Source organism: Thunnus maccoyii, chromosome 11, assembly GCF_910596095.1.
Source record: "Thunnus maccoyii chromosome 11, fThuMac1.1, whole genome shotgun sequence".
NCBI classification, from domain to species: Eukaryota; Metazoa; Chordata; class Actinopteri; order Scombriformes; family Scombridae; genus Thunnus; species Thunnus maccoyii.
In genome coordinates, this window is record NC_056543.1 from 6,414,389 (window position 1) to 6,470,708 (window position 56,320).

At 38.5% G+C, this 56,320-nt stretch overlaps 2 protein-coding genes across 6 annotated transcripts; one reads left to right on the plus strand and one right to left on the minus strand.

The window, feature by feature from the left end:
- Positions 1 to 3,490: 3,490 nt before the first annotated feature.
- wdr75 (WD repeat domain 75) lies at positions 3,491 to 28,800 on the minus strand. The gene is made up of 21 exons (XM_042426961.1): positions 28,628 to 28,800; positions 27,386 to 27,515; positions 26,065 to 26,130; positions 24,513 to 24,612; positions 23,045 to 23,169; positions 22,044 to 22,114; positions 21,690 to 21,806; positions 20,733 to 20,821; positions 20,059 to 20,217; positions 18,150 to 18,209; positions 16,823 to 16,938; positions 16,398 to 16,573; positions 15,187 to 15,344; positions 13,106 to 13,286; positions 10,324 to 10,418; positions 10,079 to 10,174; positions 9,410 to 9,579; positions 6,295 to 6,354; positions 4,714 to 4,860; positions 4,482 to 4,573; positions 3,491 to 4,095 (listed from the first exon to the last, which is right to left on the minus strand). The coding sequence occupies exons 1-21, from the start codon at positions 28,711 to 28,713 to the stop codon at positions 3,873 to 3,875; spliced, it is 2,517 nt and encodes an 838-aa protein (XP_042282895.1). The 5' UTR covers positions 28,714 to 28,800; the 3' UTR covers positions 3,491 to 3,872.
- Positions 28,801 to 30,457: 1,657 nt separating this feature from the next.
- Positions 30,458 to 54,189, plus strand: stat4 (signal transducer and activator of transcription 4). 5 transcript variants are annotated; one of them, XM_042427010.1, is made up of 24 exons: positions 30,458 to 30,657; positions 31,028 to 31,156; positions 33,196 to 33,331; positions 37,824 to 37,922; positions 40,247 to 40,339; positions 40,436 to 40,514; positions 40,661 to 40,746; positions 40,902 to 41,053; positions 44,481 to 44,639; positions 45,308 to 45,400; positions 45,539 to 45,598; positions 45,792 to 45,812; positions 47,351 to 47,444; positions 47,561 to 47,605; positions 48,397 to 48,480; positions 48,567 to 48,665; positions 50,002 to 50,137; positions 50,296 to 50,348; positions 50,962 to 51,056; positions 51,454 to 51,590; positions 52,028 to 52,219; positions 52,341 to 52,386; positions 52,609 to 52,714; positions 53,837 to 54,189. In XM_042427010.1, the coding sequence occupies exons 2-24, from the start codon at positions 31,029 to 31,031 to the stop codon at positions 53,858 to 53,860; spliced, it is 2,217 nt and encodes a 738-aa protein (XP_042282944.1). In that variant the 5' UTR covers positions 30,458 to 30,657; position 31,028; the 3' UTR covers positions 53,861 to 54,189. The 5 variants fall into 5 exon arrangements, with proteins under 5 accessions (XP_042282944.1, XP_042282945.1, XP_042282942.1 ...); XM_042427011.1 differs by having other exon boundaries at positions 47,354 to 47,444; XM_042427008.1 differs by having other exon boundaries at positions 52,609 to 54,189.
- Positions 54,190 to 56,320: the final 2,131 nt, after the last annotated feature.

Consider the following 56,320-nt stretch of genomic DNA (forward strand, 5'->3'; position numbering starts at 1 on the left):
TGCACCATTAAAACTTAAGAGATGTCTGAGCTAGGTAAAACTTTAGTAATGTGCAGGAAACATAAGTAACACTGTCCAATAAGAAGCAACCAACTATATAAACAGAAAGTCACTGTTGCTGAGCTGTAATATAACCTCCAAAAATAACAGTTTTACGGAAGAAAAGATAAAATAAACCTAACACCCAAACATTTGTGAACATAGGCATGTACTTTTGTTTTATTTATATCTGCATGCCTGAAGAAATGTGTGAAATATGTTTTAGAATTTGTAGTATTCATATAGTTTACAAAAGAGAGGGAAATTGCGCAATTATGCTAAGCTAACACACGTTATTTGGTCATTTAGTCTTAAGTTGTTGGCAAGTTTTGTAATTTTAAGTTTAGTGTGTTTAGTGTCAGGTCAGATTTGTTGACTGTATTACATGTTACCTCTTTTACTGTTCAATCTCAGTGCGTCAGATATTAGCAAGCTAATGTTAGTTTTGTCAGTTGGTTTATTCAGCTAGCTAACGCAACAGGCCCACCTGGCAGTTAGTAGCTGTGAATATTTAGTAACAACTCATCTTTACATAAGAACTAGTTTAGTGATGTTTTAATATCCATTTAGGAAACACTTATGTTATAAATTCGCTAAGTTTGAAGTTATGAACAGCTGGAGCAACTGGCTACAGAGCTACACATTGGGCACCTTCATTACAGACAATTTACTAAGTTGGTTTGTCCCATGCGGGGTAACCTTGTTTAGTCTGAGAGATCACATTAGAGGAATAGTTCGTCTTTTCACTTATTTGTTTTCTTTTTTTCTTGAAGAGAATTAGACGAGAAGATCAATACTACACTCTTGTTAAATATGAAGCTGCAGTCAGTAGCTGTTAGCTTAGCTTAGCATAAAGACTGGAAACGGGGGGAAACTGTTAGCCTGGCTCTCTCAAATGGTCACAAATTTGGCCTCCCAGCACCTATAAAGCTTGGTTGTTTAATCCATTCAAATACTTATGTATGACAATAACATATTGTGGTTTTACGGTGGTTTATGTGTTTGACTATTTCTTGGTCTGGTGCGGTCACTTATTTGAGTTTCTGCTGGTTACCTGGAAACCTCACAAAGACAACAAGACTACACCCAGCCAAGAAACAGTCGCATAACCTGTCGTGAATACCACATATGTGTTGTTTTTGTACTGACTAAATAACTGAATTATAATGTGTCAATGAGTGAGCGTCCGAGGTGTTGGCAGGTGGATTTTGTTACCTTTGGACAGAGCCAGGCTAGCTGTTTCCAGTCTTTATGCTAAGCTAAGCTACTTTGGTGCTGACTCTAACTTTATATTGATTTTCAGCCTTAAAAATTCTGTTGCATTGGCTTTGATTAAATGGACAAAAGAGAGTTTGTTGAGTTGAGGTTTTTTTTCTATAAAGGATAGTTTGTTGCTGCTGCTCAAGGATAAATGTAAAGAAACAGGTGAATTTTTCTTTTTCTTTTTCTGGCACATTTCAGCTGAAAGTTGAGTTTACAAGATTTAAACAGGGCTTGTTTGATTTGATTGGATCTACTTTACAATCCCAGCTGGTAATAACTCAATAAAAGTGGAAGATAAACAGCTCCGGATTTGATAAGGATATGTAGGGTGACCCGGTTTAATCACCCGGCAGTGGAAGCACGCAGGAGCTTTGATAAAAACCCTCGACATTTGTCACAGAGATCATGACATGCCAATGATAACAAGAATTTTCTGGCATGTCACAGCACCTGATAGGGAAAGGAACTGAAAAACGCTGAAAGATGAAAGTGCATTGTGTTATCCAACCATGGAAGCAAAACGTGACCTTCTACTTCTGGGACCGGTCACTCATGACTCGGGGATTTGTTACTCAAGAGCCAGCTGAATCCTGCTTCACATTACAGCACCAGTGTGACCTTTCAAAGTCCTGGTTGCCATAAATATCGAGGGCAGGGTTTTCAGGCAAAAATGTGTTTGCTGTTAACATTAATCTTGCATCATTTGTTTATTATCTTTCTTTTGAAAGCAACAGGCTGGCTAGATGTGGGTCATAATTGGCCTGCTTATACAACAGCGTGAGAATAAGCGTCCTCTTCATATCTCTATTCATAACCTTCAGTCTTACTTACATCATCATACTGAATTACAACATCCAACGGTGACAATAGACGGAGGCAGCAAGTTTGGACTCTGGAAGAGACGACGTTGTGTAAAAAGGTGAGGAATGAACGAACATGGCCGACAGCTTAAAGAAAGGCTGACATGTTTTTATTAAATTGTAGAAAAGTGTGTGATTACACATTTATGTGCTTGAATACAATGTCTGCAAAACTTTGAATCCACTCTTTGACTTTTTAAACACTGAATCAAAGTGGGTGTAATTGGATTTTTGACACTGAACAGAAAACTAACAGTAACAATCTCTATGAATTTATCACAATTAGTATTTATTCCCTCTGCTATGACATGTAAATCATGAATGGTGCACGTTCAAGTTGTGATCACATGCATGTAATCAAGGTGTGACGATTGATTTAAGATTAATTAAACTTTTCCAGATCCTGCTTTTACTTTCATCTCACCACTGTAACTCAAGAGAACATGAAAAGTACTATTTTTTTACTCAATTATATAATAATTGGAAGTAAAAAATACATCCACTGTTGCATTTTATTAAAAAAAGAAAAAAAAAAAAGAAAAAAAACAACCACACGCTGTAAATTGATAGACTTTATCAATCTCGTTGACTTCAGTCTAACTGCTCTTAAGTGTATCACATTCTTGTGATTATATCGTATCAGGCTGCAGCTGATGATTATTTTCATTATCAATTAATCTGCTGATTATTTTACAGATTAATCAATGAGTTGTTTCGTCTGTAAAATGTCCAAACAGTCTCCAAATAGTAAAGCTTCTGTCTTCATACATCTTACTTTGTCCGACCAACAGCCCAAAACCCAAAGATAATTAAATCTACTATCCTGTGTGACGGAGAAAAGCATTAAATCATCACATTTGAGAAGCTGAAAGAAGCAAATGTCTGAACGCTTGAAAAATGACTTAAACAATTATAAAAATAGTTGGTGATTAAACTCTAAAAAAATATTGTGTGTGTATCCAAAGCCTGATATATCTTCCTCCTCTGTGTCGTTGTTGTCCAAAAACTATTAAAGGTTCCTTCATCATGAAGATTACAGTCATGTTAGTTTGCTTAGAAACGGCTCTAAACATGATTGGTTTGAAATTAAGAACTTGTGTCAACATGTTTGCACCTGGATAAGAGTTAACTGAGTTGCTTAGTAACCAGCTTCCTGATACAGGTTATTCAGGTTATTGACTGAGCCGAACTGATGTCAGCCAGGTAAACTGAAGACATCCACACTAGTTGAACTTGCTTCGAGAGACTTGAAAACAGACGGTAACAGAGCTGAAAATGCAAAGAATCTCTGGAGGAAAACCTGCTTAAAGTCTCCAAGACGACTTGACTGTGACTCAAGAGAAGATTTATAACAATGACCCCAAAACATGAAACAAGAGTCCAGACCTCAAGCCAGTCCTGTTTGTGGTTCACACACTTTCCTCATGAAACATAACAGTTTTACAGAGAAAAATGTTATTTTCATTCACACTGATATATATTTGTCAGATGAACAAAACAATACTGTTGTGAAAAGGACGAATACTTTACTATCAAGTATTTTCTGTTAACATATTTGCACAGATTTGACACTTTTTTTTGCTTCTGTATTTTTTTATCCAAATGAGATCCACTGTTGTAAAACAATAAAACATAAAAAAAATCCATGGTGGATGGTCACACTTCCTATAAGCACTGTATCTCTGCAAGTGTCTTTTTACAAGATCATGTTTAGCAGTCCAGGACGCTGCTGAGCCAGCTGTGGTCGAGTTTCTTCACCCTCCTCAGCTCTCTGACCTGAGCTTTTGTCAGAGGGGGGGCTGCAGACTCCGCTGCTTGGCCTCCAACTGACGCCTGCTTCGGTCTCGAGGTACTGGACTCCATTTCCTCCTCTGAATCCTCTTCCTCTTTCTCGCTCTCCATTTCCTCCTCCTCCGCATGTTGTTTTTCCTCCCTGAGGCCACAAAGGCACACATCGGGAAAAAAAAAAAAAAAAAAAAAAAGGTTTAGCGTGACTTGACATCTTTTCAGAGACCAGAAAATAGAAACTCCACATTTTCCGATGTTGACTATTTTAGTTTTCAAGTTGCTGAGTCATGTTAGACCCTGTGAGAACCAGCAGCGTTTTGTCAACTCACACTGACACTATCTCGACCCTCGATGATGAAGTTAGTCAAACAAAAACACATGAAAAAGGGAACAAATGGTAAACGGACTGCATTTATAGCACATAGTCTTCTGACCACTCAAAGCGCTTTACACTACATGCCATACTACAAACATTCAGACATTTATTCAGATAACGTGTTGAATTTCAGGAAGTTTTCGAGGATAACTGACCTGGTGTCTGTGACGGAGATGAGCAGAGACTGTACGAACATGGAGCAGAGGAAAGAGGTGGAGGGCAGGACGTGTGCCGGCGTCTGCAGGAGCTGTCAGCAACAACAACAAAGTTTAAAGAGCTACAAACTAACAGGGACAAACTACGAATACATGTGTGTGTTTTCATCTTTCACTTAATGATCAATGAATCATTTTTAAAACATAATGCATGAAGGGTCAAACTACTGACCTCCTTGACAGCGACGGAGCCCTGAGGGAGCTGCTCTCGCTCAGCGGACAGGACGCTCAGCGAGTCTTGATTCTCCTCTTGTTGCTGCCGGTGTTTCCCCAGCAACAGGTAGAACGGCGTCATGGCGACGCTGTCATCAACCACCAGCTTGAATGGAGGAAAAAAAAAAATCACAATCAATGTCAGGAAAAATAGGAAATGTATGTAAGTAAAGATTTATTCATACAGCGCTTGTAAAGAGCTTGACGTTAAAAGCATTTGATTTATATTTATATAATAAAAAATAAAATGAAATTTTAAAAAGTGAGGGAATGTAAAGGCTGATTCACGGTGGGTTGCTCGACACTTTTGATAAATGTCACTCAACAGAAATTAAAGAGTCACATGACGTTTTCAATTTATGCTTCGGCGAAAGGTATCAGTCGTCTCCATGGTAACCAGACGCTATCCTCCAGCCGGCTTGTTTAGTTGCATTATATTATCCCGACCGGGACTAATTAAACAAGGTTACAGACCAAAATATCAATAAGGAATGGTCACAATGGTCTCCATGGCGACGTTAGTAACACTACCCAATCACACTGTGTGACAAATATGATGGTGTCCAAAACATAACTTAATTTTCCAGGTGCGCGACATGAAAGGAAAGTGTCAAGCATCTCTTTTTTTCTGTTGAAAATACATAATTTCTGTCAACCTTCCATAAATCAGCCTTTAGTGAGTTTTTTGGGTTTTTTTTGAGCTGGATAACCGGTTATTCAAGCCTCCTGCACTTCTTCTAGGTTCAAAATGCTGCTAATCGTCTTTTAACAGTCTGCAGACGAGCTACAGCTCCTTGACTGAGGTGAGAGTATAACGAGTTACGATAGTCGAGCCCCGAGGACAAAAAAAAAAAAACACTTTCAAAAAGATGAATATTTTATCTTTGAGATATTTCGTAACTATAACAAACATGATTGCACAATTTCATTAATGTGCACATAGAAATCTGAAGAGTCAAAAGAGAAAACTGAATTCTCGTTTACTCTGCTGTCCTCAGGGCCGATCATCATCATCATCATCTCTGTTTTATCCTTTTTTTTAAAAAATTTTATGGTCACATTTGACAGACATGTACAGCAGTGTGTCGTCTACATAAAAACGACAAATTAAAAAGGCCCAAGGTAGCATATAAATAGAGAATAAAACAGGCTCATGTCTCACAAAATAAAAACAGTGTTCAGCGATATGATGGAAAAGCTTCAGCAGTGATTTTTATTTAATAGGAGGAACAAGAGGGGACATCCGGATACTTTGTGAGAGAACAAGGAACTTCTGCAACTTTAGCCAAGCACAACAGACTGCATCTTCTCCATCAGCCTTTTTCATTTTAGAAGAAAACATTTGAAGCAACAACTGAATACAGGCATCAGTCCAGCCTGCAGTTTTCAAACTATTAAATTTTATGTGCGGCTTTGCAAGCATGAAGAACGGCCAGATATCAGATATCAACTTCAATGTTTCTCAGAGTTCAGAAAATCTGCTTTAAACATGTTCAGTATGGAACAACAATGTGTTTGTTAGTGTACATGTGTGTTTTACCTGTTTGCTGGACGCCATCAGTCGCTCCTCTTCCGCCTTGGTGGTGAAGGTCATGAGGTCCTGAACAGGAGAGTCCACATCAGTCAGAAGAACACAACAGCACACACACAATGTGCAAAATGTAACTATGGAGCAAAGTCCTTTTTTATCAAATCAATGAATTAATCAATTACTTTATTTGTCCCTAAGTTGTGCAGCAGTGTAACAACACAGAGTAAAACCACAAATCACATGAACACAACAAATACACATACTATCTTCACGTAAACAGAAACATTTAAAAACAAGAAGTTACGACATAAAAAGAAGAAGAAATTTTTAAAATTCTGCAAATTGAAGCAAATTTGTAGCATTGACCAACTCCTCTGTACAAAAGGTCAGATTTCCTCGAGTTGTATCTCTAACCACTGAATCATGTGTTTAGATGACACTCGGGTGGATTCGATCTACTAATCAGAGGCTCGTTCTAGTAACTCAACATGCAGACGGTGTTTATCTGCTATAAATATGGCTGTGCATCAAGTTTCCAGTAGATCATTGCTCACTAGGTAGTGTTGTGATGGTGGCAAACATCAGAACTAAGCAGCATAAAGTCACGGCTAGACTAAAAGTTTCTAAAAGGGGGCATCGCACGGAGCTCTAAAACGCTCTGCAAAAACCGGATCAGTTGTATCCAAAGCTCAGGTCAATACATCAAGCTTAGTTCCCCGAGAGATAGAAAAGCAACTTCCACACAGATACAGAGTTTGCTAAATAAAGAACACAAGACTCCAATCAGCAGAAGCCATGAGGAGGCTCACAAGAAGCTCTTTGGAACAATGTCAAAACCATGCTGAGGGAACATGGGTCATCAGGTTTCGCACACACTAGCGGAGTCTGTGTCAGCTCCACTGCATGCTGTCATTAAAGCAAAAAAAAGGGGGACGAATCATGGCTAGACTGAAATTCACGTCCATTTTTCAAAGATTTAACTGAATCGTTAGGCTGATATTATCATTTGTAATGAAAGAAATAGTCGTCAAGTAGACTTTTAGACCCCACTGTAAATACAAAAACATTAAATAAGTACAAAAGAAAGGAAAGTACACTAATTAAAAGAATTTAATTCATATCAATATAATTATAGAAATATTTTTAAGGTGTCTAGGTTTTCAGTTGAGAGACGGTTGAGGAGGTGAAAGAGTTTTTGCTAACGAGACTCTAAGAGGAGAAGCAGAGGGTGAGATCTGATAACTCTGGATGTAAATGATGTGTGCGTCACCCTGAATGGACTCTGCTTTTATGGCGGCATTATGGATTTTATACAGCACACTGTAACTACGATTATGGCATAACATTACACCGTTACATCATCATGTGATGTGGATGTCACGGCTGGGACATAAAACAGACTGAAAACTGGAACGAACTGTCTGAGTCCGTTTGGTTTTGCTGAATTCACATGTTTTCTAAACGCTGCAATTTCTGGTGTCATCACTTTTTGTTTTTATTAAAAGGATACGTTCACAATTTTATCAAGTCTGTCTTGTTTTGATAAACTTTTCAATAAATGTTTCCACAGATGGAGGGCTTTTAGTTTTAGCTTTAGATGTATATAAAATATTCTGAGGTGGTTTTTCCACAAAAAAGCTCAATTATCTTGTTTAAATCCTTAAAATTACATCTACTCCTTCTTCTTTAATTTAAATTTCAGAATCTATAAATATGCAAATATATTTCATTTCAGAAGTTGAACTGCTGGACACGAGACTTCCCTTTACTCCACTGTAAAGTTTATTTTCAGTGTTTGTGCGCTGGAGGCTTCAAGTTTCCACATCACACTTGTCTAAGTTGAATACTGGACCAGGATTAGCTTCCAAACGAGTTGTGATGTCACAAATCGTGCTCGTAAGCCCGCCCCTTAAAAATGTTATTTTCAATGAGCTCAGAGAAACTTTCCACTTTCTGCAGATGTTTATAAAAAAAACGGCCTTTTAGTGTCAAACTCTGCACAGTGAAGCTCAAACATCCAACTGAAGGATCAACTAGTAAAACGTGTTTTTATAGTGGAAGGAGACTTTAAATATCAGGGCCGGGGTTATGTGCAACAAGGGGAAAAATCAAAAGACATCTGATGTTTTTATAAATAACACAGTGATCCTGACTTGGCTAATCAGTAACAAACATAACAGCATGTAAAAACCTGTAAGTGTAGCGCCCCCTTTGGACCAATCACTGTAACTCTACATAAGGAAGATGACCAAATAAATCTTTGTCCAAAAGACAAAATATCACTGTCTGTGTTTGAGGTAGAAAATAAACATGCATTTGAATGATGGTGTATGAAAGAGCAGTGACCAACCTGTAAGTATAACCAGTTCTGCCAGTTTGAAACTGCCTCTGCCAGCCAATAAAAACTGTCCTACTTGTATGTGTAGCTTCTCTAGATGAACACAGCAGTAAAGTAGAAAAGTCTACTCTTTGCTTTTAAATAAAATCAGACATATCATGCACATTTCCAGGTCTATGTTTATGGGGCTCAACTGGAATATCTTTGCCTTATTTATATTATACTGGCCTTTTATGCAGCCCCTCAGTTCAGCCTCTGTTTGAAACAGGCTGTTTTAGCTCCTGTCTCTTTAAGCCCCGCCTCCCGATGAGCCCACTCTGTTCTGATTGGTTAGCTTCAGGAAGCTAACAGCAGACTTCCAGTGGCTCTGGAGGCTACGTGAACAAATAATAGTCGTCGTATTTCACCTCTTTTCCTGTTCTTTACTCGAAATATAAACTTCTCAAATACATCCGTACATGTTCGAGCCTGAATTTGATTCGAAATATGTGAGAGGAAAACAAAAAACAACCTGTGGAACAACCTTAGCAACAACTTTAGCAACAAAGACTACCAACAGACAGCATGTGTGAACAATCTGACATCACCACAAGGAGGAAGTAGAGGTAACGCTGCAAACAAAGCCCTGACTTTTGACTTGCAGTGAGCATTTTCACATACGTTTACCTCAAGTTTTGGAGCTTTGACCACTTCTAACATAGATATGTGACATCATAACAGTATAAAAATAACAGAATAAATCACAAAAAGCGAGATATGTCCCCTTTAAACATCAAATGTGTTTACCATGTACTGAGTGAGGAAGTAGAGCTGGGAGCAGTTCAGCCATTGGCTGCTCTCCTCGCAGCTCTCCAACATCTCGTCCCTCGGGGCAAAGACAGCGCGCGTCACTTTCCCCGAACACACGGCCTTCTGGGAAAACAGCGGCCGAGGCTCGCTGGGCTTAAAGACAAACACTGAAAATAAAAGAGAGAGAAACATGAGAAGATTGATTCCTATAGATTAAGCATCTTAGCTGCTGGATCAGAACAAACATAAGCGTCAAAGCAGATTAATAATTCTGACAACGACACTAATGATATGTATTCTATAAGCTGCGGCACGTTGTTCACTGTCAAACCAGCGTTTCAACGTAAACTTCCTCTTTCACAACGCCAATAACTTTCAATTCTTGCACACAGGCAGCAGCTGCATCTCAGATCGAAAGACAAACCTCTGAACAGTTATTCATGGCTTTATATGGAGTGAAATATTTTGGAAAAATCATAAAAATAAAATAAATCACTTGTCATTTTTAATAGTTATTTGATGTTTTCTGTAAACTCTAATGCTTTGCACAGTATTCCTACATATAGATACGGAAGAAATGTGATTTCCTGCAACTTTAAAGAGGTTTGATTCCAACTTGCAAATGTTAAAACTCATATTTGGGCTGCACGTGTGTTTAAATCTTACAGTCGGTGCATCCTTCCTGGAAGCAGAAGGCAGTGATGTTCTCAGAGACGGGGTCGGCCAGCAGCAGGCTGACGTCCATGGAGGTGCTCCACTCCACTGCCAGAGCAGGAAAGCAGACAGAAGAAGAAGAAGAAGAAGGAGAAAAAAGAAAAGGGGAAGGATACGTATAGTTATATACTTGATGAAACCGAAAATATACACTTAAACAAAACGCGTGCAGCTGCAAATATGAATTTTTAGCTTACAGGAGCAGGTGAGCAGATTCCAGCAGCAGAGCAGGTTCTTCGTTGTAGTTCCCAGCAGATATTTGGAGCAGCTCAGTCGCCCAAAACAAAGATCCCTAGTGGAGGAAAAAAAAAAAAAAAGTCTCATTTATTTTCCTGTCGCTGTAAAGAATCCCCCTAAAGAACCACCAGCTCCTTACACAACACATATTTCACAGGATTAGCTTTTTTCTGCTTTGGGGGCTTCGATTGGGAACATGTAAGCACCCACCAAGAATAAATCAGTACCGGTCAGCCTTTCTGACTTTAAACTGCTGCTCATGAACAAACATATCATTCATAAATGACTTATATTGACAAAAATGTAAATGTGAAGTAGTTTCACAGCACTCGGTGGGTGAACCAAGCATGACTAACGTCTGAGGCTGCATGTAAAGAGTCTGAAGTTGGTTGAAGTTCGAGGTCAAGCAAATCACCAGGCTCTACGCATCCATAGGTGGGAGTTATGTAAGGGGCACCGGGCAGCTGTCAAAACAGCAGACCATTAACGTCTCCCAAGTTTTCCCTCCTTTCAACTCTGAAGTCTTATTATTATTATTATTACGAATAGATTCCCACCGTCAGCTCCCCCAAACTACACAGGAAATGTCTGCTCATTTGAAGAGGTTTTCTGAGTATGATTGAGTTTTTTGAGAGGGGAAAAGGCAGCGTGCCAGATACGGAAATTAGTTCAGACAAGCAGAAGGAACACAAATAAGTGTCTGACCAGCACCTTTTCTAGTGTTATTGAATGACTCTTTAAAAAAAAAAAGAAGAAGTTTCTTGATTGTTAAAATCTTTATGTTCCTTCTGCTGGTTCCTTTATTTTAACCCTTATATAGCATTAATACTCTGAGGCTTCACTGTGTCCCCTCATAATTAGTCTCTCTACCAAGTGTCTGAACAACACATCTTTTTTTCATTCATAAATACTCATCAGACAATAAATGGCTGATTATACTTTAATCTTTCAGAGACTGTGTATTCTTTAGGTTGTGCACTATTTGTTTATGGAGAGAAAACATTCACAATCGCACTTTATTATAGTTCTATGTTACATTAAATAGGAGAATTTAACATCCATCATGATTTCAATGAACAATTTGAGTGGTGATTTTTGAAATTTTTGAATAAATATGAGTCAAAGTTAACTCAAAACACTTTTGTATGAACAAAAATGCACAAAAAACTGAGATATTTCCTTTTTTTTTTACATATTTTGGTCACTTTAGCAGTTTTCACTGCTCTCAAATATATATATAAAAAAAAATGGCCAAAGGGTCAATTTTATGTCATCTTTCTATATTTTGCTTGCTGAATGCTGAGTTTGTGTTGTGTTGCTTATTTCCAAAAAAAAAAAAAAAAAAAGTGGTACAGAAACTAGCAACTGAAGTTTCGCGTCCTCAGTGACCTGTGGGGCCCCTTCTTGAGCAGAGGGGACATTTGCCAACATTTCTGAGACTCGAGCAACGTTGCGAAACTGCAGCCTGTTCCTGCCGTCAACCGGCCGACAGGCAGCACTTCTTCTCGGTTACATCCTCTGAGAAACAACACTCCTGGACCTCTGCCAGAACGGCGACAAGGTCGTTTAACTGTTCATGGTCGTCCACTGCTGCGGAGACTTGACAGCGAATAAACGGTCCTCTGTTACTGGTCTTCGTACAGTCTCTACTTACCAGTGTTGGACAGACTAATGAGCATTTTACAGATATTAATGTTGTGGAGATACAGATGGTGATGGTTTTCTTTCTCTCACTTTTAACAAGTCACAAGTTATTAAAGTGTTTGCACAGACTGTCTTTCTCTCTCTGCTAATAAGCACTTGATGATCTTTTGCTGGATGATGTTGCTATACAGCGTATGAATCAGTGTTTGGTGAATGCCTGCTGTAGATCATTGTCTGTTAACATCAACGTGTGCCAAAACAGATTCGGAAAGTTAAAAATAGAAGATTGGAATGTGATGAGCGTGCAGCTTTCTCCTCGATCGTTTATCAGCCTGCACAGAGAGATTGCAAATGAAAAACTATCTATTTATCTAAATCTACTCCTCTGCCTCTGCTTTAAGAAACAGTTTCACACTTTGGGAATAACATTTATTCTCTTGCTGAGAGGTAGATGAAGAGATTGATATCACTATCACATCTGTACGGTAGATATGAAGCCAGCAGGTGGTTAGCTTAGCTTAGCACAAAAGGCAACAAAATCCACCTATCAACACCTCTAAAGCTCACAAATTAACACGTTAGATCTCGTCTGTTAAACCCATACAAAAGGGACTATTTCTTGGCCGGGACTAGCAACTTCCTGCAGTCCCCTTTGGTTGCCTGGCAACGGCTCAGGGCCAGGAAATAGTCTGGCACATACCCCCCCACCCCGCTCATTTTTGCACTTTGGTTTAACATATTATTTAGTGAGCTTTAGAGGAGCTGGTAGGCAAACAGTCTAACCTTCAGACAGAGCCAGGTTAGCTGTTTCCAGTCTTTATGCTAAGCTAAGCTACTTAGCTAATGGCTCCAACTTCATATTTAGTGTGTAGACATGAGTGCTGTTGATCTTCTCATCTAAATCTCAGCAAGAAAGCCAATAAACAGCTGTTCAAGAAGGTGGCTAACTAAAAAAACAAAATAAAAGAATGTGAGCAAGCATTCAATGATCATTTTCACTACTTAAAACTGCTGCAAACATAATAAACTCAGTCCTACAAGTATTAATGTTCGACACACACACCCCTACTGAATGTGTGGATATTTGTGTGCTCTGACCTGATAGCTCCCGGCGGCTGGGACAGAGTTGTCAGGAGCTCCCAGGAGGCCGGGCTCCACACAGTCACCACCTCCTGAAAGCTGACGGCCAACAGAGAGCCATCGGCTGAGAAACAGCAGCATTCAGGCGCCAGGCTGTGATAGGCTCCGACGAAATCACACGACCAGGATGGACCTTCATCTGCAAGCCAGGTCGAGAGGAAAAAGAGAGAGAGAGAGAGGGAGACAGACACCAAGAGTTCTGGATTACATAATGAATAATAATACATTTAATTTGTGCCGCACTTGTCATTCATGGCGAAACTCAGCGTGCTACAGTATTAACACAGAACATAAAGAAAATAGCAATATAAGTTAAGATGAAAAAGCCTTCTTGAATAGAAAGGGGTTTTTTTTTTTTAGGTCTAGGGTCTGAGCTGCCCTCAGTTGGTTAGTGAGGTGCAGCAGAGCAGAAGACTTGATCCCCCACGGTGCATAGCTTAATACCGGGGGCCCAGACGAGCGAGCTGCCGGCAGATCTGAGAGTGCTGGTGGAGGTTTGTAGTATGATCGGTTTCTGTAGGTAGGGAGGTGCATATCTGGTGATGGATTTGCATGTGAGTAGCAGGACTTTGTAGTCAATCCTGAAGGAGGCAGGGAGCCAGTACATTGAAAACAGAATTGGTGTTATATGTTGGTGTTTTTGCACACTCCTCAGGATCCTGGCAGCGTTGTTGTGATGTGTACTGGAGCTTCTGGATGCTCCTGCCTGGGATCCCTGTGAGGAGCCTTGAGGAGATAAAGGCAAGTTTCTCTGCATCTGACAGGGTTTACAGATGTTTTTTGAGAGGTTTTGCATAGTCAAGTCAGCTGAGGGTCAAACCAAACCCCCAGATTAGTGACTGAGGAGGAAAGGGGGATGTCCTGGCCGTCAAAGGTGTGAAGTGCCAATAAGAAGAGGATGTAACAGGAGGACGTTTGTTGCTCATCCAGGCCTTTATCGCCTTCAGACAGGTGCTGAAGCGTGACATGGCTTCATAAGGGCTCGGGGCAGTTTTGATGTACAGCTGGATATCATCAGCATAGGAATGAAAAGACATCCCGTGTCTGCTGGGAGCATGTAGAGGGTTAACTGGATGGGGCTGAGGACCAATCCTTGCGGAACACCACAGGTGACAGGGAGCGATCTAGACCTGCACCCCCCCCCCCCCCAACTGAGACATACTTCATCCTACCAGAAAGGCAGGACTGAGTATCATCGATTAATCGTTCCAGCTCTACAAAAATGAAATGCAGAACTTTAAATCACATGCCAACTTGCAGAAACGCTTGCTCATGTCTATGTACCAAACCAGTCTGTGATGTCTGACATGGCAGAGTGCACTATCAGCTCACAGAGAGCTTCCCGTTTGCTTTTTAGGAGTTATTTTGAGGAAGTGAGGGAGTTGTTGTTTTTTTTTATTGAATGACAACATGAAAATCCTGTTAAAGCTGACACTGCATGTTCATATAGCATCTTAATCATCTTTATTTATTATAGTTTCCTGTTAAAACTATTCCTTGACCTCATGATGGGGGCAGTAATGTAACTGGTGTATGCCCCTATATCACCAGCACCAAGTTGTGGCCTGTTCTGTGAAAAAAAAAAAAAAAACAACCTCTTAATCTATAAAATCAGTGTCGGGTTTACCTGAAACTCCACTAGGAGTTGCGGTAGTGCACAGTATTAAAAGTATAAGAGAAGTCCATGAATAAAATCCTAGTGTAGGGGTGTGCTGAGTCCACGTGTCTGGCCTCGGTATCAGTGTCAAATGTTATAAAGAGAGCAGACAGATTCACAAAGCAGGTGCAGCCACAGCTGATCTACTCAAATCTCAGGATTACACACACAGTGATGCATGTCTAAAGTGAGAATTAATCGGTACATATAATGTCCGAACAACAAAAAAAAAACAATGAGGTAAAGACGACACTGAGCCAAAAACCTACTAAACAACAAGGTCACAACAAATTAAATAAGGTCAGTAAATGTTGTTGCACTGCTTAACTAAACTCCACCTGTTGGTCGACCGGACTGGCAGAAACCGAGCTAGACTGCTTACCCTCTGTGTGGGCTGGGGCGGCCAGCTGCCAGGCTTTGAAGTGCCCGTCTTTGCTGGCGGAGACCAGCATGGTGGTCTGGCTGTCGGCAGCGTGGCAAAAGCACATGGCTGTAATCCGGGCCTCGTGGGGGGCCGAGATGGTCGTGTTCAGCACAAAACTGCAGGTGATAGGAAAAGCATGTTACAGGGTTGTGGTTGGAGATCAAGGAAAAAAAAAAAAAAATCACTATTGAGCATAAGTTCCTATTACATAATGGAACAAAAACACTACTAGATTACATTATTTTCATGTCATGTAATCCTGTTTATCTTTAAGCTTCCCACCTCTCCTGCACAGGCTTCTGTTTACTTTAAATTCATAAATATCACAGTATATGTAGGTGTAAGTACTTCAGAATATGTGCAAATATATCTTTTATATAATAATTGTATTTTTGTGCTTCATCCAGTGAGCTGACTTCTTGTAAACGAGAAAGCTGCTTAAACATAATTAGGGAAGAAACCTGGTTGTCTCAGGTAGATTTCTCTTGGCGAATGCTGATTTCTCCGACATGTAAACATGTAGCTGGGTGTCCAAACAGTTTTTTTTTTTTTTTTTTAACAAGTACACACGTGCAGAATAACAGACTGCAGACTGAGGAAATAACAGCGTGGAGCAGCTGGATGAAATAAATCATTACACGCAGCAATGCGCCCTCATATTCACAATTATTCCGTCCAGATTTCAACTAAAAAGTAAAACAAAGAAGCCTGTAGACGTATAAATAAGTCGGTTTTCACTGCTGTGAATATTTGAACATTGATTTGTTAAATTCAGGCACTTTCTCGCTCTGAAAGGAATTTAAAAAAAGCAGCGTTTTCTATCACTAATAAAGTTTGAATCAGTTAGACATGATGCCAAAATAAGATCAGGGGTAGAGGAGAAATCTGGTTGCTGATGAGCTGCATGTATACTTAGATTTACAGTAACCTGGTTACTACAGTGCATGTAAACTTCATTCATTCAAACCTTTATTTAGACAGGTTGGGCCATGTTGAGCAACCTCTCTTTCACAAGGACACCTTGATTACAACACAAATATAAAATATACAAAACAATAAACATAATCGGCAAATATGAACCTTCGTAACCTACTTTCTCTGAGTAAACTGGTCACTTCGGTGCATGTAAACACACTGATTTAAACTAAATAAAAAGTATAAACAGATACCTCTGTGTTTGTTCATCGAATGCCCACAGTTTTAAATTCAGCTCCAGCTCAGCTGCTTTCTGTTTTCTCTCTTCGACCGTTGCCAGCCAGTTGCCAGAGGCATCGAAAGCCGCCTTCACCACCTCGAACTGCTGCAGGCCCGACTCATGAATGTACTCCTGCTGTACAATGTCCAGCTGTGGGAAACACACAAGTTGGCCCAAGAATTTGGCTATTAAGGCAAATTTACACCGAGTTGTTGTGGTTGTTGGCAGTATTTTTAAAGTTTGTGTTGGAACTTTCTGTTCTTAAAACTACTCGCATCGGTTTTTAATTCAAATAAGTTGTTTCCAAGTGCTCATAATCGTATTTATGCACTCTGGTAAGACAATAAAAGCCTCCACAAACATAGTTTTTTTTTGTTTGGTTTATGTGTGATATCTTACGTTGAACAGCAGTTTGTCTCTTTGGAGCGAGTAAAACTGCAGGTGGCCCGGTTTCCCGTTCAGCACCAGGGCTTTGCTGCGCGGATCCACCATCAGGTCTGATCTGACACTTTCTCCTGAACAAGGACAGAGAGAGAGAGAGAGAGAAAAAAAAAAAAAAAAGAAGAGAGAGAATCAATTGCTGCATTCAGGTCTGATTAAGAGGAAGTCGTCCAAAGTCAACAACGTTTTCCTTCCCACAGGTGGAGACGGCTGCCAGCTACCTTAACTGACCGGGAGCGGTTCGTTAGGGCGTGTTTTGACACATTTTAAAAGCATAAATCTGTGTCAAACAAGGCCAAACATTTTTATTTTGATATACCATATGTAGACAGACAAGTTTGATGCAAAGGGACAGAGAGGCACAAATGTTCAGAAATCTGCATCATCAATGTACACTGGAGTGATTGTGTAACTGTAGACCATACATTTTTTTTTTTTCCCAGGAAGTGAATCTGCTGAGACGTATAAAAATACGAAAAAACATAAAGATAATCTGCATGTCACAGCATTCAGGCTGTAATGCAGCAGGGGCGCGACCGTCAGTTTCTTTTCCTGATTTGGAGCCATGACCGATGTTATTTTAACTTTTAGTGGTTTTTATCCTGCGTCATGCTTATATTTCATGCATAACACATTGTTTCCTGTGCTCTTCACTTTTTTTTTTTGTGTGTTTGTGCATGTGTAAAAATGTCATATGTCAGCTGTTTTATGGCAGTTCTTGTTAAATATAAGATTTCCCTGCGACTGATATGATGATTCAAACAGTGTTAAGACCTTTATTACTTGATTTAACCCTGCTTAAATTAAATTATGGATACAATTCTCTGCAAACTTTTAACCTGGAGTCTATTTTGTGACGTCTCTGATTGTTTCTGATGCTGTATGTGTGTTTGTTCGTCAGGCTGTGTGCGTTGTAGGTCGTTTTCCTTTTTGTTATATATCAGTCTATGCTTGTTTTCCTTTTGTCTGCTGGACTCAGATAAAAGATCTTGATCTTAATTAAATAAAAAGGTTAGAGTTGTAGCTTTCTTGGCATAAATGAAGATTGCACATAAAAGTGGTAACAGCTGATTCTCATGCAAGTTTTTTTATTCCAGACTAAAAAAAAAGAGTTTTTCTCCCTTTGATTTGTTTTCTAAATGTCTGTGAACACATTTCATTAGTTACAACAGAGATATTTCTAATCACAGTGAAAACAACCTAAGTGACTGAATAGTTAATAAATCTAAGTGTTATTGACGAGCCCGTACAGCATGTTTGTAATCCAGCTACAGTCTGTACTCACCTTTGACCAGACCCTGAATGACCGCCGACACTTTCACACAACTCTGGATGATCGTGATTTCTAGAGCAAAGAAGAGAACAGAGATTAGTTACTGCAGCTTTTAATTAATCCTGAAATCAAGTCTGTATAAACATTCCACAGCTGCAGATATTACTGCGAGCACCTTTCTCATCTGTCAGAGGAAAGATCTGATGTACGAAATGTGCAAGTTTAAAGTTTGAGGAGTTTAAACTAAGTGGAGAACAAAGTGTATTAAAAATACTGAAAACCAGAAATAACTAGTTTCCACCAGTAGAAACTAGATGTCGGCTCCAAAAAAGATTAAGTACACACAACTACAGTGGTGCTTCAATGTTTAGATTTTTTTCTACTTTTGCATAAATATATGACCTAAAACATGATCAGAAGTCCTAAAACTAGATAAATGGAACCCAGTTAAACAAATGAGACAAAAACATTAAACTTATTCATTTATTTATTGAGGAAATTTATCCAATCTTACATATTTGTGGGAGGTGAAAGTATGTGAATCCTTGCTTTCAGTAAGTGGTGTGGCCCCCCTTTTGCAGCAAGCAATGACTTCCAACTAAACGTTTCCGGTAGCTGTTTATCAACCCTGCACATTGGCTCGGAGTCCGTTCCTCCTTACAGAACAGTCTCAACTCAGGGATGTTGCTTGGCGACCACTGAGCTGCTCACTTCAGGTCCTTTCACAGCATTTCTATACGTCAGGACTTTGACTCGGCCGATCAAAAACATTATCTTTCTTCTGCTCCAACCATTTTTTGGTAGAACGACTTGTGTGTTTCGGGTCGTTGTCTTGCTGCATGACCCACTTTCTGTTGAGCTTCAGTTGACGTTTTCCTGTAGAATTTGCTGCTACAGCTCTGAACTCATAGCTCCTTCAATGATTGCGAGCCGTTCTGGTCCAGAGGCAACAAAACAGGCCCAAACCATGATACCGCCACCATTGTTGTGCTGGAAGGCAACGTTTGCTCGTCGCCAAACATAACGCGTCATATTCAAACCAAAAAAGTTCAATTTTGGTCTCGTCCATCCACAGAACATTTTTCCCAAACAGCCTTCTGGCTTATCAACGTGGTCTTTAGACGAGCAGCAATGTTCTTTTTGGAGAGAACTGGCTTTTTTCCTCACAACTCTGCCATGAAAACCATTTATGTCCAACGTTCTCCTGATGATGGACTCATGAACATCGACCGTAGCCGCTGCAAGAGAGGATTTTAGTTTCCCTTTGGACTATTACACGCCTGCTCTTGGTATGATCTTTGTTGTTCGACCCCTCCTGAGGAGGCAACAATAGTGTTGGATGTCTTCTATTTGTACATGATCTGCCTGACAGTCGACTGGTTGAGTCCAAACTCTTTAGAAATGGTTTTATAACCTTTTACAGCTTGGTGAGCATCAACAACTCTTCTTCTGAGGTCCTCAGACATCTCCTTTGTTTGAGCCATGACACACTTACACAAACCTGTGAAGCTCAGACTTTGATAGTGAAGACTCAGATTTCTCTTCTTTAAATAAGGCAGAACCTCCCAGACTCACTCTTGATTATCATCCCATTGATTGAAACACCCGACTCTAATTTCCCCTTCAGATAAATTGATAATCCTAGAGGTTCACGTACTTTTGCGACACACAAATATGTAACATTGGATCATTTTCCTCAATAAATAAATGAACAAGTGTAAGTTTTTTGTCTCACTTGTTTAATTGATGTCTCTTTATCTAGTTTTAGGACTCAAATGAAAATCTGATCATGTTTTAGGTCATATTTATGCAGAAACTTTCAAGCAGCTCTGTATTTCCACTATTACTGTTATTTTCCAGCAGCTTGTAAGTGTTCATTGTGTTTAATCCGAGGGTACGGTACAGGTTTACAGCTTCTTACTGTTGTCTGCGTGTGAGGTACAGAACAGAGCTCCGTCAGGTGAGACAGCGATGTGTGTGATGGTGGCGCCCAGGCGGGGCAGGAAGTCCCGCTGGCTCTCTTGATTGTATCTCCACTGGACGAGCACCGACTCCACGCCTCCGCTCAGCAGGTTGGTTCCTGGTAAAGCAAAGCAGAGAGAGATGGAGAGGCGGGACATTGATGTAGGGCACAGAAACCCTTCTGAAGGACTGGTAGACATTTAATACACTGTGGGAGACCCGGGTTCTACTGCAATGTATGACAAACATATTACAGTAAGCAAATTTCAGTTCACACTAACACTGCAACTACCGACTATTTTCAGATGCAGATTATTTTCTTATTAATTGATTCATCTATAAAATGTCAAAATATCATGAAAAGTGCCTGTTAGAGTTTCCCAAAGTTAAATGAGACAAATTTAAACGACCAACAGTCCAAAAACGAAAATATAATCAGTTTATTATCATGTTTAACAAATAAAGTATAAATCACATCACAATGGCTTATAAAACCAGCCCATGTTTGGTGTTAAAACCATTATTCTATTATCAAAACAGTTGCCGACTGATTGTCTGGTCGACTGATGAATCTGTTTAGCAGCTCTAATTAAGTCAGACGTCAGCTGTAAACAGGTGATGACGTGTTTGTACCTTCTGGGGTGAAGCGCAGCGAGCTGACGGCGCTGTGGTGCCAGTGAAGAGTCGAGTACGTGTACTCCTTCTTGTGGTTAAAGTTTCTCCTGGAAGGACAAACGGAAATATAAAGTTTCTCCTCAACACCTGATATTTATACATGAACGTGTAGGAATCTCCGTCTGCAAAACACCTGAAGATTTGTTAAACTCAGACGATAACTAATCTCTCTCCTCACTGTTTTATTAACAAAGATCAGAGGTAAACAAATAGGTAGCAGCTTTTTAGCCGACAGTCTCTGCTTAAAATAACAAACCGTGACGGCAGATTACAACAAATATTGTTAATTAACAAAATATGTCTCTGTTCTCTGATTAATATGCTCTCTGCTGCTGGCGTCTGTATTCAGATGAAGATTATTTGTGACGTCACTGTACGACCACCAGAGGATCGTGTGTTTTTGTAGTTCAACAGGGACCAGTTCAAACTTAATGATCTGATTCATATCACATCAACATTTAATCTGATCAGTTTAATCGATCTGAATCAGGACCTCAGATACAAGACAGACATAGAATATGCTGCTCATCTCATTATCAGGTTGTGAGCATTAATTAGACATAAACTCTACTGTTACTTCCTATAAAGTGTAATTAGACATCTTTGAGTTGTACTTATTGTTTGTACAACTACACTGGTTTCTGTTGAGAGGTAAAAATATTGAGTCAAATTTAATAAAACTCTATCGAACCCCATCCTCCCTTTACGAAGAAAAAGAACAGAATAAATAAGCTGAAATAGTGAAATAAGAAGGTTACAGAACAATAATAAACGTTTCTGTCACATCATCTGCTGGGAGGGATGTTCAATGGTGCAGCTATCAGCAGAATAAACGCAGGACACGTGAGCGGCACATGTTTAGACTAAACGGGAGCGAGCGTGCACGCTTCAAGGCCGTGTGGTTACGACACTCACCACAAGCGAATCTTTCCGTCCGCGTGGCCCGTGGCGATGCAGTCGTCTTGCGGGTGACAGGCGACGCATGTGAATGTGTTCTTGCCTCCCTTCTTGTTGTCTTCTTTGAGGGAAAACCTTTAAAAAAAAAAAAAACGATCAGACATACAGTGTTAACGGCCGTCCTGCTGACTCATGACCTCGGTCACGTATATGTTGCAACGTCTTGTGTCTAATAAAGCAGAAATGTTTTGTGGTTTTGCGTGTAATTTAAAGCTGTCGGAGGTTTGTGGTTTTACTTAAAAGTTGGTGACAAAAATGGGTGAAATGATGAACTGATGTTTAATAAAGTATCATCTCCACACTGTGGCTCACCTGTATGACTTCTGCTTCTTGAAGAAATAGCTCTCCAGCTGCAAACCTTTAGCTGAGGCGATAAATTCCCCCTGTGAGGATGAGAACGTTTTATCACACGGGTCAGGAAGGCTACAATCAAAGTGTATTTCAAACCTGTTCTTGAGACATTTACACAAGAATTAAACCTACAATAACTGGTTTTATGGCCATTTGTTGGCAGCAGAAACAATATGTAACCTTTTAAGTTGATATGTTGAACCTGTTAGCAAACATATTTCCACATCCAGCAGTTATAGATAAACATTATTACACATTTGGAGTCGTGTTTCTGTCCAATATTCTCTCTCATTAAGCTCTGGTTTTGCTCTCTACCAACTCCTGAGGGAGATATGTGGCTCTTTAGATGCTAAATGCTCCACTTTTTTCACCAGCTAGTTTGCCGTTGCTCTACATTAACTGTGTCTGTTTGTCGTTAGCTGCTGAGCAGGTAGTGTACAGCGGCTTTTTAGAGCTTCTTCCTCTGTAAAACATGCTATGAGAGCGCTGAGACTGAACCGAAACAGTGAAGTTGCAGCCTGACAGCTGAACAATGAGCTGAAACTCACTATAAAGCTCCGTAAAGCCGAGAGGAACTGCAGAGTCTCTGATAATTCTCATCACTACGAGCGACTTGCAAATTACACGCTGTCATTTCATAACTTGTTATTAAAAAAGTATGGATTATAGCCGCTTTAAGAATGAATTTTGAGTGGGTTTCATCCATCATCTAACACCCAGGAGGGAACTTTACTCATTCAGAAGGCTTTAATTTCAGAGCTTTGATGCTCAAACTGCGGTTCATTAGAGGTTTTCTGAAGACAGACAGATAGTTTGAATTGACACCCAACAATTACTGTTTCCTCACATCAGTTTATGTTTTCATGGAAGCAAACAAACTAAGTGGATGATTCACGTTTAGGAAAGTGAGAGTTCCAGATGTGCGTTGGTGACAGTGGCGGCGGAGGCGGAGGCGTACGTACCCCTCTGCCGAAGGCGATGGCCTCCGGGTTGGAGCTGACGTCGCTGAGCACGGCAGAAAACTCTCGGGCCTCCACCAGCTGATCTCCACTCTGAGGCAGATGTACCGCCACCAGCTGGAACAGCTCTACACACACACACACACACACACACACACACAAAGGCAAACATCAGCCTGTTTGACATTCTTACCCAGTGACCTTTTACACAGTTTCTAATTACACACATGTTTAAGCACCTATGAGTGTGATTTGATTTTTTTGTCTCTGGCGGCTCCTAGTGGTCGTTTTAAAAAGCACCTCTCTGATCCACCTGGGAGATATTAGAGTAAACGGGTTGAAAGCAACACGTTTTTACCTGCATTACCATTATTTTAACAAACAAAAACCTCAAACTTCAGATTAACTTCAACAGATGTTAAATGAACAAAAACATTCTGCACATAAAAACTTTTACATGAGTCTGTTTCTACCATCTGCAGGTGATATTTAATTATAAATGTAAAATATTCGAGCTGTGAGTTTACAAGAAAGAACAAACAGGCTCATGAATGTGTTTAAACACTCAGTGACATTAAATTACTGCAGAGAAACACTGAGACCCGGGAGAATCCAGACAACACATACAATGATTGATTATCACTAGACTGAAGCTAAAACTTTCCTTTAAAGTAGGACTGAAGCTAACAGTTACTTTTGATTAATCTGAAGATTATTTTCTCAGTTAATCGTTTAGTCTCTAAAACTGTGGAAAATGTCCGCTATAGTTTTATAGTCCAAGATGACGTCTTCAAAATTGTCTGTTTTGTTCGACCAACAGTCCAAAACCCAAAAATATTCAATTTAGCAAATCCTCATTAACGACTGGCTGGAAGTGTCATAAAAATGACATGAAATGATTAATCGATTCTCAAAACAGCTGCTGATTATTTTTTATGTTTTTAATGTGTACAGCTAGCATGCTAACTAGCATCGCTCTGCAGGTTGATACTTTTTCAGCATTATTATTGATGACTTCTGCTTTTGGCTCCATGTAACTCAATCAGGAAGTTCATGGCTCTACTTGCTTTAGATTTTAGTTCAGACCTCAATGAAATCATGAAACAAACATTAAAATCAATACATTTACAGCAGCTGAAGAAACACTTTAGATCAGAGGATGAATTTATCCTGTCAAAGCACATCCTGAGTGTCTTTTCCTTTCCTTTATTTATACAGAAAGATCTCTTATTCATAGACACCCTGATTACAATACAACTATCAAATATAAGAAACAATCAGCAAATATAAAAAGCAAATATGAACAGATAAGAATAAGCAAAATCATATAAAAACTATATATAAAAGCACATAACATGAAACATGTTAAGGCAATAAAAGCAATATATATGCAAAGTTAAAGCTCAATTAAAACTCACATTCACACTGTTAAACAAACAGTCACAGCAATCAGACAACATGTCAAACCTACCGGATCTTTTGTCAGTTAGCACGGGGGTAACGATGAAGATGACTCCCTCATGGTTTGCTGAGGCGTAGATGGAGTAAATCGGGCATCCAATGACATAAGTCTGGAAGAGATCAAACAGCTGTCAGACATCAGAGAAACAACACAAACAAACTAACTAACTAGTCCTTCAGTACATTCAGTTACACTCACAGCTCAGAGGAAGCTATAAATATCTAATCAATCTCCTCATCTCATGACATCTGTCACCATCAGGGCTGAAACTATTATTATCAGTTAATCTGTGTGTTGTGGATATTTTGAGCGATGGTCAGCACCTCAGTGGAGAAAAGAGGACACCAGCCTTTCATGTCTTAAAGCTGAAAAAGTTTATTGAAGTACTTGATCAAGGAGAAACTGAAATAGAGAACAACTCGGATGCTGTGTCTTTCCGTTCTGAGTCTTTATCAGCCTACAATATGAACAATTAGTCTAATTGGTTCACTAGTTTCTAAACAAGGACCTGTGTTTTACTCGTGTCAGTTCAGGTCACGTTGCATTAAACTTCAGGTCACTTTCAGCACATTCTGGTTTCACATTCCACCTATCTGTGTTATCTAGGAAAGCCTCCTCTGACCTTGGTAACCATGGTGATGCTGATTACTCTCTATCAGAGAGGTTTCTGCTTTCCCCAAAACATCACAGACAGCTGGAGTCTCGAGGAGAGGAGAGGAGAGGAGAGGAGAGGAGAGGAGAGGAGAGGATGTCTCCTTCCTGCTGAAGAATTACACTGTGACCTCGAGACCCAGACCCAATGTAACCCAATCTGTAACCCCTAAAGATGGAAAATTCCACAACACTGTGGATTTTCTCCATTAAAATTCCAAATTCCTTTTTTCTTCCGACCAACAGTCCAGAAACCCAATAATAATAATAATAATATCTGTGTTATTATTCTATATGACAACAACAAGCATCAAATCCTCACATTTATTGAGCTGAAAACCAAACAATGTTTGACTTTTTTGCTTGAAAAGTGACTGAAACTATTAATTAAATTAATTAAAGCTGATTCATTTTCTTCCAATATACTAATTGATTAATGATTACAGCTATAGTCACCATGGATACTAATTAATACCTTAAATCATTCAGCTGTTCAGAATGTTCATCCTTTTTTAATTCATTGGTGTGCAGATTGGTTTCATACAAATTTTAAAAAGTGACGTTTTCTTTTATTTTACTTTACTTCGTGTTCTGTGATTTTAAACTCAGCATTAAAAGGTTGTTTTATGAAAGTGTAGCTATAGATTTATATTTATGATCAGAATAATATTTTAAACAGTAGCAAGCAGGAACATTTATGACGCTTCCATCTTTGTGCAGAATGACAACAGTCAGCAACCATTTCACCGTCCAGTCAACACTTACTGGTTTGGGACAGAACTTAAAATGGAAAAACCGCCCTCACACACTAACGTGTAAACAGAGGTGGAGCAGATACAGAGAGAGTCTGTTGGGGGGCAGCAGGTTCAGCTGAACCAGAATGACTGTAAACAGTTGAACCAGTCTGTACCTTAATGAGAATCCCGTCTGTGAAGTCCCAAAGGCGGACAGTGCCATCTGCTGAGCAAGAGTAGACCTGCAACAACACAGGAGAGGAAATAAGAAATGTGACAATAAAATACAAATATAAACAACGAGCTGAAACAACTGAAGCACCTGAACACACACTGATCATATGAAGAGTAAAACAGTTAGAAAACAGACACCTACAACACAAAGATACTATATATTTAATATGTTGCAGAGCTGCAACTGACAGTTACTTTCAAGTCAGATTCATTGTATTTATACAGCCAAATATCACATATTTGCCTCAAAGGGTTTTATTACATACGAAACTCAAGACAACAAACTCCCAAAAGATTCAGTAACAGGGGGAAAAATAGAAGAAAGAGAAACAGAGGAGTGATTCCTCTTCCAGGACAAACAGAGATGTGAAAGATGTCCATCAATGTCTTTTACAACCAACAGTCCAGAAACCCAAAATATTACAGTTACAGTCACATAAAGCAAAGAAAAGCATCGTCTTGAACCGGCATATATTTGGCATTTTTGTGATTAATCAGTTACTTAATTTTCTGTTTATCAACTAATCGTTGCAGCTGTAATGTGTTGTAAATGAAACAAAAACAGATTAAGAGCTGCGAGTAACAATTATTTTCATTAGCAATTAATCTACAGATTTTTTTTGATTAATCGGTTAATTAAGTCTATAAAATAAAGAAAAGTAATGAAAACTAGTCGTGAGTTTCCCAGAGATAAAGATGATTCTTCAAATATCTTGTTTTGTTCGACCAACAATCAAAAATGATTTTTGGTGTTTTTTGCTTGAAAAATCACAGACGACTGATAATTATTTTCATTATCAATTAATCTGTTGATTATTTTCTCTATTAATCGATTAGTTGTTTGGTCCATAAAATGCCAGAAAACTGTGAAAAATGTGGATCACAGAGCTTCAAATGTCTTCTTTTGTCTCAACCGACAGTATTCAGTTTACTGTCACAAAGGACTAATAATCACATTTAAGAAGCTGGAATCAGAGACTAAAAACTGACTCCAAACAAACTAACTTATCAAGATAGTTGGAGCTCAATTTAATAGTTGGCAACTAATCAATTAATCGACTAATCTTTGCAGCTCTAGACAGGATATCAAGCTGAAAGATGCTTATCTGATATGATATTTAACAATCTAATTTAGCAGAGACACCAAGCAAACAGAAACATCATGAAATTAGACAGAAAACACACATATATACATTTTCAAGCAATTTTGTGAGTAAATTACAGCTGTACACTTTAACCAACTGTGTGGTGAGACGACTGTACCTGCAGGTGGTTGGAGGGTTTGAGCAGCACACCTGTGACCAGGTCTGTGTGACCCCGCAGGTCGTGGATACACTCCTCTGTGGAGGTGCTGAACACCTTCACACATTCTCCTGAGGCGCATAGCAGGAACCTGCAGCAGCACAAAACACATGTTTTCAGTGGTGGAAGAAATACTCAGATACTACTACAGTAAAAGTACATAAGTATTATGAGCTTGATGTAGTTAAAGTATTTCAGTAAAAGTAGTGGTTTGGTCCCTCTGACTGATATATTATTATATATGACATCATTAGATTATTAATAGTGAAGCATCAGTGTTAGAGCAGCATGTTACTGTTGTAGCTGCTGGAGGTGGAGCTAGTTTCAACTAATTTATATACAGTTAGCTAGTTTAGTCCAGTGGTTCCCAACCTAGGGGTCGGGGTCCCTCCAAAGGGTCAGCAGATAAATCTGAGGGGGTCGTGAGATGATTAATGGGAGAGGAAAGAAGAAAAAACAAAGTTCTGATACACAAATCTGTTTTCAGTTTTTGGACTTTTTCTCTAATCTTTGATTTTTGCTGAAATATTGGATCATTTGAACATTTATTGAAATGAAAGCATGTGAGAAGTTTAGAGGGGAAAATCACTATTTGGTGGAGCTGTTAACAACTCATAGACATGTGAAATGTGACCCCGACTACACACTACTTTTTGTAAGACGTCAAAAGACAAAAAGGTTGGAAACCACTGGTTTCATTTTTAACAATGTGTTGTATTTTAAAAGCTTGTTATATTATCCATTGTGTCAAATCTTCACCTGAAAAGTAACTAAAGCTATCAAATAAATGTAGTGGAGTAGAAAGTACAATATTTCCCTCCGAAATGTAGTGGAGTGGAAGTATAAAGTAGCATCATATGGAAAAACTCAAAGCACAAGTACTTCGAGATTGTACTTAAGTAGAGTAACGTTACATGTGTAAATGTACTTGGTTACTTTGCACCACTGCATCTTTTAGGCTACAAATCGCAGTTGAGGCACTCAAACGTGGTTATGTTTAGTCGGTATGAATGTTATTAAATTATCTTAACAGATAATTGTCGCAGAGGTGAAACAAACTGGGGATATTTTATGTAAACAGCAGCAGTAAGTTTCCTAGCAGCTAAATGCTAACGGCTAACAGCTAGCGCCGGCTTTAGCTCTCCGGCTAATAACGTCTTCCAAACAATATTAAACATTATCGGACTGAAAACACACACTCACTTCGAGTCGGTGGTGATGACAGGCTCCCTGAAGTTTATTTTACTGCCACCTCGGTGAACCACGCGGATGTCCCCGTGTTCAACCATGTTTTCACTTGGTTCAACTTTCACCTCTGACCTCTGCCTCCGCTTCCTCTTCTTCTTCTTCGCTCCTTTATTAGCGGCTGTTGGTGAGGCAGCTTATATCGCCCCCTACTGGACTGGAGTGGTGACTAGTAAATTACCATTTACTGTGTAAAAAAAATAAAGAAATTAAATTATTTCTGGTAAATATGTGTCTTTGAAGCAGTTAATTAAACGGCTATACGCTCATTCATTCACTGATTATAAATCATTATACATTACGGACTACATTCCACTTATGGACATTAATTAATTAGTGAATACACTATATTAATGTCAAATCTCATAATCTTTTATTTGCACATCTATAATTTTTGATCTAACATGGCACGTTACATTAAAACAATTTGTATTACTATAACTATTATAATTGTTGTTGTTATTATTATTAGCACACCACATATACTGTTATACATTTTTTTAAATTGTAAATTTCTTTCTTTCTTTTTTATATTATTTAAAATTACTTCATCTTGTGTATATTTTGACTGTTATGCACAACAACACGTGCAAACCTACTTGGCAATAAACCTGTTTCTGATTAAAATAGCACGTGATCAAGTGATTCTTGTTGTTTACAGTGTGTTTGTTCCTCTTTTTAGTGTCTCTGTGAATCGAGTTATGTATGTCCCGACATTAAACAGGCCATGTGACAGACCTCCATTTTGTCAGCATCAGGAATAAACTGTGGACAGAATTACATAAATATTCACAATTTAATGTTTGACAAATGTTTAAACACGTGTGAGTTCTGAATAAGGCTCATTTTCACTAAATTTCACGCTCAAACATGAAGAAAAAAACATTTAATATTTGCAGCAAAACATAAATGACGCTTTTTATCAGTTGCTTTGGTACAATCTGTAATTGTTGGGAAAACTTTCTCTTTATTATTCTTATTATTATTGGTGGGACTGCTGTGCAATGACTAAACCTCCCGTCTGCACCCATGTTATCGAGGGTAAAACATCTCAAGCCAGAGCTCCTTTATTTTAAGGAATACATAAACATAAAACACATCAGAGTCTTCAGTAAAGCCTCGTGCTTCTAACAGAACAAAACATATTTCGATAGGACTTATAGTTCTGGAGTTACAAGCATATATTTGAGAACTGGTTTTTGGCTTAGAAGCAGTGTGTGTAGAGTCCAAAAACAGTACCTTCTCTTTTTATTTTATGTTTTATTTATATTTAAAACATGTGTATGTTATTGTTTTGTTATTAAAAACAAACTGCCCTGCTATAGCATGTTTAATCTAATTATTGATAGATTTGGGGATTGCTGATCATTGCTGGTAGTTGCATTAGATATTGGTATAAAGCTTTAATAATCAGCTGATATTGTGATAAAGTCAATAATGTGCACGTGCAATGTTGTTAAATCCATTTAAATGGACACACACACCGACCTGTTGACTTCTCTACGAAATGTCCTGATCACATAAGAGAAAAGATAAATACGATGCATGAGTCTATAATGTTGATGTTTATTAAATTAAAATCTTTATTTTCACCTCACTAATAAGCTCCAATAAACCTCATAAAACAACTTTAGTCATGTTTGCTGTGACGTATTTTTTTTCCGAAACTATTACCGACATAAGATTAATCTCTTCCTCTCTCACACACAAAGTAAACTCAGTGTGTGTGTGTGTGTGTGTGTGTGTGTGTTTGTGTTGAATGTCTGTGGCTTTTTTTTTAACGTGTGTGTGTGTGTGTGTGTGTGTTCAGTGACAATGATTGAATGGGTAGATTTCCAAATACCTTAGAACAGCCCAATGAGAACAATGAGAGTAAATGAGATCACTTCCTGAACTGACAAGGGCAATAAAAAACGAAAGTCAAAGAGAGAAACAAGTGCACATGGTGAATGAGACTGACGGGAGAGCAGCGCACACACACCAATCAGGTAAACTAATTAATGAATAAAACAAACTCATTATTAAAAAGATGAAGGGGAAAATCTGATAAATAAGTTACTTTTTTTTGTCACTTTAAGAATAACCATTTGGGATAAAAGGAGAAAATATGAGATTATATTATGGAGAAATCAGTTGTGGGGACTCAAATCCCTTATGGAGACAAAAACAAGTCCCCTTAACGTAAATCATTAATTTTAGGGTGAAGACTTGGTTTAAAATTAAGGTAAATTTAGGGGTTAGGATAAGTCTGCAGGAAATGAATGTAGGTCAGTGTCCTCTAAAGTGTGTGTGTGTGTGTGTGTGTGTGTGTGTGTGTGTGTGTGTGTGTGTGTGTGTGTGTGTGTGTGTGGACTACAGCATGAGTCAGTGGAAGCAGATTCAGCAGCTGGAGATCAGACTCCTGGAACATGTGGATTATCTGTATGATGACAATTTCCCCATGGACATCAGGCAGGGTCTGGCCAGCTGGATCGAGTCTCAGGATTGGTGAGTTGTGCAGTGTGAAAAAAAAAAATGTTTAAAGAAGAAGAAGAAAAAAAGTTCTGTGGAGTAACAGGGACAATATTCCTGAGAAAAAAGAGTTTTTTAACCTCTTTTAACCTCCATTTTTGTGCACAAGCATGAAAATAATGTACCAAAAATAAGAAGGTTACTGTTCTTCAACCCTGGTCTCATTTAAAAAGGTAAATCTTTAACTTTTACAACCAAAAAGTCAGAATCAGTGTAACACTAACTAAATTTTATTCAAGTCAATTGTACTGGGATGGAGACAGGATAATCAAAAATAGATCTTTCAAAATGGGTAAGTGAGAAATTTGCCTTTTTCTGGTAAGTTCTGAGCGTCCCGACCCTTTAAATTCCAACGTGGGGCTCCTGTACAGAAGCATGTCTGATGTCTGTGAAGTTACTGTGTATGTAAAGGTTTTTGCAAGAGGACAACAAGCGGGCGAGTCTGTACAGGTGTAGCTTGCAGAGGAGAAAAAGAAGCCAACGACTATCTCCAAGATATCAGCTACACATTTTGTATATCAGTGAGATCATGTTTGTCAAATAATTTGCTGGGAAGGAAAGAACATTTGTAAGAATTCACCAAACCGAGAGTCGGCAGACTTTACTGTTCACTTTTAGATTTTATTGAGATATAACCTGCGGGGTTGGTGTGGGTGTTTCATTGAAACGTCAACCTTTTTTTATTTTATCAATGGATAAAATTACACTGTGAAATGTGAAAGAGGTCACTTGCGGTGACGAACCCACAGACAATTATCATCCAATTCCGCACTTCCTCTCAGCTCCATGCAGTACTTTAGTCTCTTTCAGTTCTTTGTTTTGGTTTTTCTTGCTGCTATCAACCTCAGTGAAAAAGCTCTTATAAACCCACTGTGCACTAGAATTTAGCCTCTACAGAGCCAGATATTTTAATTTAGGAGTTGGAGAGTGAATATTGGACTTACATTCACCAGGTGGACAGAAACACGACTCCAAATGAATGATAATGTTGCTCTGAAACTCCTGGATTGTTATAATTTCAGCTTGTTCTGCTGCCCCCATGTGGCCCAAAAAAATCTACTAATGCAGCTTCAAGTATTTATTTTCTTTCTTTGTACTTTCCGATTTGGTAAATGTGTAAGTATGTCAGCAGACTTACAGACATCTGTAGGCTACATGTTTACAGGCTTGTAGGTGCAGGAATGTGTCAGGCTTCATTTTAAATTGACTAGTGAGCTCATTGGTGTTATATGTGGCTTTTTTGGTATAATGTACCGCAGAGTGCTTTGTTTTTTGTGATTTCTGGGTAATAACCATTAGTGGTCACCAGTATGGAAACTTATTCTGTGTGGCTTTAAACCTGCATTAACTGATTTTTAGGCCACCTGAGGGAAGTGGAAACAAGTTGCAAGTACAACATTGACATAATTATCAATTTTTAAGTTGATATAATTAACCTGTTAACAAACAGTTGCTTATTTACACATCCAACTGTTTCAGAGCAACATTACCTTTAATTTGGAGTCGTGTTTCTGTCCACCTGGTGAATGTAAGTCCAATATTCACTCTCTTTTAGCTCTGTTTTTGGTCTCCACCAACTCCTGAGGGAAATATCTGGCTCTTTAGCTGTTAAATGCTCCACTTTGTTCACCAGCTAGTCTACAGCTAACTGTGTCAGTTTGCTGTTTGGTGCTGAGCAGGTAGTGTACAGTAGGTTTTTAGAGCTCTTTCTCTGAAAACAGCTGCCTACTGCGGCCCAAAGCGACGTTAGGAGAGCTCTGAGAGTGAACCAAAACAGTAAAGTTGAAGTTGGGAGTAGCTCAACAAGCTGTAAACACAACACTGACATAATATCATCTTATGAAGCTGATATGATGAACAAGTTGGCAAACAGACACAGAGCTCACTGTGAATTTGAAAGATAACACAACCACAAATGTACTATATCAGTCTTTTTTGTTTACAACAGTCATCTTCTTCTTCATTGCCTTTGCTGGTGATCCCCTAAACATCACACAGTGTTTTGTTGTTTTCAGGGACACAGCAGCTAACGATGAGTCAATGGCGGCGGTGCAGTTCAACAATCTGTTGTCCCAGTTGGAGAGGGTGCGCTCGCAGGAGCAGAACTTCCTACAAAGACACAACATGAAAATCATACAGCAACAGCTACAGGTGCGTCACTCTCCTCTCGTCTTTCAGTCACAGAGGCACTCAGTCCATTTTCAACCATAAATCTGCAGCATATCTTTTCTTTCACTTCACTGATTGTTTTATTGTTTCATGCTGATACAGCACTTCATACATGGATAAATGATAGACAACTTTCACTATACATGCACTAAATGAGAAAGCAGCGTGTCTGGCTGCATCACAAAGAGTAAACAAAGGAAGTGCCTTCGCAACAGTCGAGGTACAGCATCTACACCTCTACTGTATGAGAAAGTGACAACACTTTAAAAGGTGTTTCACAAAGTTTCAAAACCAGAGGAAGGCTAAGTTTATACAGCAGAGAATAAGAAGCAGTATTTGCTAATGAAAAGAGGTTTTAAATTGTGTTTAGCATGTTTCAGCAGATTCCTGGGATTTGGAATAATTTACAATACAGTACAACAATAGATTCCTCTCTATCTCCGATTGTCTATTTGCATGTGTGTATATTATCTGTATAGAAATGAGTCATCATTCAGGTGACACGTTCACTAATCAGAAATTAACCTGAAATGACTCACTTTTACATAAATTGTTCCACACTTTTCCACTTACACTTTTAAAGGTGTCATGGATGTTCATTCTTTCTAGTACAAAAGACAGTTGTGTGCTTCAACAGTATGTATTGAAAACATTTGTAATAAGAGGAAGTCGTGTGGTCTATGGTGTGAGTGTGTGTTTACAGGAGGTGAAGGGGAAGTGAGGTATAGTAGCTGTACTCAGCTGTAGCTGTACTTCATTTTGGGAGCCGCTTGATTGAGTTCTACTTTTATGATATTTTTAGTTGGTGTTCAATGTTTTTTTTTGCTTTGTTACCTGAGAAAAGCCTGTCTCAAATGTCAAATGAAGAAGGTGAAGGCCATGCAAGAAGTTTTAAGACAGTCTGTTCCTTCTTTACGCGCTAAAGGGAGAAAAAGTATTCCACTTTCGTGTAATTACGATCTGGGGGTAATTCTTGAAAGTAGATGAGCGAGTTTGGTCCAGGAGTGGTACAGGATGTTAGGTTGAGGTCAGAGCTCGCCGATGTCATGAGCTTAATTCTGAAAAAGACACATACCTTTGCAGAACAAACCGAGAAGGTTCATACCGCCGTTTCCTGTGCACGTATGTGTGTATCAAAGTCAACACTTCACAGAGGAAGCAGCTACTCCTTTGTGGTAGTTAAGGGTGTTTGCGGCTTGTCGTTGTTATGTTTGAGTTTGAAGTTTGTATCGTCGATGAGAGAAAGTCACAGCCATGTTAAAGAAAGCTTTTCCATTTGTTTGTCTTATCACACAGTTTGAAGTACAATCTTTCTTGGGAAAACCCCTCACATCAAAGAAAGAGATGCATTTTAAATTATTCATTTGGATCTTTCAAAGCTTTTCATCAGAAATTCAAGCAAATGTCAGCACAGTGTTGGTTTGACTGACTGAATTGAACTCTGACATGTGTAGTGTGTAAAAACCAAAGTAGTAAGAGATAAGAAGTCAAACACAAAGAGTTGACAGCTTGTGATTCAAGGCTTTCAAACCCTAGAAACACTAAACTAAACTAAACTAAACCAAACCAAACCAAACCAAACCAAACCAAACCAAACTAAAACTAAAACTAAAACTAAACTAAACTAAACTAAACTAAACTAAACTAAAACTAAACTAAAACTAAAACTAAACCAAACCAAACCAAACTAAAACTAAAACTAAACTAAACTGAAAACTAAACCACAAACTAAACAAGCTAAGCTAAGCTAAGCTAAACTAAACTAAACTAAACAAAACTAAACTAAAAATTAAACTAAACTAAACTAAAAGTTAACTAGAAATTAAACTAAACTAAACTGAAAACTAAACTAAACAAAGCTAAGCTAAGCTAAACTAAGCTAAGCTAAACTAAACTAAAAGTTAACTAGAAATTAAACTAAACTAAACTGAAAACTAAACTAAACAAAGCTAAACTAAACTAAACTAAACTAAACTAAACTAAGCCACGCTAAGCTAAGCTAAGCTAAACTAAACTAAACTTAACTAATCTAAAAGTTAACTAAAAATTAAACTAAACTAAACTAAACTAAGCCACGCTAAGCTAAGTTAAGCTAAGCTAAGCTAAGCTAAGCTAAGCTAAACTAAACTAAACTAAACTACACTAAAAATTAAACTGAACTAAGCTACATTACAACTTATATTGAGCTAGGCTAAGCCAAACTAAGCTAAGATAAGCTAAGCTAAGCTAAGCTAAGCTAAGCTAAGCTAAGCTAAGCTAAGCTAAGCAAACCAAACCAAATCAAACCAAACCAGAGATTCAGCAGTGACAGCTGTCTTTAAATGCTAAATGTCATGCTTGTCACAGTCATGAAAGTGAGCGTGTAGGTGTTGTTGCATCCTCAGTCATCATTCTGTTGATGCTGATGCATGAAAGTTTAGTCACACATGGAGGCGAGAGAAAAAGTTTCCTCTTCCCACAGCAGAATTTTTTTGTACTTTTCTAAGTGGGATTTTGAATTGTCTGAAGAGCAAAGAACCACACGGTTCATGTAAATTTCATGCAGTGTATTCAGCGGTGATGTAGAGGCTGTTGTGGTGGCTGGAGGGGAAGTTTGTGTATGTCGGCACAATAAATAGCTGAACAGAAATGCCCGACTAGGGGGTTTGAGGTAATTTAGCAACTGTGTCATCGAATTAAATTAAATTATATATTCATTTTTTAATTTTTAATTGAGTTTATTAAGAAATTCCACCCAAAATTAACCTTCCAAACACACAAAATATTGACTGCAATGCACAGAGTCTAACAAAGGGAATCCAAAACTCTACGCATGCATACATAAGGTCTATAGATCAAGATCTACTTTTTAAAAAGTTTGTATCCAAGAAAATCAAAATTCACATGAAAACATAAAATAAAACAAATGTAAGAAATCCATATCAAGATTTCTTGTTGATGTTATGTGTTTATGTTTTTATTTTTTACTGTTATCAGTATGTATGAGTAGCATCTTACTGTTGTAGCTGGTCGAGGTGGAGCTAATTTGAAGTATTTAATGTATCGGCGGGTAGTTAAACTTATAACAGTGCATCATATATTTTAAGATTATCAAATGTTTTGTATGTAAATCTTAATCTGTAAAGTAACTCAAGCTACCTAATAAATGCAGTGGAGTGAAAAGTGGATAAGAAGTATAAAGTAGTATACAGTGGAAATACTTAAAAAAAGTACTTTAAATCTGTAAATAAGGACAGTACAAATATACTCACACTGTCCAAAGCTAGAACAGTATCAGTCTTTAAAATATATATATATTTAAAATTCAAGAAGCTGCAAAACACTTGTGAGGTTCACACCCTTACTTCCTGTCTTTCTTACTTTTTTTCTTTCTTTGGCTATTCTTCCTGTAGTCCACCAAACACACACTTATACACACTATCGCCACATAAACACAACAAACATCTCATTCAATTAACAATCAAGTACATACATTCAATTATGGTTCCTGAAATGTTTGGAGATACTGTTTTAACTAAATTTTGAACCAATCTTTATTATTCTCTTGAACGATATGCACTTGCAGTGAAAACCACCCGACCGTAGTTCTGTACGCGACTGTTTTCTGTTTCATACGTAGCTTATCGTGTTTGATAATTGTGTTGAGCAAACTGAGAGAGTAACCTTTCATATAATATCTTTGGTGATCGTGTCACCAGCACATTTGTCACACTAGATTTAACAAAGCATAAGTGGATCTCTGACTGACAGTTAGCCAACTCAGACTGTCGAATTAGTTATGTAAGAGCACAACATGCTGCTTTATTTTGAGCTATATGTGATTTTTTTTATCATCATCATCATCATGAAACAGTAATCAATCTGTGACAAAACTCAAGCATTTATAACTTGTCTAATGACATCTGGTGGCATAACTTTTAAAACTCTTCTCACGACTGACACAACTTCCCATTTTACTCACAATGTTATCAACTTGTTTAGATCAGGATCGTTTAAACTCCGAGGTTATACCCAGAGATTTTATCTCTTGTGCTTGTTCAATAGGTATATTGTTCTCCAAGTTTCAAATGAACGTTATGGTTACAGGCTGTAACGTCTTTGGGAAAAACTGGTTTTTCTCCAGGTACCAGTGCACACCTTTGACGACAGGTGTCCTAATCACACTGTTATGTAATCACATCTGTTATGACTGGAGTTTGGTCCTTTTAATTCTTGGAAGAATCAAGGTGAACTGCATTCCTTTGCAGATAAAAACACATCAAAGCATTTCCAGTAACTGCGTGCACATCTCAGAGAAGATCCATGATAATGATCTTTGTTAAAGCTACTTCCTATTCAGCCGGGGCTTGTTCTCCTGGTTGGCAAGATAAACACTGTTTCATTATCTCTTTAATTCCTTTGTTTTTCATGTGTTTTTGTAACCTGTGATATTCTCTTTGTATGTCACGTGTGTCTGTGTGGGCGTGACCTTCAGGTGAAATACACGACCAATCCCGCCGTCATGGCCAGAGTTATCTCCACCTGCCTCAGGGAAGAGCGGCGTATCCTCTCCAGCGCCTGCATGCAGGAGCAGGTTTGTCACATCGTCTCCCTCAGTGGGAAAGTCCCTCTGATTCCTCAATAACAGCTGCTGCTGGTAAATCAGAGCTGCTACCAGGAAGACAGCACAGTGTTAACGCACACCCCCACATTCCCAAACGCTTCACTTCATTCCCAAGAAACAACTTGGCTTGATAATCATTTAAGTACTGCAATAACCATAAACAAGGTAACAGTGTATATGCAGATACATGCTGTAAAACAAAATGATAACAAGGAGTAGTTTACGTAAGGTTTTACAGCTACAAAAGATTTATTTGGTTATTATCAGTGTTTTTATATCAATAATGGATCTTGTTGACTGTAAAAGGTGTTACTCACTGTGATGAACCCACTCATAATTATCACCAACGCTGCAGTTCCCCTCATCTCTACCGAGCTGTATCGTGTCCTTCAGCTCATTGTTTTGGTTTTCTGTATCACAACTCTCACCGCTATAATTTCCACCCACAGCAGGCAGCGGTTTTCAGTGAAAAAGCTCTAAAAGCCTCAGCAGACAGAGTTATAGAGACTAGCTGGTGAACATAGTGGAGGATTTAGCAGCTAAAGAGTCAGATATTTCCCTCAGGAGTTGATAGAGAGCAAAAACAGAGCTAAAAGAGAGTGAATATCAGACTCACAATTCACATTCATTAAAAAAAACCTTAAATATTAAAAATATAAATTAACTCAGATGTCCACGAACTACCCATGTTTTGTATTTGCAGCTTTTAATTCACATCAGTGTTCGTTCCAGTGTTGTTCGGAAAATAACCATCCAACGAACTTTAAGTATTTTGGAAGTACACTTTAATTGACTCTGCCCACTTATGAGAAATGTTTGTATATAAATCACCTCATATAAAGGGTAGTTATTTAATTTATAACTTATGGGTTGCCAGTAGGGCTGGGTATCGTTTAAAAAAATTATGATACCAGTACCGATACCAGTACCCTTAAAGTGACACCGATACCAATAGAGTACTTCATTCAATACCTTTTCTTTTCTACTTTATTCGATACCCATCATGTGAACGGAAACAACCAGTTGCTTAAAATTCCACCAATCCTCCCCATCAACATGACTTTTACACAAATACATTTTGATATTAAATCGAACGCTGCGGTGATCGGCTGCGACCAAAACCATACCAATGGTCTTTTTTTCTAGATCTGGGTACAAAAAGTATTGAACGCAGGTATCGTTTGACTGGAGAAGTTTTGACACTACTTGGTACTGGGTTATTTCGTTCGATACCTTAAAGGTTTTGAGTACCGATACCCAGCCCTGGTTGCCAGGTTGTTGAAAGTCATCCTGCATTTAGATCTTTAGTTCATCAGGACGACCCCTTTAATGGACTTCTTGATCCTTTACCTTCTAGAAAAGGGAGGCATTTACAGTTACAACTACAAAAGAACCCTTTATTTATTAATTTAGATTAGATTTATGGCTTATTAGAAATTGATAAAGACCTTTATTAATGTCATCAATTAATTAGCCACTCTGGCAGCTCTAGTGACTCTATAGAGTTGGCAGTGCCAGTAGATGCGTCCAACACTTTGGATTATAATATTTTGAGTATTGGACGTAATTCTATGAAATTTAGTACAGACGTTTATGGTTCCCAGAGGATGAAGCCTACAGACTTTGGTGACTTTTCCTCTAGCGCCACCAGCAGTAGTTTGTCCAACACCTTCATTTATGACCAAACACAGTCAGAACTAATGACATTCCCATCAGCCTCAGCTCATAATAATAATAATAATAATAATAATAATAATAATAATAATAATAATAATAATAATAATAATAAATTAGATTCACATAGCGCCTTTCAAAACACCCAAGGACGCTTTACAGAAAAAGGAAGAGACAAAAAAAGAGAAAACTAAGCCGAGCTTAAATAATAAACAACTGAGAGGTTAACTGGGAGTCAAAAGCAGGTGGGTTTTGAGGGTTGATTTGAAAGCACCCAGGGTAGGAGCGTTGCGTATTTCGGAAGAGAGAGAGGTCCAGAGGGTGGGGGCTGCCACGCTGAAAGTCTCTAAAAGTGCGTCGGCAAGTGCGGGGGATGGAGAAAGTGTGGGTCGGTGGAGGAGGTCTGAAAGGTACTGGGGGGGCCAGGGAGTGGTGGGATTTGTGGGTGAGGAGGAGTTTATAGGAGATGCGGTATCTCACAGGGAGCTAGTGTAGGTGAATGAAAGTGGGGGGTGATGTGCTGATGTCATACAAACATCAAGGAGTTAAGATTGTCTTTGTGAGCATGATAGCATGCTGATGTTGTTGGAAAAGTTTTTTAAAAGAAACCTTTTCAACAGGGTCCTCTGGAGAAATCTCTGCAGAACTCAGTGGCCTTCGAGAGGCAGAAGAACATGGACAACAGAGTCGGGATCATCAGAGGCAGCGTGCAGGTAACTAAACAGAACTAAGACATTGCTTTGACTCCAGTTACTGAATTATATCTTGTAAAAAGAAAAAAAAAAAAAACTAAACAAAACTGTGTCTAGTTGATGGACCAGGCCGTGAAATACATCGAAGACATGCAGGACGACTTTGATTTTCGCTACAAGACCCTACAGTCTCGAGGTGAGGACTGTATAAGATGAGCACACAGGTTGTTATGAAATGAATTCACTCATGTTATTTTCCACTACTGTGCAAAAATCTGCACAGACAAAACTATATATATATATATATATATATGTGTGTCTCTGTGTGTGTGTTTATGACAGATCCGGCAGAGAGGAACTCTGAACTGATGAAACAGGAAGTAACAAGACTACAGGAAATACTCAACAGGCTCGACTTTAAAAGGAAGGTATGCTTTTGTACCAATGTGAGAATGTGAGAGATGAAGGAGTCTTACAAACATTTTCAAACATAAAAGTGACAAAGACTCCAACACATCATGGGTGTGCGGATGCAGACTTGTACCTCACAGACCATCGTATCTGCTCTTCAAACCTTTGTTAGGAGATCCTGTCAAAGATGGACGTCGTGATCAAGGAGATTGACGACCTGATGACCTCTCAGCTCAACCCCGAGCTGCAGGACTGGAAGCGCAGGCAGCAGATCGCCGCCATCGGTGGTCCGCTGCTCACCGGCCTGGAACAGCTGCAGAGTTGGTAATAAACTGAAACCGCTTCTTTGAATTTGAATTTATGAATAGGATAGTCCCTTGAGATGTGGCATCTCGTTTTCAAAGGGGTCCTAAAAAACACAAACTACAGAATATAACACATACTTACAAAGACATCGTTACATAACAAACATAGACTACAAATACACAGATACAGACAGCTCTCTCACCATCTCCCACACTCAGCAGTTGCACAAGAAACCGGATACAAGAAATGAGAAATGATCCGTGAAATCAGATCAGTTTCATCAGTACCGAAAGCACCTGAAACAATTCATCTTCTAATTGCAAATACACACAAATTAAAAGCATGAACAGGTTGTTTTAATATGACAGAATAAAGAAGTCGTGAAGCAGAGAAAAGAGTTCGTAGATCATAGATAGTCGACTGGAGCTTTATATTGAAAAGACCTGCGTCCGACTTCTTTAAATATTCTGGGGACAGTTAAAGCTACAGTACGCAAGATCTGGCATGAGCCTCAAACACATACCCCTCCCTCACTTCCCTTCTCCTCCTTGCTCCGTTATGTTCCGCCCAACGTTTCATCTGCATCCTCGTGATTGAACGCACCCATATGCGTAAGCCACAGCGACGTCTTCCAGCAGCTAATGCTAGCTTGGAGCGTCAGTATGAGTTGTAGGGTAGAAGTGTCTTGATTGACAGCCGTGAGCTCCCGCCTCTGACTTTGGCCTTCACCTATCGGTTAAAAGGGTGAGGCTCGCTTATAAACTTGAGCCTCTGACAACAAATCTCCACATTAAGATACGCTTTGAAACATATTTCAACTAAAAGAAATATGAGAAAAAACTCGCATACTGTAGCTTTAACTATAAGGACTGCGTTACACTAGCAAGCATTCACACACAAACATGCAAATGATCAATTTCTAGATTAGATTAAACATTTAACAGTGATCCCTGCAGGGAAACTGGGACATTTTCACAGATGAGAACAGGACAGATGACACCAAGAGACAAATGACAATAACAGAAATTAAATTTATATTGCCGTACGTGCATAAATTAATCCAGATAATGAGGATTGTCAAATATAGTTACACATTTACATAGACATATGTAGCTGACGAGCTGTACAGCATGTGCAGAACATGTTGATATGCATTGTTATGCATTGTGGGACATTAAAGGGGCACTTTGGTAATTTAATGTCGCACTTCTGTATATTTGGGGGACGAGAAATGGACAGATTTAAGAAGTAGTGGTCAACATGGATGCAGCAGCGGTTTCCTCAGTTTTAACCCCTCGTATCGATCTTAAAGAACTTCCTCATCATGCAAACAACAATATATATATATATTTTTTTCCGTAGACCATCACATGTCCTTCAAACTCAACGCTCCCAGTTTGTAACTCAAGATTTCTGCACTAAATTTCCTTCATCAAGCCCTGAAATCATCACAGTTATTTTAGCAGACTCGATAAAGATCCTCTAAACCCACAGAAGACATTAAAAATGTGTTTTCACAGGATGAGTAATATTTGAATAAACCTTTACATGCAGAATCAATGGAGTTCCCTGTAATTGTTACTAACAACATCAGTTACATATTTCCATAACTTGTGGGTTGACCTTCAGCTGCTGCATTTACCGAACAATTATTCCACTAATAATCATAACAAGGGCTCAGTCTGAATGATAAATGTCTGATTTAAATACTTTGATCAGAATAAACTGTCTCATTTGGAGAGACATGTTATTTTGACTGAAAGAGCCGGGATTCATAATTTGTCATGGAAACATAATGTTGAGTCAAAGATGTTCCCCGTAGAAGATGAACCACTCTCTCCTCTTTTTGTTGTCATTTACAACTTTCCTTCCTTTAACCTTTTTTTACAATAAATCCAGTGGTTGTACTTTCGCATAAAACAGTAAATCCAGCTGTTATTGTGCTTATCGTGCTATTATTACCAGTATTAACAGTAAAACTCTGGATTTAACTGGTTAGTGACTGGATTTTAATTGAATATCGTTTAAGGTCTAAAAAAAATGTTCAAGGAATTATTCTGATGAAGTTGATTAAACAATTATACAATAGTAGAACATTAAATTGATCATAATGACAGCTGTTTATCATGTATTCCACAGCAGTACTGAGTTTAGGTATAAACTGTTGTTATTATTACCATTAATAGACTTTTTAACTGATCGTTGTATTTTAACTGTATTCAGAAAACATTTTAGTAAAATCAGTGTGTTTAGTAACACCCCTGAAACTAAACTACATCAACATTATGATGTTTTTATTCTTTTTTTGGTCCGAACAGACTTAAAATGTTCAGTCAGTTTGAGTTTAATACAGGTTTTTTTTTATTTATTTATTTATTTTTGTAGCATTTTACAATTCAAATACAAACAAAAACACAGTGGACATAACATGATACAGAGCAAAACATACACCCAACTCAACAACAATTAAAATATCTAATAATAATGATAATGATAATAATAATATATTAAGTGTTGTTTGTTTTGCTTTCTTTTTAATAATTTATTCATATACTCATTTATTTTGTATAGATTTTTTGTGAGAATGTGTGTATATACATATATTTTTTGTTTATTTGTTTGTTTGTTTCTTTTTAAACCACCATGTTCAGGTTCTTGTTCAGTTTTTTTTGTGAAGAATAATTTGCCTTTACATGTTTCCTTTTATAGTAACTGTTTGTTTATCTAAAGTACTGAGACCAATAAGGAAAGGAAAAGAAAGGAATAAATAATAAATAAATAAATAAATAGATAAATAAATAAATCAGAGTTTCCGTTCAAAATCTTTACAAAGATTTTGCCAACGACATTTCAGCCCACAAACTGCGGTCGACCACATGACGGAGCAACACATGAGGTTTTCCTCCAGTGTGGGAAGCTGCAGTCAACTTTACCGCGTAGTAGATCTGCAACCATTAGCTGATTAATTGTTTATTAGCCAACAGTTAAATTAATCACCACTGACACATTTTGATTCTCTATTAACAGTCATTTCTAAAGAAAAAAGATGTGAATATTTCCTGGTTTCTTTACTCTTCAGTGACAGTAAACTGAATTTCTTTGGGACATTTGAAGACGTCATCTTTAGGAAACACTGATCAACATTTTTCACCATTATCTGACATTTTATAGACCGAACAACCAATCGATTAATTTAGAAAATAATCAACAGATTAATTGATAATGAAAATAATCATTAGTTGCAGCCATACTGTAAAACAGTCAGTGTTTCCCAGGAACATGAATCTCACAAATAATCCTGATACACATGTGGAAATGTCAAACTCTGCTCTGACCAGCATGAATTTTAACCAGTACGATGAAAAACCAATTTATTTGTAGGTTATGTAAATTAAATAAGTATAAAATCAATCCCTTCATCTTCCTCTCATCTGTCTCCTCTCAGGTTCACTCTGACGGCTCAGAGTCTCTTCCAGATCAAACGCCAGCTGGACAAACTGGGGGAACTTGTTTTGAAGGTCACCTACGAGAGCGACCCGATCCCCCTGCAAAAACCTCAGATGGAGGACCGAGTTAAATATCTCATCTATCACCTCATCAAGAGGTACTCTCCCAACGCCTCGCAGCATCATCATGTACTTAAAAATACAACATAACGCAGGTTGTTCTCTTCTCAGTGTTCCTGTTATAAGTTGGTTTAATCATCAGAAGCTACACATTTATGTTTCTAGTTGAAAATGTTTCCATTTCCAGGAAAAAGACAGAAGTCATGAATACAAATGCAACTGTCAGCAGCTGAAGGAAGTAAACAACTTGTTACAGTTGAACAGTGACAGGAGGTGTGATCTGGAAAATGTTTAAAAACAGTATGAATCTAAGTCATTTTAATCCATTAATGCTTATTATTATAAATAATTGATGAACATTGTAGTATTTTGTATTGTAAAGTGGAACCAAAATATATTCTGATTGTGTTGTTACTAAATGCAGTTAATGACACAAGGAGATGAAGTCTTTGAAACCAGTGTTCAAATTTTTCTTTGTAGTTTAAAATTTGTGCAGCATAATCTGTTTTTTTTTGTTTTTTTCATGTCAGACATGCAAAACTGTACATAGAAGACTAAAAATGCTGACATGTGTAAACAGATGGCAGGATTTCCTCCTGCAGGTGCAGCACCGACTCAGCTCAGCTGCTGCTCTGAGAGTCATATTAAAGGCAATAAGTTTAAAGTGAAAACTGTGCAAATCATATAAGTTTTGGTGTGTTTTCAGCTCATTTGTGGTGGAGAAGCAGCCATGTATGCCCACACATCCACAGAAACCCCTCATCATCAAGACCGGAGTACAGTTCACCACCAAAGTCAGGTATCATTCCTGTTTAAATCCAAACTTTCATTAATTAATGTCAAGTGTTTTCATTCTTATCTGCAGGTTTAGTTTATTGTTGGATGGTGAAAAAGTAGTAAAAGTAGTCGTGATGCATTTTTTTTCTCTTCCTCCCAGACTCCTGGTTAAACTTCCTGAAGTGGATTATCAGCTGAAAGTGAAAACAACATTTGACAAGTGAGTTAAAAATGTTGTTACTGGATTTCAGCTCCAGGCTAAAAATAATAATAATTTCAATATAAACATTCATACATTTACATGACTTTAAAGTATTTTATTTATCTGCAATGTAGAAGTTTGATCCTGCAGTGTTAATCATTTTATGTGTGTGTGTGTGTGTGTGTGTGTGTGTGTGTGTGTGCGTATCTAGGGACCTCCCCCCCGGCAGAGTGTGAGTACAAACAACCTCCATACAGCACGTAACTGCTGCTGCTGTTTAATTACAGATAAAAGAAGTGTAGCATGAAGTTAGCGTGGGTCGGAAAAAAAGAGGCAAACGTCACTTCGCTGCTTCAATAAATTAACTGTTTCCTTCCAAAAAAAAAAAAAAAAAAAAAAAAAAAGGCTTCCTTCTTTCCTTTAAAAGCAGGAAACATGTAAAACATCTTAACCTGTAACTTAAACATTACAATAAATCTTAAAGTCTCCTCCTCCCACTCAAAAATATGTTTTTTTCTTCTCGTTCCTTCGGTTGGATGTTTGAGCTTCACTGTGCAGAAAGACTTTCATCTGCTGAAAGTGGAAAGTTTCTCTGTGATCACCTTGAATCTGCGTTTAAGGCGTTTACCTACGAGCATGACTTGTGACATCACAACTAGTTTGGAGCCAATCGTGGTCCAGTATTCAGCTTATACAAGTGTGATGTGGAAACTTGAAGCCTCCGGTGCACAAACACTGAGAATGAAGTCGTGTCCTGCAGGAAAACTTCTGAAATGAAAAAATATTTGTTGATTCATAGATTCATAGAGTCTTCTTACATGTCTTAAACCCACCAGTCCACCAGACGTTTCCCCTGTTTGTTGAACTGGACTGAGTTGCCGTCGGCCCTTGACGTTGACATTGAAGTTTATTTTCACACTAGTAGTTTTTCTTGAAGAAATGTCACATGTGTCGACCGTTGCTCGCTGCATATACTGACCCTCCTGGAAACTAAGTGAGAAAGTGAAGTGAAACGTGCAGCCGTGAACTTACTGTTTCACGTTTATGTCAGCAGCAACGTATGTTTGAGTTCTGCTCAGTGTGACTTTAAGTTATATTCATGTACATGCTGGGTTTTGTCCTCCTGTGTCTCCAGCCTGTGTCTTCTCCAGCCAATCAGCTCCCAGCCTGTCTTTGTGTCTTGCCACTTGTTCCTTGTTGTTTCATTAGTCCAGTTTGTATTTAAGTCCTGGTTTTCTGCTCACTCTTTTTGGATCCATTGTTCTGTTTCTTCTGCTCTATGTTGTTGTTCAGTTTTTTCTTTGCCTGCACTCGAGCTAAATTAAGAAGCTACTCTTTAGTTCATACCGCTTGTGTCTCCTGCTACACTTCATGATACAAACATCATGCGTTTGGTGTCTTAAATTATTCTCACTGAGCTTGAAAATGTGCAGAGCTGGAGATGACCGAACTAGTTGTGATGTCACACATCAGTCTCGTGGGTACAGGATCACAGAGAAACTTTCCTCCTTCAGCAGATCGATGTGAAAACAGCCGTTTAGTGTCAAACAGCGAAGGTCAAACGTGCAGGCGAAACACGTTTTTGAGTGAAGCGGGACTTTAAAGACACGTTTTTTTTTTTAGATTGGAGTTTGAAACCACTGTCGCATCATCTAAAAACAGTCAGCAGCGACTTCCTCCGATGAATTCATATCATCTAATACACGGATATTAATAGAGGTTTACAAAGCTGTGAGGATTTGTGTGTTTTAACCTTCTTTTTCTCCTCAGAAGTCGGCAGTTTTTCATCCTGACAAACAACACTAAAGTTATGGACATTGAGGATTATTCCAACGGCTGCCTCTCAGTGGAGTTCAGACACTTGGTACGACAACCCAACCGCCGTCTGATTTTATTTACTCTTACTGATACTAAACGTTAATTTTACCCAGTTTAACCAGTTAGTCTTTCTGATTTTGACACTCAGTTTATCTCTTACAGCAGCTGAAAGAGAAGAAATACATCAACGGCACGAAGGGGAATGAGGTAAGAAATGCAGATGAGTTGATCATTAATACCATATGTACCTTTGACTCTCATGTTTTTCTTGCTGTAATCATTCCTCCTGTTCATACTGACCATTAGAAGATCCTTTCATAATACACTTACAATATATAAGTGATGGGAGACAAAATCCACAGTCCTCCTTCTGCGCAAAAATGTATTTAAAAGTTTATCTGAAGCTAATATGAAGCTTCAGTCGTCCAAATGAGTCAAATCAAGTAGATATCTTTCAATGTTACAGTCTTTTTATTGCCAAAGTTCCTGTTTTTGTTCCCTGACTCATTGGGTGTGAATGACCCCATTACATAGTGTGTTTCCTGTGTGAAAAGTTTGCAACACAATGCTTCACATCAACTTTTAAATGCATTTTTGCTCAAAATGAGGAGTTTGAATCAATTATATTGTAAACACATTAAAGAGGAGGAGATCTTCTCATTGTCAGTATGAACAGGAGGAATAATTATGGCAAGAAAAACATGTTTCTATGTTCATTTGGGCTCCTGATTGTTGTTTTCAGACAGTGTTGAGAAATTGTGACATTTAAATCAGGCATCCTTCTTTGGAAAGCTCGAGGTTTAGGTGTTTAGTAACTGTATTGGTGCAAGAAGAACTATTAATGTAGGTAAAATAATAGTTCATACGTGCACCTGACTGTTTTGAGGTGATTATTGTTATTGTTCGACCCATTAGTCTTAATGTCTTCTATGCATTTTTTAAAGTTGTGCTAAGAAGGATAAACTCTGACATGAACGAGTGTTTTGTGTGTTTTTCAGGGTCTTCTCTCCGTGACAGAAGAACTTCACTCTCTCAGTTTCGAGGCCTGTTTCACGGTGCAGGGCCTCGCCATCGATCTGGAGGTCAGCAGCAGCGTTTACATTCGATCCGCTCTTTTAAGCGCCAGCTGTTGCTGCTACATGCTAACTGTGTACTTTATTACCTCTAGACGTGTTCTCTTCCGCTGGTGGTCATTTCCAATGTGAGCCAGCTGCCTGGAGGCTGGGCCTCCGTCATGTGGTACAACCTCCTGACTGATGAGCCCAGGGTGAGCGAATTAATTTTAAAATGTCTTTGAAAGCTCTACACAGAATCAGTCGCCAGTTTAACAGGTTCATCAGCTAATAATAATGTGTATAAGTTGTCTGTAAACTGTAATTTAACTGTAATGCTGCATAGATATTAATATATATACTGCAGCACCTTTAACAATCATACAGTAATAGTCAGTTGAGAAGACTTTGCTTAATATTTTTCATGTCAAACAAACTTTATTCGCACTTTCCCCCCAGTGTGGAAGAAATACTTAAATACTTAAGTAAAAGCAGCAATGCCACAATATAAATATAAATACTGTATTACAAGTAAAAGTACTTTTACTTGAGTGAAAGTACAGCAGAGTACAGTTCAGGTATTGCAACCCTGTCTGCTAGAAATGATCCATATACAACTAAATTTTAATTGATTATGTTCATAGGTAATGTTTTTTTTTTAAATGAATGAAGCACTTTATTCATATATAAGTCAGGGTGGGCGGGGGGGTGTACAAGATTCAAGACTCTTGACACCACAGACTCGGGTCCACATCCTGAGTCCTGTGTGTGTGGTTTGGTTTAGACAACACAAGCACTTTGGTTGACGTTAGTGAAAGATCATAGTGTCACTTAAATGTTAATAAACCTCGAATCATTCAGGACCTTTTTCTGTATTAAACCGAGTTGATCTTTCTCTACTTTAACAAAGTGCTGCTGATGCTTAAACACAACCATGAAAAGTTCAATAACGCTGTTATCAGCGGAGATTTACTGCAACTAGTTAACATCGCCTCTGAACACGTCACTCATACGTTCATTATCAACATTTTTGCAACTTGCCAAATATGATAATGAACATTTTCTCATGTTGTTGAGAAAAAACGAATTTCAGCAGCATTACGTTTAACGCAAAACATATTTCTGTTGTATGTAAACATAATTTCTATAAGATAAGTATAAATAAGGGTATTATCAGCTAAATTTACTTAAAGAATTACTAGTAAAAGTGCTCGTTTTGCAGAAAATCTTCCCCTGTGACTGATACATTAAATATGTTTAATAAAGTCCATCCTATCCTAAGATTATCTTTAGATATATCTGAGATACTGGAGAGTTTTCTTGAACTATTTGTTTATTTGAAACCATGTGAGAAGTTTCGAGGGGCAAACAACATCTGACAGACAGAAACTGAGGTTTGAATCTACTGGTTTAATCTTTAACAAGGCAAAGTACAATATTTGCCTCTGAATTGTAGTGAGGTGGAAGCATCAAGCAGCTTTAAAAGACCCTCTTCCTTGTACTTAAATACAGTACTCCAGTAAATGTGCTCATGTTACTATCCGTCCACAGAACTTGGCGTTCTTCGGGAACCCTCCTCGGGCCAGCTGGAGCCAGCTCTCCGAGGTCCTCAGCTGGCAGTTCTCCACCTTCGCTGGTCGAGGCCTCAACAAGGAGCAGCTCACCATGCTGGGAGAAAAGCTTCTCGGTGTGTTTGGCCTCAGTGTTGCCGTAAATTAAACGAGGAAACATGTTTGAGGTTGCTGCTTTTTCCTGAAGAGCGACACAGGCAGATGTTGACAGCTGGTTTTATCTTCAGGTTGCTGGGTTACAGTCATTTATGATATTTACTTTATGTGTCTGCAGGTCAACACGCCTCCTGTAGTGACTGTCATGTGTCCTGGTCTAAGTTCTCTAAAGTAAGTGTATGTGCTGTTATGTCAGATATGATTGTGCCATCTAGTGGCCACAAGCGTGTTCTGTCTGTCAAAGTTGTATTATTTTGTTGTTTTTTATTTATTGACATGATTGGTTTAGTTTTGTGTGTATATTTCTAAATGCAGTAACTGACACAGTACAACCTGATTCAAAGTATTATTATTCCAGGATCAGAGTACTGCAGGGCTGCAACCAACGATTATTTTTATCATCTGTTTATCAGTCTGACGGTTATTTATTTACCTATTTAAAGTCTAAAATGTTAGAAAATAGTAAAAAAAAAAAGCCTATTCTCTGTGAAATGTCTTGTTTTGTCCAAACAACAGTCTAAACTCTTAAAGACCTTCAGTTTACTGTCACAGATGAAGGAAAATTAGCAAATATTCACATTTAAGAAGCTGGAACCAGTGAATTTTTTATGCATTTGCTTAAAAAAATGTTTAAAAAGTGATAGCTTATTAACATTATTGCTAGTTAAGTTTCTGTCAACCAACAAATCAGTGAATGAACTTATTGTTTCAGCTCTAGAGCACTGGACATCACATTATTAAAGCGCTAATTGTTTCCCTTTTTATATTTTGTCCATTTTTAAAGGAGAATATTGCAGGAAAGCCCTTCAGTTTCTGGATGTGGTTGGACTCCATCCTGGAGCTCATCAAGAAGCACCTGCTGCCCGTCTGGAACGAGAAGTAAGTTATCGGCTCATTTTACTCAACCCAGTAAAGCTGCTCCTCTTAACACTTTGCCACGACATTACTGGATAAGATGAGTCTGTATCGAGGCTCCGGATTCACACTCGTTTACCTCAACATGGATGTTTACGCCCCAGTGACCTTTTGAATAACTTTGTTTTCACTTTGCTGAAAAGGACAAACATGGGAAGTGTTTGAAAGAAATGAAAGAAACAGTATTAATATGCTTCAGTTGACATTTTAAACCTGTAAAATGTAAACTGGAGCTCCAAACACACACAGAAAAAGCAGCTATAATCCACAGAAGAGTTTGAGTAAAGATTCATAGCAAAGCATGAAGAGATGATTGTTTTTCTTCTCTTTTTACCGCCTCTCGTCTCCACCGTCCGTGCAGCTACATCATGGGTTTTGTGAGTAAAGAGATGGAGCGCACTCTGCTGAAGGACAGAGAGCCGGGAACCTTCCTCTTACGCTTCAGCGAGAGTCACCTCGGAGGAATCACCTTCACCTGGGTGGAGCACAAAGACAACGGTGAAGCATCTTTTATATTGTTTCCACTGTGGAAACCTCACTCTGATCATGAGTATATCTGTTGTGTTTATCCTCATTATACCTAAACCATGACAGGTCATAGGTTAACATATAAACAGTGCAATTTTGTTCAACTTTATACTGTATAAGTTCTTGATTAAGGCCATTTTAATGTAAAAAAATATGAAATTCACTGTTTTATCGCTATAATCTAGTGTTAAGAGAACAGACACCTGACATGCACCATGTGCTGTTTGAATAGTTAAGAAGAAAATGAAATGTTTGTGGGAATAAAGTACGTTACAGATGAATACTACACTGAAAACCTCATAAATGTGGCTCATAAGTAAGACACAGAAAGTATTTATTCATGATCGGTTCCAGTTAAACAGTCCAGTCGTCCTTGTTTGTTTGCTAACGGTGACTTTTTCCAACAGGAGATGTGAAGTTCAACTCTGTGGAGCCTTACACTAAAAGCCGGCTGAGCGCTCTGCCGTTTGCCGACATCATACGAGACTACAAAGTGATCTCGGACGGGGTCGTCCCCGAGAACCCGCTCAAGTTCCTCTATCCAGACATCCCCAAAGACGAGGCCTTCGGACGGCTCTACAACAGTCAGCCCAGCAAAGGCAAGACAGACCAACCTTCTCTTCTTTGTGTTTTTTTTTAATGCACATTTTGATTATTTGTCTGCTGACTAGATTGTAAACATCAACACTAATCTCTCTTATATCTTTGTTGAATTTCCAGTCCATCCATACATCCCGTCTACCCTGATCCCCATCTCCGAACTGCGGTGAGTTCTTGATGCTGGACATTTGTAAGCTACAAAGACTTCTATTTAACTTACTTTATACTAAACTATTTATCAATCATTTTGCTTTTTCATTTAACTAATGGGCCACATTTAGAGAAGTATATGAGAGAAAAATGAAACAAGTAACATTTGAGTTAATTCCCTTTGCTGATCAGAAGCAGTTCCCTAATCTATATTATCAATCTGTCATTGCTGTTGCAGCTCTAACACAAGCACCACACCGCCTCCTTGTCAGTCTCCTGAGCCTCCAATGACCCCCGGAGAGTTCGACATGCTCAACGAGCAGCTGTGCTTCGACATTGAAACCGTAGGTTTTCATGCATTGGCATTTAAAAGACTTCTGCAATGTTTTGTATTTTTCTTACTGTAAATAAATTCTATGAAAAGACTCAAACCAACAAGGAATTGATTCTAATAACTAGAAATGTTTGTGCATCCAAAGCCTGATACCTGTACATCTTATCCTTCTGTCCAAAAACTACTAAAAACACATCAATGAGCCACATCGCTTGTTCCCTTATTACCAAGAACACACACACACACACTGTAGTTTGGGTCAATCCCACACACACCCTTTATATCTACATAGGAAGAGGGTCCCCTTCAGTACAGCTACGGTAGCCCAGAACAGACAAACTAAACTCTTGAGAGGGCGTTTTGTGTTTTTGGCAAGTTTCATCGCCCCCGTAGGTTCTCCTACGTGCTTGGAAGGGGAGGGTGAGGTGTTTATTATAGGTCCCGCTGCTTTTCTTGGCAAGACACGCCCTGCTAGCCCGCTATTTCAATGTTCACACCATCCACCAGCACTGGTCACTCTCGCTTCAGCTCCCAGCACTACATCGCATCGGGCTGCCTTGCGATTGTGTTTAGTTTTGGATGGTGCAAACCTCCAAAAACATCCCGAAATTGCATTTCAAACAGCAGACATCGGCAACATATCTATCCGTCCTGCATGTGGCGGTGCGGTTCTTCAGTGCAGCAGCAGCAGTCTCTGAAAACAAGGACGAGGAAGAAAGAAAACTTCAGAGCCCCATATCAGTATTTTCCAAGCTACACATAATCCAGCCTCTACGCTTGACTCAAACTCATAGTCCTTCAGAATTAACATTTCCCTTCAGTCAACACCAGACACACACTGAACATACAGTTAGATAGAGCAGCAAGACAGCGGCGCAGGCATGAATCCTAGTGCTTGAATGCTACACACTGGCGAGTCTTGCCAAGAAAAGCAGTGGGATCCATAAAAAAGCGAGGACGAGGGTTGTTTGCAATCTACAATCTCACCACTAGATGCCACTAAATCTTACACATTGCTCCTTTAAATAATTTACTGCTAAACACAAGGTGAAGATTATTAACTTCTACTAAACCAGGACAAATGTTTCCAGAAAAGTCTGCTGCTAATGTCGTTCTTCTCTTTGTCTTCCAGATGAGTTCTCCATATTCAGAATAAAGCGAGATGAAACGCGCCACATTTTTGATCAAAGGTTTCTTGAATCCTTCCGTGTTTTCGCACCAACGCGACGCCAAACCTAAAAACATCCGTCCATCCATCAGCTGTACCGGGGCTGCAGCCAATCACAGGAGACGCTGGACAAGAGGCGGGCGACAACCTTAAATCGATGTTTTCATTTTTCCGATTATGAAACAGAAAAAAAACTGTGTGAAAAGAGGTTTTTGTTAAGTTCATTGCTTCTGCTGTTGTTCCTTATTTTTCATATATTCATAATGGGGTAATACTTTATTTTACAGCTGTCTAAATGTTACAGTAATTTCCTGAGTAATTTGCAGGTAATTTAACATTTTTAGGACATTTTACAGAGACGTGGTGGAATTTAGTACAAATTATAAGAAAAAAACAGAAAAAAAGTGTTATGTTGGTTTAGTTGGTGAGTGATAAGTTGTCAATTTGCAAAAAAATATTTTCAGTGTGTAGTTTTGTGTATCAAAAGATATATTAACATATTAGGTTTTTCAATAAAAGTGGCTGCTGTGTAACTGTTCATTCTTAAGACATTTCTTTATAAGGTTTATGTAATTTGGTTACACAGGAAATATGCTCATTGTAGAGTTTTTAAGAAACAACTTAATAATATATAATAGATATTGTTTGACACACAAAACTGCACGCTGAAAAAAGTATCTTATGTCACCTAAAGAATTGTAAAGAATTGATTTATTAAGAATTCTTAATAATGAGCTGGCACTTTTCTTATAATTTGTACCTAATTGCACCACCCTGTCTGCAAAATGTCCTAAAAATGAACCATTAAATACCTGCAAATTTCCAGAAAATGTGTATAAATTAACAGACCTGTAAAATAAAGTGTTACCCATAATTGTTGTTTTTAAAAGAAATTCTGTTGTAGTTTGTTTTCACTGTAAGTGTATGATTACTTGTTTTTGAGTTGATTTTCTACGAGGTTCTACTGTATATAAAGTCATTTGAATATAATTATTTTTGTCTCTTATTTTACTTATTGTCTTTTATTTTATTTCTGCATCAGTAGCTTCTACGTCTCTTTCACCAAATTATTCAGTTGCACAACGTTTGGATCCAACATGTTTTGTTATATTCACTCATTTCCATCTTCACTGATCCAGTCAGTGTGAGCTCGTCTGCCACCTGTCAGCCATGATGAGGCATAACAAGTAGTTTACTCTGAAAGAAGGTCTCTAAGCAGGAAGTAAAGACGGCTTCGCCACGACTGCTACCAGCTTGATACACAGGCGTGGGCGGTGAACCATGTGATTCCCGGTGAGTCAAGAGAGGGCTGATGTGTTTGTAATTGACCTGGAAAAACCATCTGAACCATGCAGGTCTAGTCCAGTCTGCTGTTAGTTCGTTAGATACATGTTGATATTAGTCCTAATAGGATTATCCATTATGCTTTTTGTGTTTACATGCACACTAGTATCCTGGTTATGTTTTGCACATGTTAACAGCTTATCTCGGTTTCAGAAATCTTGATATACTACCTGGAGTACTCTGATAGAAACCTGATACTGTGGCATGTAAACACCACCTCGTCCAGGAATCTGAACCATCTCGTAGTGGCTGAGATGGTTCAGAAATCGAGACACGCCTGCAGGCAGACAATCAGAAACCTGGATACTGTTATGATCATGTATACGGTTTCATGTAAACGCCATATCCCGAATATAATTTAAAAAAGGACATGATGCAACGTGTAAACACACTCATTGATTACACCTTTGTGCCATTTAGTGCCTGTATTTGTGCACGTATTGAGCATATTCTCTCACTTTTTTATGTTTTCAGTGGGACTACATCCAGAATACTACACAAAGCCCCCCTTTCCATGCATTTGACAGCATATAATATGATGCATTTCAGTACAACAGCCTTGCAAACATAGCCACCCAAAGGAGGTCCAGTAGGTCCTGACCTGCACCTTCAGCCCCACGTGTCAAACAAACGTAACAACACACATGTAAAGGACAGAAAAATGGGTTCAAAACAATAAAAAAAACAACAGTCAGGAGTCTAAATGGACATTGAAACAGTTTTTTCTTGCTGTAATCATTCCTCCTGTTCATACTGACCATTAGAAGATCCCTTCATAATACACTTACAATGGAAGTGATGGGGGACAAAATCCACAGTCCTCCTTCTGTGCAAAAACATATTTAAAAGTTTATCTGAAGCTTCAGCATCCAAATGAGTCAAATCAAGTAGTTTAGTGTCAAAGTTCCTCTTTTTGTTAGCTCAGCTCAACAGGGAAACACTGTCCGAGGAAACACAAAGGGGGAATTTGATGCTAAAAAGACCTTAAATGTGTCAGATATCCACTTGATATGACTAACTCAGACTGCTGAAGCCTCATATAAGCTTCACATCAACTTCTAAATGCATTTTTGCACTAAATGACTGTGTGGATTTTGTCCCCCA

Coding starts and splice junctions, on each gene's coding strand:
- wdr75 (XM_042426961.1), bottom strand. CDS start 28,713: ATGGTTGAACACGGGGACATCCGCGTGGTTCACCGAGGTGGCAGTAAA. Junction 23,170..24,512: donor GCTAACTGACAAAAGATCCG/GTAGGTTTGACA, acceptor GTGTGTGTGTAG/AGCTGTTCCAGCTGGTGGCG. Junction 4,096..4,481: donor ATCTCCGTCACAGACACCAG/GTCAGTTATCCT, acceptor TTGTGGCCTCAG/GGAGGAAAAACAACATGCGG.
- stat4 (XM_042427008.1), top strand. CDS start 31,029: ATGAGTCAGTGGAAGCAGATTCAGCAGCTGGAGATCAGACTCCTGGAA. Junction 40,515..40,660: donor CAAGACCCTACAGTCTCGAG/GTGAGGACTGTA, acceptor TGTTTATGACAG/ATCCGGCAGAGAGGAACTCT. Junction 51,591..52,027: donor GGTGGAGCACAAAGACAACG/GTGAAGCATCTT, acceptor TTTTTCCAACAG/GAGATGTGAAGTTCAACTCT.